General features: G+C 47.2%; 1 protein-coding gene across 1 annotated transcript; it reads right to left on the bottom strand.

Moving 5' to 3' along the window:
- Positions 1-12727: 12727 nt before the first annotated feature.
- Positions 12728-62070, bottom strand: LOC131838509 (serine palmitoyltransferase 1-like). The gene is given in 12 exon segments (XM_059184748.1): positions 12728-16762; positions 17007-17067; positions 31280-31369; positions 33135-33264; positions 39589-39619; positions 39622-39720; positions 46029-46098; positions 46661-46744; positions 51109-51112; positions 56773-56867; positions 58748-58855; positions 61944-62070. Coding segments are annotated over 12 exon segments (1212 nt in total). The 5' UTR covers positions 62001-62070; the 3' UTR covers positions 12728-16379.
- Between the last annotated feature and the right edge of the window lie 10019 nt (positions 62071-72089).

Genomic DNA, 72089 nt, shown 5'->3' with positions numbered 1-72089 from the left:
GTCATGGCGGATCATGTTTTTAATGTACTGTTGGATCCTATTAGCTAAGATCTTGTTGAGAATCTTAGCATCCATATTCATCAGTGATATTGGTCTGAAATTCTCCTTTTTCATGAGGTCTTTGCCTGGTTTGTGGATCAGGGTAATGCTGGCTTCATACAAAGTGTCTGAAAGTTTTCCTTCTGCTTCAATTTTTAGAAAGAGCTTCAGGAGAAGAGTGTTATTTCTTCTCTGAAGATTTGGTAGAATTCCCCAGCAAATCCGTAAGGTCCTGGGCTCTTGTTTTTTGGGAGGTTTTTGATCACTGCTTCAATCCTGTTACTGGATAACAGTCTATGCAGGTTGTGATTTTCTTCTTGGTTCAATGTTGGGATTGTATAGCTTTCTAGGAATGCATCCATTTTACATAGGTGGCTTAGCTTATTGGCATACAACTGTTTATTTTTTAAATTTCTTTTCAGTATTACCCTATTCATTGTTTTAGAAGCACACCCAGTGCTCCATGCAATCCGGGTGCCCTCTCTAATATACAAGTTTGGTTCCCACAACCCCAGAACCCCCGCCCCTTATAGTCCTCCGACTCATTTTCAGAGTCTGTCATCTCTCATGGTTCACCTCCCCTTCCAACTTCCCTCGACTCCCTTCTCCACACCATCTCCCCTTGTCCTCCATGCTATTTGTTGTACTCCACACATAAGTGAAACCATATGATAACTGACTCTCTCTGCTTGATTTATTTCACTCAGCAGAATCTCTTCCAGTCCCGTCCATGTTGCTACCAAAGTTGGGTATTCATCCTTTCTGATGGAGGCATAATACTCCATAGTGTATATGGACCACATCTTCCTTATCCATTCTTTCGTTGAAGGGCATCTTGGTTCTTTCCACAGTTTGGCAACCGTGGCCATTGCTGCTATAAACATTGGGGTACAGATGGCCCTTCTTTTCACTCCATCTGTATCTTTGGGTTAATACCTAGGAATGTAATTGCAGGTTATAGGGAAGTTCTATTTTTAATTTCTTGAGGAATCTCCACACTGTTCTCCAAAGAGGCTGCACCAACTTGCATTCCCACCAACAGTGTAAGAGGATTCCCCTTTCTCCACATCCTCTCCAACACATGTTGTTTCCCGTCTTGCTAATTTAGGCCATCCTAACTGGTGTAAGTTGACATCTTAATGTGGTTTTCATTTGAATCTCCCTGATGTCTAGTGATGATGAACATTTCTTCAGGTGTCTGAAAGCCATTTGTATGTCTTCATTGGAGAAGTGTCTGTTCATATCTTCTGCCAATTTTTTGATATGATTATCTGTTTTGTGTGTGTTGAGTTTGAGGAGTTCTTCATAGATCCTGGATATCAACCTTTTGTCTGTCCTGTCATTTACTAATATCTTATCGCATTCCATGGGTTGCCTCTTTGCTTTCTTGACTGTTTCCTATGCAGTGCAGAAGCTTTTGATTTTGATGAGTTTCCGAAATTTATTTTGGCTTTTGTTTCCTTTGCCTCTGGAGACATATCTTGAAACAAGTCGCTGTGGCTGATATTGAAGAGATTACTGCCTATGTTCTCCTCTAGAATTCTGATGGATTCCTGTCTCACATTGAGGTCTTTTACCCATTATGAGTTTATCTTTGTGTATGGTGTAAGAGGATGGTCGAGTTTCATTCTTCTACATAGAGCTGCCCAGTTTTCCCTGCACCAGTTATTGAAGAGACTGTCTTTTTTCCACTGTATATTTTTTCCTGATTTCTTGAATATTATTTGGCCGTAGAGTTGATGGTCCATATATAAGCTCTTTACTGTGTTCCACTGGTCTATGGGTCTGTTTTTATGCCAGTCCCATGCTGTCTTGGTGATCACTGCTTCATAGTAACCCTTGAAATCAGGCAACGTGGTGCTCCCAGTTTTGTTTCTCTTTTCAGCAATTCTTAGCAATACGGGGTCTCTTCTGATTCCACAAAAATTTTAGGCGTGTGTTCCAGCTCTTTGAAAGATACCGGTGGAATTTTGATTGGAATGGCCTTAAATGGATCGATTCCTCTAGGCAGTATAGACATTTTAACAATGTTTATTCTTCTGATCCGTGAGAATGCAATGGTTTTCCGTCTTTTTGGTTTTCTTGCATTTCTTTCATGAGTGTTCTCTAGTTCCTCGAGTACAAATCCTTTAACTCTTTGGTTTGGTTTATTCCCAGGTAACTTAGGGTTTGGGTGCTGTAGTAAACGGAATTGATTCTCTAATTTCCTTTTCTGGATTTTCATTGATAATGTAGAAGAAAGCCACTGATTTCTGTACCATGATTTTGTATCCTGCCACATTATTGAATTGCTGTATGAGTTTTGGTAGTTTGGGGGCAGAGTCTTTTGGGTTTTTCATATCAAGTATGTCATCTGTGAGGAGAGAGAGTTTGACTTCTTCGTTGCCAATTGGATACCTTTTAATTTCTCTTTGTGGTCTGATTGCTGTTGATAGGACTTCACATCCTATGTTGAACAAGAGTGGTGAGAGTGGGCATCCTTGTCATGTTCCTGATTTCAAAGCGAAGGCTGTCAGCTTTTACCCTTTGAGGATGGTATTCACTGTGGGTTTTTCATAGAAACATTTCATGAAGTTGAGGAATATTCCCTCTATTCCTATACTTTGCAGCGTTTTAGTCAGGAGTGGATGCTGGATTTTGTCAAATGCTTTTTCTTCACCAATTGAGAGGACCATGTGGTTCTTCTCTCTTCACTTCTGAATTTGTTCTATGACATTGATTGATTTGCGAATGTCGAACCAACCTTGCTACCCAAGGATAGATCCTACTCGGTCATGGTGGATAAACTGTTTAATGTACTGTAGGTTCCTATGAGCTAGAATCTTGTTGAGAGTCTTAGCATCCATATTCGTCAGTGATATTGGTTTGAAATTCTCCTTTTTGGTGAGGTTTTTGCCTGGTTTGTGGATCAGGGTAATGCTGGCTTCATACAAAGTGTCTGGAAGTTTTCCTTCTGCTTCAAATTTTGGAAAGAGCTTCAGGAGAAGAGGTGTTAGTTATGTTCTCCAAGATTCTGATGGATTCCTGCCTCATGTTGAGGTCTTTTATCCATTATGAGTTTCTCTTTGTGTATGGTGTCAGAGAATGGTTGAGTTTCATTCATCTACACATAGCTGTCCCAATTTTTGCAGCACCATTTATTGAAGAGACTGTCTTTTTTCCTCTGTATATTTTTTCCTGCTTTGTTGGAAAATTATTTGACTATAGATTTGTTGGTCCATATCTGAGCTCTCTACTCTGTTCCACTGGCCTATGGGTCTGTTTTTATGCCAGTCCCATGCTGTCTTGGTGATCACAGATTTGTAGTAACCCTTGAGACCAGGCAACGTGATGCTCCCAGTTATGTTTTTCTTTTCGGCATTTCCTTAGCAATACGGGGTCTCTTCTGATTCCACACCGATTTTTGGCTTGTGTTTGCTCCAGCTCTTTGAAAGATACCGGTGGAATTTTGATCAGAATGGCATTAAAAGGGTAGATTGCTCTAGGCTGGCCCGGATCCATGGGACAGGGCCAAGGAGGGGAACACCGCAGGCCTAGGAGATGGAGGTGTTGGCCCCGCCGGTTCTGCTTTGGTGGCCTATGGATTCGTCGGGTTGGCCTAGAAGTCCCAATCTGCAGGAACAGAGTCAATGTGGCTTTAGACCTACAGAGGGTTTTCAGAGCTGCCTTAGGCATCTGTGGTATGCTCTGCAGTACCAATTCATGCCACTGGACAGCGTGGTGAGTTGTGGTTCCTGAGAGCATGGTAGGGTGCAATGCTGCTTGCCCCCAGTGGGGGCAGTGGCGAGCTGCCGTGACCAACACACCAGAAGAGCTGACTGTGCAGCCTGCTGGTTCAGAGAGCAGTGGTGAGGGGCTGCAGGAAACGTGAGGTATGGCTGCTTGTTGTTCCCGGACAGAGTGTTGAGCTGAAGCCTCTGTTTCCCCATGCTCAGGAATGGTGGTAAGAATTGCTGGAGTCAGACCCCCACTCAGTCAACTGTGTGTCAGTCAACTGTGACCCGTTGCCCCACATTGATGGGAATGTGCTGTCAGGATGGTTCTGGAGGGCCCTCCCGGTGGGGGTCTGGAGACAGGGGAACCCAATTCAACCCATGGTGCCTTTGGAACCGAGGGGTTGAGTGTCTGTTTGGAAGAGTCTATTTGCTCCTCAAAAGGACAAGGGCATTGGCTGGCTTGAGAAGGAAGTGGATGACCATTTAAGAAACAAGCATGTGTCTCTCCTCCCAGGAATCAGAGCAGGTGTGTAGGCTTTAGGTGGGAGGTGCCTCCATATCCACACCTGACAACCCTTCTTCGCTCTGGCTCCACGAGACCTAAAGTCTGGAAATCAGTGTCTGAATCCATCCTGCAGCTTGTCCCAGGACGTCGGCATTCAGAGAAAACAGCAGGCCAGTGCGGCACAGTGGCACATCCATGCCAACATGGGAGGTCAAAGTTTTCTTTCACCCCAAACATCCTGGGTCTTCTCTCACCTCCAGTGGAGCCAAAAAGTCCCACGAACGCAGCTGTCAGTCATGGAGGTGGGTGCTAGGGTTCCTGAGATTCCTTGCAGGGAGCACCTGGCAGGGGATCTCATTTTCTCTTCTTTCTGGATCACAGATGTATTTGAAACATCTCTTTCCTAGACAATCCCTTGGATTCAAAAAGGAAGATGAGATGGACTTGGTGTGTGTTTGGGACGTAGAATGCATTCTTTTTTCAAACACAGTTGATTCCATGGGTTCTAGGCTGTGGTGGAATGGCCAGCATCTAGAGTGAGGTGGCTGTTTGTGGTCAGATAGAGGCTTGGAGGATGGCTTATCCTTTGTCCAACGGGATGGATCCTAATGGATTTGTCTTTTTTATCCAAAGAGTTCCTATGAGGGCAGAGGGACCATTCAAAAGGATCCCAAGGAGCCTTGGAGGATTGAAAAGGGAAGCTTGACTTTCTACTTTCACTCAGTGGAGAGTTGGTCATGGCATCCTTTCTCTGTAGTAACATGGGTGGTGAAGTCAGAAGGAGAGTCTTTGGGAATTCCCCTGGATAGAGGCATTCTGATGGCTTCCCAGGGCATGGCGTCAGGAACCCTGGGGTGATTTTCTGGGGCTCCTTGCTGGACACTGTCTGAGTCACGTTATCCCCCAGGTTTTCTGTTTCCTCCTTAGGAAATTGCTGGCAGGGAAGTTTCTGCATCAGGAGGAATGCTCGTGCACTGTCGGTGGGCATGTGGGTTCTTGCAGCCCCTCTGGAAAAGAGCACATTGGATCCACTGAATGCTAAAAACAGAACAACCCTAGGAAACAGCAGTTGCCCTCCTAAGAATTTCCCTCAAGCGCACAAAAATGCACAATCAATGGGGTACAAGCACCGTGATATGGACACCAGCATTATCAACTATAACAAAACGATGGAGGGGGTCCCAATGTCCATTTGCTGATGAGCAAGATATATATATATATATATATATATATATATATATATATATGAATGTAGACATCTAATCTCCCACATATTCTCACTGGAATAGGAGCCAGGTTCAGAAAGAATGAAATCTTACCAATCTTACCATTTGCGAGGACATGGATAGATCTAGAGTGGATTTAGCTAAGCCATATCAGTAAGAAATGACCAATGCCTATCATTTGCCATCTATGGAATTTCAGAAAGAAAAGATGAACATAGTGGGGGGAGAAAGAGAGGTCAGTGAGGAGAGAGACTCCAACATAGAGCACCAACCGAAGGTAGCTAGAGAGCAGGGGTGTGGAGGGGAAGTATTCAATGGGTGATGGCTCTTAGGGAGGGCACTCGTTGTGATGAGCTCTGGGTGTTCTGTGCAGGTGAGGAATCATGAAATCCTACCCCTGAAGTGTCGGAATGAACACTGCATGGAAAGGAATTGGAATGGAAGTGAAGGAAGGAAGGAAAGAAGAAGACCGTGTTCTACTTCATGAAGATGGAGGTAAAAATGGAGTGATTTTTGCTCTCTTGTTGTCTTGATGATCATTAGCAAACATACTGTGTTACAATCCACTAGACTCTGATTGCATAAGGAGCCCTCAGAAAGCTGCCAGGAAGTTTCAGGTGTCAGAGCATGTCCATGTTCCATGGATATGTTCCTTGCAGTTCGCCCAGGTACAAAGGTAAATGGAGAGAAATGAGGAAGGAGAGGAAAGGAGGTGTGAAGCAGTCAAGAGGTAGCCTTCCCCCTTTGTCAAGGAAGCCTTGGGCCGATGTCCATCGAGAAGAAGGAAAGGGGAACCCAGAGTTTTTGGCAGGCAGGGGAGTTCCAGGTCTGCCTAGAGCTGACAGGGGTCCCTGAAGAGAGCTGAGGTAGGGGTGTTGTATATCCGAACTGCTGATCTGGAGGTTGGATCCGCGAGGAGCCAAGATGAGGATGGTGGTCAAGTGGCGCATCAAGCTCCGGGGGGCAGCAGAACGTGGGTGAGGACTCATGGGGACACAGCATTTTTCACTGGTTCTGACGGCCCGTGCAGCTCCAAATAGACTGGTGACCTGCAAGGTGGCTGGCGGACTCCTATAGTGTGACCTCAGGTTTCCCAAACCAGAGAGTTTTCGAGACAGGCCCCTGTAGAAGGAAGCTTGAATACTCGACTTAGAGTTAGGGTGATGGACATGGGGAATGGCTGCACCAATCTACCAGCGCCCAGAGGGCTCGCTTTGGAGTTGACGTCAGGAAATGGATCCTGCAGTGCCGCAGAATCTGGGTTTGTGGACAGGGAAAACAACGAGGGTAGAGGTGGTTTACAAGAGAGACCACGCTGGTTCTGCTCCAACTTGGGATCAACAAGGAGAGGACCTTCGTGGGAATTGGCCGGAATTGAGGGGCCCTGAGGACCACCCTGTCCCCAGTAGCTAAGTTCGCTTACAAAAGGGGGAAAATGTCCAAAGCGCTGAAAGTCACCTTGGGCGCCGGGGTGGGAGGGGGAGGCGTGGCGCGGGACTCAGGGTTCCCCAGATAGAGGCCCTGGGGGACAGGACACCGGAAGAGGAAGGCTGGGGAAGCAGGCGAGGGTTCGAGCCCGGGCCTCGGGGCAGACCCGGCCCCATGGGACAGCGCCAGGGAGGGGACCCTCGCAGGCCGAGAAGCAGGAGGCGTCGGCTCGCCACAGCCGGCATCGCGGTGGGCTTTCTGGCGGGATTCGGGCAGGAGTGTTCGCGATGCCCGGCCAGGCCCCACGGGTGCGGCCGTGCAGATGTGCAGCGCCTGAAGCAAGTTCGCTGGGCGTTTTCTGGCCAATTCTCACGAGCGTTCTGCCCAAACCGGGATTGGTTTGGGCAGAACGCTCGTGAGAATTGTCCGGCGTTGGGCACACCTGCGGACCGCCCTGCACCCCATGGCCCAGGGCCCTTTCTTGCCCGGGGCATGAGGCGGCCGCCCGGAAAACACGCCGAGAGGACGCGGCCCACCTGGGGGCCCCGGCGCAGGGGAGCGTTCTAGGAGCAGACTTGAGGGACGGGTGGCGGCCGGGCGTGCGCCTCCGATTTTTCAGGTGGATGATGCGCCCAAGGATGGGGCTGACCTCAGTTGGGGCACGCAGGCTTCTGTCGTTCGGAGGCTTCTCCAAAGCGCCAAAAGGCACCGAGGGCTCCGGGGTGGGAAGTGGAGGCGTGGCGGCGGGACTCAAGGTTCCCCATATAGAGCACCGAGGGACAGGACCCCAAAAACGGAAGGCTGGGGAGGCAGGAGAGGGTTCGAGCTCGGGCCTCGGGGTGGGCCCGGCCCATGGGACAGCACCTGGGAGGGGACCCACGGAGGCCGAGGAGCAGGAGCCGCCGGCCTTGCCGCAGCCTTCCTCGCGGTGGGCTTCCTTGCGGGTCATGCGCGAGAGCTCCCGATGCCTGGCCAGGCCCGGGGTGGCGGCCATGCAGATGTGCGGCGCCCGAAGCGAGTTCACCGGGCATTTTCCGGCCAATTCTCACGAGCGTTCTGCCCAAACCGGTATGGGCAGAACGCTCGTGAGAATTGGACAGCGTTGGGCAGACCTGAGGACCGCCCTGCTCCCCGTGGCCAGGGCTCTTTCTCGCCCAGGGCATGCAGCGGCCGCGGGGAAAATGCGCCTGAGACGATGCAGCCCACATGGGGGCCCTGGCGCAGGGGAGCGTTCCCAGAGCAGAGTTGAGGGACGGGTGGCGGCTGGGCGTGCACCTCTGACTTTTCGGGCGGCTGGGGCTCCCAAGGATGGGGCTGACCTCAGTTGAGGCACGCAGGTTTCTGTCACTCCGAGGCTTCTCCAAAGTGACAAAAGGCACCGTGGGTGCCGAGGTGGGACGGTGAGGCGTGGCAGTGGGACACAGGGTTCCCCATATAGAGGCCCGGATGGACAGGGCCCCGAAAACGGAAGGCTAGGGAGGTAGGCGAGGGTTCGAGCCCGGGCCTCGGGGCGGGCCCGTCCCCATGGGACAGCGCCTGGGAGGGGACCCACGCAGGCCTGCAGGCCGAGGAGCAGGAGTCGTCGGCCTCGCTGCAGCTTGCATCACGGAGGGCTTCCTGGCAAGGGTTCGCGAGCAAGAGCTCACAATGCCGGGCCAGGGCCCGGGGCGGGGGCGGGGGTGGGGGGGATGGGGGTGGGGAGGGGGGCGGCCGTGCAGATGTGCTGCGCCCGAAGCGAGTTCGCCTGGCATTTTCCAGCCAATTCTCACGAGCCTTCTGCCCAAACCGATCCCGGTTTAGGCAGAACGCTCGTGAGAATTGGCCAGCGTTGGGCAGACCTGCGGATCGCCCTGCTCCCTGTGGCCCAGGGCCCTTTCTCGCCCGGGGCATGGTGTGGCCGCACGGTAAATGTGCCGAGAGGACGCGGCCCACCCGGGGGACCAGGCGCACGGGAGCGTTCCCGGAACAGAGTTGAGGGACGTGTGGCGGCTGGGCGTGTGTGCGCCTCCGACTTTTCGGGCGGATCGGGTGCCCATGGATGGGGCTGACGTCAGTGGTGGCACGCAGGATTCTCAGGTTCTGAGGTTTGTCCGAAGCGCCGAAAGGCACCGTTGGAGCCTGGGTGGGAGGGGGAGGCGTGGCGTGAGACTCGGTGTTCCCCAGATGGAGGCCCCGAGGGACAGGACCCCGGACGAGGAAGGCTGGAGAAGCAAGCGAGGGTTGGAGCTGGGGCTTCAGCGTAGGCCTGGTCCCATGGGACAGCGCAAGGAAGGGGACCCGGGAGGCTGAGGAGCATGAGGCTTTGGGCCTTGCTGGAGCCTGCCTCCTGGAGCATTTTCTGGTGGGTTCCTACGCGAGTGCTGCCGATGCCGGGCAGGCCCATGGGGCAACCTTTCTTAATTATATCATGTTCTTCATTGCTTGAAACACTTCTTGCCTTAGTCTGTTTTATCTGATATTAGTATAGCCAACCCTGTTTTTTTGGTTACAAATTGCATTGAATATCTTTTTCTATCTTTTACTTTCAAATGCATGTTTGTGTCCTTACATCTAAAATGAATATGTTATAGATAGAATAAAGTGGGATCCTGGGTTTTTTGTTTATTTGTTTTAGTTTTTTTTTTTATATCATTTCACCAATACAGGCCTTTTAATTGGGAAACATAATTCACTTACATTTAAAGTGGCTACTGGTAGGATGGCCTATTATTGGCAGTTTATTTGTTGTCTTTATGTCTTAAATGTTTTGATCCTCCTTTATTGTTTTCTTTTGTATTTAATTTTTTTTACTCATTTTGGTTTATACATTTTAACTTTCTTTCCTTTTCTTTAAATTCTATAAATATTATCCTTGTGATTTCTATGGGGATTGCATATAATATCTAAAAGTTATAATAATCATTTTTGATTGAAAAGCTTTTATGACTCATGGTAAATCAAAAGTTTGAGGCCTCACCGGCCCCTTGGATTCTGTGGGAAAGAATAGGAAGGATGTTTTGACAGTGACCACTTCTAGGATTTTTCAAATTCCACATCATAGTTTGCCCTATGATTGCAAAGTCATCATTGCTCATGTGTATCTTCCTTCTCTATAGTTGATCTGCTGCAGGTCTCTGCTGGTCTGCTTAAGTCCAGGGGTGAGGTTTCAATCACTAATTCACTATCTTGCTTTCTTAGTATTTACATGAATGAGATAAATCTTTGCTTTTATTCATTTGTAGAAAATATTATGTACTACATTGGCATTTCTGAAATGTTTGTAGGAAATGTTTGTGATAAAATGTGGGAGGATCCAATCTCCTAGATGATGGAGAAATTTCTTCTAAAGCATTAGTCTGAAATAATCCAGAAGAGAAGTGGCAAAAAACAACCTTGCTTTACAAAGCAGACAACAGCAACAAACTTTCCTGCTCTTCATCACTTACATGGATTGATTCTTGTGAATGTGGGAGCTGTTAGGGGAGCAGTTAGGGGAGTGGTTAGAGAAGGGGTTAGAGGAGGGTTTAGGGTAGAGGTTAGGGTTGTGAGCAAGGTGCTCTAAGCCAAGGTCCTGACTTAGGGCTTCATGCAGAGGAAACCCTCCACAAGCACAGAACATCACCGTCATTACCATTTTGTGAATACTTCAGTTTTTTAAAATTTCTCCTCTCTTGTGTACTTCGAAAGTTAGTTCAAAAATGTCAGGGGCACCCAGCTGGCTCAGTCGATTAAGGCATCTCCTCTAGGTTTGAATTCAGGTCATGATCTCAGGTCCTGAGATCCAGCAGTCTGGGCTCACCACTCAGTGGGGAGTCTTGCTTGTCCTTCTCCCTTCCTTCTTGCATCCCTTCTCCCTTCCTCCTTTGCTCCTCCCCATCTGTTCCTCACCCCCCAATAGGTAGAGTCTAAGAAAGAAAATTTTTAGTTAACGTAAATTCCATGAAATTTTAGAAACTGATGTTCAGTTACATAAGTGGCCAAACACCATCAGAAATGTACTGCGAGAATGCGTAGCAAAGCTCCTCTGTCAGAGGGGGAAGCGTGGTCCATAGGGATGTGCACACAAGCTTCTGGAGATCCTCCTCGTAGGAATCAGCAGTGCAGGATGCCTGCCCTCAGGGCGCCCTCCCCACTCCCCATTCACACTGTGGCTCTCATGGCCCCTGCCATGGTTTTTATCACAGCCCAACAGCAACAGCTGCCGGGCGTCTCTCAGTATGGGATGGGCTTGGTCTCTGGGTGTTTCTGAGAAAGCCTTGCTGTCTACAAAGTAGATGATAGTAAGTAATGGTAATATGATAAGCAGAAATTTACCCCCTGCCCCTGTGAGTCTCTTGTGGAGATCTCCGTGTAGGGTTGTGCTGAGGGATCTCTGTGGAGTATCTGTGTGGGTATCTGTCAGAGGTCTCTGTGCACCGTCTCTGTCAGATGTCTCTGCATATGGTCTCTGTCAAAGATCGCTGTGTGGGGTCTCTGCATGAGTCTCCATCAGAGCAATGTATGGGGGGCCCTGGAGAATGATGTTGAGCTGGGAGCGGGGCGGCCCTCCTAGACTCCACCCTCCTTCTGGACATGTCCCTTCCAGCCGGGGGTAGGACAAGCCCCATCCATGGGTCCTCTGCCCCTCCAGACTCTGGGGTAACCAAAACTGGAAGCCAGGCCAGTCCCATGGCCTCTGAGTCCCCACCAGTCCCCTGGGAGCATCCTTGGGCCACATGTGTACGTAAAGAGCACAAACCACAAGTCTGTCCTAGGCCCTCAGTCCTACAAATTTATCAAATTGTGTAGAAGTTAACTTCTCTGCCTGAAGGCCTTGCTGCCTCTGGGCACCTGGCCATCCATGTGAGAGCTCAGGTGGCTTCTGTACAACCCCCACCCCACTCCCACCACCTCCCCACCCCTGGGCTTGGCACCCGGAGTGGGGCCAAGACCCTGTGGGGACAGGCCTAGGGCCTCTAACTTCTCCCCTCTGGGCCCTTGGGTGGCAGTGGGACACCAAGGGTCCTCAGTCATCACACCAGGCATGGACACATCCTGTCACTTGGCCTCCTTCCTGGACTCCTATCCTAAGCGCAGGGTCCCCACGACTACAGCCACACACCCTGCATCCCCCAGAAGGGGAAGGGACCTGCTGGTGAGCAGGCCCCTTTACTGCCCTGGGCCTGGGCAGGATGGTCCCTGGGGGTCTCTGTGGCACACCACACACACCCTCAAAGCCAAGTGTGAGGTGGTCCCTTGCTGCTCCGAGTGTGAGAAGATGGGCTGCATTGAGCTAAGACGGGATTCCCTGGGGAGAGAAGGCTCCTGGGGGTAGCTGTCTTGTACTCCCTTCAGGAGCAGGGGGCAGGATTTCTCACCTCTCCTGCAAGGCCAGCCTTCTGCCTCCCAGCTGCGGACCCCACTCTGACCTAGGTCTCCGTCTTCCTGGAGACTGAGCAGGATTTCTGCCTTGGCAGATCCTCCCTGTTACAGCCACACAAACTCCAGGTGGAGGGAAAGCAGGAGGGGATGGGCAGGGCAAGGTCCTGGTCTGGGTCTTGTTCACCTTGTGGAAAGAAAAGGAAAGCGAGGAAGGGGGCGGATGTGGACCCCTAGGTCACCCATCCTCCAAGGCCCCCTTTATTCTGGAAGCCAAAGCAGGTCCTCAGGGAGAGCAGACCTGAATCCTTCCCTCCCACTACAGCAGGGCACACATAGAGACCAGTAACACTCATGAGGAAAAACAACAACAACAACAACACACACACACACACACACACACACACACACACACACATTTTACGGAAGCAAAATAATTGTGTCATGGAGAAAGCATTAGCCCATAGACAATGTGCTGTGAGAAAAAAGAGTTTTTCTTTGCATCGTTTGCATTTTTCCTTGGAGAAAAGTTGTCCTCCCAAGAAAGGTGTGAGAAGCACAAAGTGGCTGGCCAGATGAGATGTGTCTTTGAAGGAGGCAGTGCCTGGGGCAGTGGGAGTGCTGGGTACAGCCTGAAGGGCTCAGCAGCAGGGACCTGTACTGGCAGGGACTGCCTGGGCACTCCAGCACACTGGTGGGGAAGGGCCACCTGATTAACTCGGTCTTATTGGCATAGCTGCGGTTCCTGGGGATGCCCTATGTCCTGGCTGTCTCCCTCATCACTCTTCTCTTCTATTGGTAGTAGCAGACATTGAGGTCTGCCAAAGCCTAGAGATCGTTTTTGCACCAGCTGAATACCGGGGCCCTGAGCCCCTGGTGAGGCACCATTTTCTCCTCTAGGATGGGCCCCACAATGGTTACAACCACATGAGATTCCGCAGAAGCGATGTCTATTGCTGAGCTGCACAGGACTTGTCCCTGGCCCTGGGATGATGAAGCCTTGCCCTTTTGAAGGGAGTCTTCCAGTCTTTTCCTCTACTGAGAAAGAACCACTGTAGCAAGTGTTTCATCCTTCTCCTGAAGTAGTTTTCTGGAGGAGCCTTACTCCTTCTTCAGCAAGATCTCACAGATTTTGCTTCCTGAGGCCTCTGCTGACTCCTTGCTCTGGATGCATTGTCTCGCCTCACTGATCTGGAGGACCATCAGTTATGACAACTCTTTTGCAGGCTCTCTCAAGGGGGACCTCCTGGAGCTAGCTCTCTCCTCGCCAGGAGAGGGGGGGAATGCATGACCTACACAGGCTCTTACATTGGTGCCGCAGTCCCAGGGGTCCTGGCTGCCTGTGGGGGCTCTGGCCATAGGATCTTTGGCCATGCAGCACCTGGGAAGTAGATGTGTTTTCACTGGACCCACTCTGGAAGCCAGACAGATTCCTGAGAAGCCAAGACGTTGGCAGCAAGGAACACATTGGACTGATAGTCTTGAAGGAGACTCTCAGTGGCAGAGTCCTGAAGAAGGACTCCAGTTTCAGTCTTGAAGGAGCACATGGTGAGGGTCAATTCTCTGACCCCATTAACTTCCAGGGCTCCAATTCCCTATGCCGTGCCTCAAGCAGTAGCTCTTCTGGGTCTCAGGCAAACAACTCTTGAAGACCCTGATCTCAGCTCACCATGGAGGCCTTGGTTGTTGGTCAGCACACAGGGTTATAAGGTGACTCCCCAGGCAGGGGTCTCTTCAATCTTCCCAGCCTCCCAGGCTCTTTGGCACTCAAATCCTGGGATGTTAAGTTAAGCTCTAGCACTGTCACGTCCCATGAGACCCGACCCCTATTAACCCTCCCTGCTCCTTCGTAGCTGTTCCTGGACTTGGACTTGACGCCAAGGTGCTATTCGTAAGAGTCCTCGAGGCAGTCTCACTGTGCCAGATGCTGCCCACAAAGCTGTATGTGAAAGTTCAAGAAGGTGGCCTGCCCCCCTGTCCAGTTGGAGGGCTACCAGTGAGTTCCCTGCCAGAGCCTGCTGGACTTCCTCACACGTAGGCTGGGGACCACCAAGTGGGATAAGATTCTTCGTCACCCCTCCTTGATAGGACTGAGGAGGATTTCCCCTGAACTTAGGCCCAAAGTTGGCGTTGGATACACAGGTGGCTGAGCAGGGAGGGGAGGACCGGGAGAGGAAGAAGCCCTTCTTCAACTTGAAGAGGTTTATAGGCTTGAGAACCTTGAGGGGGAGGCCCCACCGGTGCTTCACCCCAAGCCTTATGATATGTGCTTCTAGCATCCACTGAATGTATGGGCTGAGGATGGAAAAATCCTGGGAGGTGGTCATGCAGGGTTCCCAAACCTTGGAAAGTGCTGGCTTTCCAGGTTTCCGGGAAGGTAAAAGAAGTGGTGGGCAGTGAGCTGGGAAGGATGAACATCCAAAGGGATCCGACCCTCTCTGAACTGCCCCAACTTCCTGAAATGAGCTCTCAGATCCCTCTCTAGGCGATTCTCATCTGTGCTGCTTGTGGAGGGCTTCAGGTCTGTGTCTGACTTCTCAGGATTTATTCCTGGAGCCTTCCCTGGAGAGATCATTGCACCCGGGTAGATCTTTCCAGATCCTCCCTGCACGGGATCTTGAATCCTTGCCCAGGCTTTTTCCTGGCATGATCCTTCCTGGCTACTTGGACCCAGTCTTCTGTGTGGCCTGGCAGCTTCCATCCGTAGACTCAGATTCGGACGTGGGACTGTGCCAGCCGTGTGCCTGAGGCACCTTCTGGAACTTGTGATGAGGCTGTGTCTTCAGGGATAGCTGGATCCCGTGAGGCGGGCCCCTTTCTTGCTTCATGAACCTCTTTCAAAGGTGCTACTCCAGTTGCCCCCAGAGTGCAGAATCCATCAAGTCCCCAAGAGGCACAGAGGTGGACCCTTGGCCTTTAGGGGCATGGCCACCCTGGGGAAGGTCTGGAGGACCTGGGCTAAAAAGACTTCCTGAGATTTTTTCACCACAGCGGGCACCTTGCTGCTTTCTAGTTGCTTCTTTAGAAAGTGACATTCCAGGTTTTGAATGGCAGTTGACATGTAAAGACTGTATCTTCTGGGCTACAGGGCAAGACACCTCACAAGTTCCCATCTCCAGTGGCAGAGAAGGCGGTCCCACAGGGACAAAGGGTGCAAGGCGAGCCTGGGATGGGACTGAGCTAGAGGCCAGAGCTGGGCCTGGTCCAGAGGGAGTGGCTGGGGCTGATGGGGGAGGGGGGTGCGGGCAGGGGCTGGGGCCTAGCCAGACACAGGGACTAGGACAGGGACAAGCTCAGAGTCAAGGATTGGGGCGGGGCCGAAGTGTCATGTATGTCCTGGGTCAGTGAGAGGTGGGGAGCCACAATGGCCTGAATCTGGAGCAGCAAGGCATGAGAGAGCTCATAGAATATGATGGACAGGAACTCCAATTGAGTATCAGTCACCCTGACAGTGGCCACCAGGGACTCGCTGTGCAGAAAGGGGACACCCCAGAAGAGCTGGCTGCATTTCTGCTCCAAATTGTCCCCTGGAATCTTGGGATGTGGGGGTTTCTCAGGACCAAGCAGCTATTTTGCTTTGTCCCTCATGCTCCAGAAGGATGGCAAACCATGGTGCCCTGCCTGTCACCTGGGGACTTCCAACATTCTCCCAAAAGAGGTCAGCTGGTAGTTTGACCTTTCCTTCTTCTCCTTCTCCTTCCAAAACTTCAGTTGTGTTCTCTTGGCATAAGTATCTCCAAATACTTCTGGAAGTCTGGGCTGATGGGGGTGGGTGGGAATCTAGTCTCTCCCTTTGTCTCCCTAGGCCAGAAGACACAGTCTTACATGTCAACTGCCAACATTCAAAACCTGTGTGTGTCTGTGTGGGGTCTCCCCAGAACAAGGCCTCTGGTGGGCCATGGGACAGAGGCACTTGATGGGACTCCAAGTGTGTTGAGGTGCACAGGCTCCAGGCTTTCGCAGCCGCCTGCCACCAGGACAGGGACAAAATGGGGCAGTGCGAGCGGCCCACACCCAAGATGGCTGGAACAGGAGAAGCTGTCCTGTCAGCTGACCAAGGTGTGTGTGGAGCTGAGCTCTGTGGGATATGGCACGGAGGGGCTGCCCTTGAGTCACACTGAGGGAGAGTCAAAGGAGAGTCCGGCTGCTCTGGGGCCAAGGAGAGGCCTCCGAAGAACGGAGACATGGCGGGGAAGGGGGAAGAGCAAGTGGCTGGTGTGAAAGCCATCCAGGCGGAGGAAAGGCTCTGCTAGCCAGGAAGTACTCAGGGAGGAGTGTAAACCAACAGAAATTGAGGTCATTGGTCCTGCTGGCAGGGTGGAAGCAGGAGGCCAAGAGGGCCCCGTCGGTGGAGCATGGGCAGATGATGAGGCCATGGCGGGAGAAGCATCTTCCACAGGCTCCCTGCATGGCTGACGGGCTCCAACTGACAGTCCTCAGTGCACCTGTCCAGGGGCTGCTTGCCGTAAGAGCTGGTGAAAGCCCCTGGGTCAGAGAGCCTTGCCAGGTGGCTGCAAGAGACAGGAATTGTGAGCTGCTACTGCAGCAGCTGGGGCCAGAAGCGGTCCCCACAGTCTTACACCCCCTCACACCTAAGTCCCACAATGCTCCTGCTGTCCCTCAGCCCAGGGCTTTGGTTACAGTCTGTCGCCACAGCCCCCATGAACAGCCCCAGAGGCCATTCCCTTGCAGCCCAGGGGTCACACCATAGACTCGGGGAGGTCCACCCAGGGGAGAAGGGGACAGATTCTTTACCTTTGCAGAAGGGAGAACAGGTCATGAACCTCTTCCAAATCTTGCAGGAACTCTCTGAAAACTGGAAACAGGAGACCAGGTCACAGCAGAAGGCAGGGCCCAGGTGTCTTACAGGAGGCTGGGTACAATGTCCCTTTAGGGGAGACTTTAGGGGATTGGACTCAGTAGCCCCAAACAGCACTGTCCAAGGCCACATGCCCACACGGTGATTACAGGATTCATGGTGGGAGCCACTTTGTCTTTTCCAAAGTGCCTCCTCGTTCATGACATTGCTGGGCGAGGAAGGACCACGTGGCCTCACAGAGGAAGGTGAGCAGAGTTGAACAGCTTGTCCACAATGGGAGCAGGAGGTCCCGCCCCAAGTCCAGGCCTTGGGACCCCTGTTGGGCGACACCCATTTCCAGCCCCTCTGGGCTTTGCTGTGGCCCAGAATCTGGGAAACCTCCAGGTTGCCCTCTTCCTCCTGGGAGACCCCCACCTCCCATGCAGTGCTGTTTCCTGAGGGAGGAGCTCAGGTCCTCATGTCCTAGAGAGAGTGGGGCTGAGCCCTAGGAGCGGGGGTTCAGTGTAACTGGGCACAAAGGGGTGAGTGGCAGATGCTCACCTTCCAGAGTCTGGTTTTTCTTCCTTTTCTTGCTCCTTCTCCATAGCTTCCCTTGGTACTGAGATAAGAGAACACGGGGAGGCTGGGACCCCCGCCCCCATAGAAGGAGACCCAGCGCTTGGGGCCTGACCTCCACTAGAGGGGCAGCTCTTAACCTCCAGTCCTCGGCCACCGGTCACTGTGTTTGGGATGCTGTCCTGGACCCCTCCACCACACCTGGACTCCGGCCTAAGATCATCAGGGAGAAATCCTCATGTCCTTATAACCCCTCCCCAGTCTGGCTTATCCTGGATAGATGGTGGTCTACTCTCTCCTGAGAATACACATTCTATTCTTTCCCACCTCAGAAGTCTCTCCATTGACTAAGAAAAGTGGAAATAATAATAGAAAGGAAGATAGAATCACACTCTGCTGGGTCTGGACCAAGGGTTCTTTACCTTCCTGTTCCTCCTGTATTTCTTGCATGGTGGTGAGGACATATCAGGTGCAAATAGGAAAGTAATAGGAAGAAGTGCCCCAGTCCACATATGAAGGCAAGAATGGCTTTAATTTGCCCAGGAAGTGGGACTGGAGCTCAGCCAACCATCCGTAAATAATTTCTGAGGAAAGAGATAATTCTCCATCTCTTTCCTCTGTAAAGCATCAGTGTAGCATTGCATTGCTGCCCTCAGGCAACTGAGCCCTGGGTGTAGAGGTGCAGACACAAACCCCACACCCACATCACAGAGCTGTGATAAAGTCAAAAAGGGCCCTTGAGGGCAGGTAAGGACACAAGAAGCCCTCCCAGGCCTGACATTCCTACCTGCTCACCATGCTATAGACAGAGCCTTGTCAATTGGCCTTTCATCCTGCGTGGCGCTCAGAGAATACCTGTTCCCCTTAAGATCTCCAGTTGTGCTCCATGAGCTTCATAGGTTTTAAAAATCTGGAGTTGCCCTTGGAATTTTGGTTAATTCCCAGGAACTTTTGTCCTCTGTCTGCAGCTCCAGTCTCCCCAGATATTATGTTCTTGCCTTGCATCACCCTAGTACAAAGGAAGCTCAAATTTCTTTTGTGCTTCTTTAGCCATATGCATTTTGAAAACATCTTAAGATGTTTTATTTCAATTAATCTTCACTAACTTCAGCTAGAGAGACTTAGAAAATTAATGATTATTCAAAATTTACCAAGCTAAGGAAGTACAAAACAAAGTGAAATAGTTAATCCGCCCACGTATGTTTCTCAGCCCTTTGTAGTATTTTTCCTCCTGAGATGAGCAGAGTAAACTGCAGAAACACTTTCACGACATTCTGTATAGGCGCACATGCACATGCTCATGCAAATTCCTTAACAAATCCAGCATTTTCAAATCTTGGAATCAGGTTTTCATTTTGTTTTGATTTTGCTTTTTTTCGGTTCAAAGCTTTCCTTTAGTAATTCTTGTTAAATTTGTGTATCTGGGAATATGTTTATTTTGTCTTCATTTTTGAAAGACAGACTTGCTAGGTATGGAATTCTGGGTTGACAATTTTTAAAAAAAGATTTACTTATTTGAGAGAGAGAGAGAGAGAGAGAGTGTGTGTGTGTGTGTGTGTGTGTGTGTGCATGAGCAGGGGGAGGAGTAGAGGGATAGGGAAAGAGACCCCCCCCACTGAGCAGGGCGCCTGACATGGGGCTTGATCCCAGGACCCTGAGATCATGACCTGAGCTGAAATGAAGAGTCAGATGCCCCACAGAATGAGCCACCCAGGCACCTGGACAAGTTTTTCTCTTTCAGCTTTTTTACTAGTGTCATTTCAGGGCCTTTCCCCCACTGGTTATGACTGGAAGTCAGTGGTTAATCTAATGTGGTCCTCTGTATACGAAGGGACGTTTTTGTCTTGCAATTTCAAAATTTCTCCCTTGTTTTTCCATGGTGTGACTGTGATGTATGTAAGAGCAGATTTGCTTGTTTTTATTTTACTGCAGGTAAATACTGACTCTATAATTAAGGATTTCCATCAAATTTGATAAGATTTCAGCCATTATTTCTACAAATATTCTGTCTTCCTCCCCATTTCTCCTTTCTTTCTGAAAACACTTCTTTAAGTAGGTAAGAACTTCCAAATGAGTCCACATTTCTCCCAGGCTTGCAGCGAACTACTACCCGAGAGCCCAAGTTTCTCAACATTCACATCAGTGTCTAGAAAGTAGCTTCAGTTGTGCGAATGTCTTGGGTATGGAGTGTTTTGCTGACATCACGGAAAGCTGCCTGTGTGATAATGTCATGCCTGTGCCCATGGGCTCTGACTGTGGTGGGGCTGTGAGTTAGAGCCATTGCATTGGAAAGTGCTTCACCATGACCTGGTCTAGGCTGAAGAGAGCAGGCCTTTTCAAAGAGTAACTCTGCTGCTAGAGCTAGAGAAAACCTGCCATTTTGTAGAAATAAAAAATGGAGACCAGCCCAGTCCCATCGAGTAGAAGGTATGTGCTCTGCAGTATCATGCTCAAGTTACAGTGAACTACAGCAAAACACTGTAAGTGTAAACTACGTAGACATGCTACCGAGGAAGAAATAAAAGCGACTTGCAGAAAAATTGTGCAGGATGGTTGTGTTTGTTCCAGTTTCAAAACTATACAAAATCAAATACGATTTAGCAATGCATTTACTTCGGTAAAAATATAAAGAAAACACAGAGAATAGCAAATAGGACTGATGGACAGGGAGAGGGATGTACACATGACTCCAAAGATGTGGATGATACTGCATTTCTTAGAAAGGTTGGGATGTGAACGGGTTTCTTTTCCTTATTCCTTACATCTTCCATATAATTCATAAGTGTCAGCTTGTAGCTTTTAAATACTAAGATACACGAAAATGTAAAGAACCACTTTGGAAATAAAATTAGACATAGCAAAAATAAAACAGCCAACAGGAAGGGAGGAGAAAAACCGATTGTAAGATGCTTTGTGCCCCGCAGGGGTCTTTGTTGCCAAGACTGTAAAAATCCCAGTGTGACTTTCAGTTTTGAAACCTCCCCACTTCCCTGTTTATGACAAGCTGAGTCCAACTAAGATCACTTTCTGATGGTTCCCAAACCTAAAAGAACAAAATGCAGACCTGTGATTCTTAGCAGATGGCACTTGTTTCCTCCTGGCTGGAGGTTTTCAGCAGTAAATGAAGGTATTGGGCTGTGGTTGTTAGCGGGCTGCATTCTGACTGTGCCAGGCAGCAGGACCTGAGTCTGGCTGACCCACCACCCAGACTGGTGGAGCAAGGTGACCATGACTCCACAGAAAACAGATCAGACCAGGCCTCACACTTGTGGATGGATTTTATTAAAGCAAAGAAGAGGTGGTGAAAATGTATTTGAATTTAGGCCAGGGACCTGCAGGCTATCAAGCCCTGAGCTTGCCAAGTGACAGAGAAAAAGGAGCTTTTCATAAATAAAACATGGGGAAAAGTAAACATTTGAGATATATAACAGCTTTTGAAGAAATTTAGATGGGGCTTTCAGGTTTGGTGCATTTTGCTTGTTTAGTTATAAACACTGATCTACATACTTATGTGTAATATGTATCTTTCTGTAAGAAAAGCACAATGTTTCCACGTATTTATGCTGGGCAGACATCTGAAGTGCACTATTACATGCCTGTAATGACACTGATGCTCACAGAGATGGATTCCACTCCTGTTTTCCTCTTCCTTGTACTTCATCTGATACATTATAAAATCTCCAATGATAGAACACAGGGTGTACCACCCTGCCTTTTCTGTGATGAATGCCAAGGTTTGAGAAATGTTTTACCTGGGAGTGCTCACCAATAGCCCAGATTGTAGCACTGAGCACATTTGTGCCTCTGTGTCATTTATTCAAATCCAGGAAGGTCAGCTGAGGGCCTGCCCAAACTCTGGACAGGACAGACACAAGCCCCAGATTATAGAACATTCCCTGAAATGGATAAGAACTTCCAAATGGTTCTGTATTTCTCCCAGGCTTACAGTGAAACCTTCTTAATATTTATGTTAGTATCTAGAGAAGGAGTTTAAGTCCAATATAAATATTTTTGTAAATAAAGCCAGTTCAGTGAGACCTGAAGGATTTTTGTGGTCCCTTTCACTACACAGAGGATACATCTGCTGCATATGATCTCTAGCCTTTTAGCTTGCTAGAATTAGTTAAGTTGCAATCACTTTGCCGACTACCTGAGTCTTCCAGCAACAGAGCAAACTGAACACACTGGAGGATATGAAAATGCATTTCAATCATCAGATTGGCTAAGCTAAAAAATGATGCTGGGGAAGGAGCAGGATCACAGGTGCTCTCATATGGGCTGGTGAGGTGTGAGTGGTGGTCATCTACTCCAGAATATTCCAGGAGGAGCTACTGAATTTTAAAAATGGGCTTACGTGCATGTTCTCAGAGCACTGAAAATTATGGTGCACAGAAAAGGAAACCATCAACATGATGAAGACAACCTACCAAATTATCCCAGAATCAAAGTGGGATATGCACAAAAGTTTCAACAATTTGAGTTACTGTCATCTTTAATTGACAAAGAAGTGACAGTCCCTCCCTAGATATGATGTTGGGAGATTTGTTTTTTTTTAAGATTTTATTTATTCAGTTGAGAGAGAGACAGAGAGAGACAGAGAGAGAGAGAGTACAAATAGGGGGGGACAGGTAGAAGGGGAGGGAGAAACAGACTTCCCACTGAGCTGGGATCCCAACAAGGGCTGGGTCCCAGGATCTGAAGATCAGACAGAGGCAGATACTTAACCATCCGAGCCCTGACCCCCATTGGGAATTTTTATGAAATGGTACTAATTAGCTTCTTGGATCCTCAGAAGTCCCAGTAAGTTCAAGTGAACCTGAAGTAGGCTTTACTAGGACATTGGATCATGCTGAATGTCAAGCTGGTAAGACCTGTTCTATTACACCAAGGCAGCTGTAGATTCTGATTCTGCCATTTACGAGAAAACAAATGATGCATGGCTCTTCTTGACAGCGAGACAGTTACTGGTATTTGTAGGGGGCAGGAGTAGGAAGTCGCCAGGGCTCCTCTCTCTGCCGATGTTTACATCCCATTACAGCAAGTTTCCTTTAAAATGCACTTCCATGGGCAGACTTGACTAACTCCCTGGTCCCAGTGACTCCAGCTACAGTCACTTGCCCGAATGGCTGGCCACATGTATTTCCACCTGCGCCATTTGTTACATGGAAGTATGGGAATGCTGTGTGGTCACGCTTTGTGGATCATAGTGGGGCTCGTCCTTCTCTGGAGAACACAGAACGCAGAGTGTGAGTTTTCCCAGGGCTGGTGTGGAAATGGATAAATCCGTGCTGTGGCTACATTGCCTCTACCCCTTTTTAAAAATGGGCAATGTGAGCCAGAAAGGGACTGAAACTGGTTCCTAATACAGTTTCACTTAAAAAATTATTTTGAGCAAATGTGTGCTTCACTGTAGCTTCTAGAGGTTCTTGCAGCTTTATTCAACAGCATAAACCCATGGGTCACCCCGAGGTTTCCCACAATGCTAAGTGCTGACTGTCCCTTCAGGTGGTACATAACATCCGAAATGGAAAATAGTATTTAAACTCTTCAAAAATTATTGCTTTAATAAAAATGTACAATTTACTTAACAATTCTGAGCTCTCGCCCTCTCTCTAAACAGACCCAGGAAGATAAGCCATAGTCCACAGCCTGGCCCCTGAATTGTGTCCATTAGTAGACAGCACCCCACAGACACCATCACGGTCACAGCCAAATTGACATCCAATCCTGTTGCCCAGAAATCCTGAAGCACCAGACATTGCCTTACCAACACATTCTCTGATGCCAGGTTCATTCCTCCTGCCTGTTACCATGTTCATGCTCTATGTAACAGCATTCACTCCATACCTGTGCCATAAATATTCAGAAGAAACCCAATATGAGTGGGTAAGAGAAGATGTCCTAGGAAATACTTTCCAAGGGAACATTTTTTAAAGGCGACAGATCCCCCCCCCCCACCCCGAGTTTGGCACGTTTTGGAGAATGAGTTGTTCTCCACATTCTTCATTATCATTTTGAAATCTGAGATGTCATGATGACTCACTGGTCTTTCACTTTAACTCTGCAGCTTCTCATCGTTCTTTTTTAAAAAAAATTATATATTTATTTGAGAGAGAGTGATAGAAAGCACAAGAGGGGGGAGGAGGAGAGAGAGAGAGAGAGAGAGAGAGAGAGAGAATACCTGCAACCAACTCCCTGCTAAGTGCTGGTTAGCCCAGCTAACCCTCAGATCCTGACCTGAGCTGAAATCAGGAGTCAGGCCCTTAACCCACTAAGCCATCCAGGTTGAGTATCAGCCAGCCACAAGTGTCCATGTTTATTTCTTTGTTATGTATCTCCACCCTGCTCAATCTGACCCACTTCTTACGCTGATCAGGGAGCTAGTCAGATCTCCCAATCCGTCCCAGGAACAGCTGACCCCAGAGCCATGCGCCCTGGAGCCGGTGTGAATTCCAACGTGAGTCACCTGGCTTCTGAGCTTCCTAATCAGGCTCTTCTCCGTGAGAGGATATTGCGCTAGCTTGGGGGTGAGAGTCATTCTTAAGAATCATAATTGTGGCTGACGCTGCTCTTCTTTATGCTCAGGCTTATGCTGAGTGTGTGACAGATGATCTATCAGCAACTCCCCGAAAGAAAGAAAACCATGGCTGAGCTCTTCGGCGGGTAGCTCTCAACTGGAGGATCAAACCCAGACTGGCTTGCTCAGAATTTGGAGAAACTGGCTCCACTACCTCCAGAAGCAAATCCTATGCTCATGTTTTGTTGATGTCTGGTTATATATCCCTTCTTAGTTGCAGTTGTGTATGTTTCTTATTTGATTAATTTTATTCTTATGATCACTTTGCCTACTACTTCATGCAGGTACTGGATTTTCACTTTTTTCCCCCTGGGTTTTGATATATAGCCTAGTCCTTTTCTATACTTTCTTTGAAGGGGCTTGAGAATTTACTAGAGACTTCTGTTAGAATTTTTATAATTAATAACCAAGGCACATGCCAATAATTTCTGAGTAAATATGATGCCCATCTTCCATTCTTTATTCATCATTTTCTTAATTACAAATGTGAAGTACTTTCTGTAGTAGGGTTCTAGAATGTGTGTGTTTACTGAGAGAAAAAAAGAGAGACAGAGACAAAGAAAGAGATTTATTTAAAAGAAATTTGCTCTGAAAGCTGGCATGTGTGAATTCTGCAGATTGGTGGCAGACCAAGCCGATGTGGCAATTTGAGTCTGAATCCTGCCTGGAGGCAGAACTCCTTCACACTTGCAGGACCTCAATCTATTCTCTTAAGGCCTTCAACTGATTAGATAAGGCCCACCCACATTATGGAGCATAATCTGCTTTTTTCAAAACTTAAGTGAAAATCACATATAAAAAAATACCTTTGCCGTTACACCCAGACATGTATTTGATCAACTCTCTGGGTCCTCTGGTCTAGACAATTTGTCACATATAATTAACCATCACAATTAACCCTTCTCAATTTAGGACCTGTACACGTCTCTTTAAGTCACGCTTAATCTCCAAAAAACACAGTAACAAGGTTATACTTCTGTCTATCATGACACAACTATCTTACATACAACTTAGAATGCACTAATACATTCCCTAGCAGAGGATACAAAGTCCTTGGAGATGTTCCTTCTTCTCCCTGATAACCTGTAACTTCAATACTATGGTGCAAACTCTATATGTCATATGTTCTCTGATAAGAGACCAAGAGAAGGAAGAAAACAGATGGACCAACACAAAAATACTCATAAGAATTAGAGTCCTGGAATGCCCGGTGGCTGAGTTGGTCATGCATCCAACTCTTGGTTTTGGCCCAGGTCATGATGTCAGGGTCATGGGATTGAGCCCCACATGGGGCTCTGTGCTCAGCATGGAATCCGTTGGAGATTCTCTCTCTCCCTCTGCCTCTGTCCCACCCCCCACTTGCACTCTGAACAAAGAAACGAACAAAATCTTATGAAAAAAAGAATTAAGAGTCCTTATTTCTATAACGGTCACATAGTCATAGCTGGTTTTCTAACTGCTACTTTGGCTGCTCATATTATATTACATTTGCTGTGAACAAGCACCTCAGCTGGTCATGATTCTTTTTCTGGTGGAGGGACCCAACCCTTCATTCCTGAGTTTTCTGGACTACCAGTAGACCTGCCTGAACTGGGCAGTTGTCGTTTTTCATGGACTTTCATCCCAGGGCTTAGTGGTTCTAAGGAATATCTCGTACTGCAGACATGCCTTCCATTTCCTCCACGGTGGATTAACAGTCTCATCTTTCTGCATAGTCAGGATCATTAAACACCTTACCTCTCATCTTTATGTGTTTATTCAAAGGCATGAGAAGCCCAAGGTAGCTGAGTAGCCGTCTTAAGTTCCACTTTAATGGAACCACAGTATGTCTCCTGGTGGTAGCATTCTTCCCTTTGAATGAGGGTGTCTAGATCTGCAGGGCATGAGGTCACAGAAACAAGGAGCAAAGATTTGCTAGTGACATCACTAGGGTAATACAGGTGTCCCTCCACTTCTAGCCCTAGCTTCCTGGACCTGTGAATCCTGACTATGGGAGAAAGAACATCACATACGAACACACTGATTCAGAGCATACCCAGCCTCCTAAAGAACGTTGCCCCAGGGCGAATTTTGCCTGCAAGTGATTGCCACCCAGCCAGCTCTGTAACTGAGTCTTCAAAAGGCCATTCTGTTGTTCTAGCAAGCCAGGTGCTTCGGATGGTGGCAAGCATGGAATGATCATGAATTCTACCGTCATGGGTTCATTACTGCCCTTCATCTGCTATGAAACACATTCCTTGACCAGGGGCAACACGGTGTGGGACACCATGCCAATGGGTAAAGCATTCCATTAAGTCCAAGGATAGTAGATTTAGCGAAGGCACTGTTTGCAGGGAAGGAAACTACGTATCCAGAGCAGGTGTCTATTACTGACATGGAACTGAGATTTGTGTGTTCTGGTGAGGTTCAGGGGTCCATGGTGTCCGCTGGGCCCTGGACCCCAGCTCCTGGCCACCTTTCAGATTCCTCAATACATGTGTTACTATCTGAAAGAAAAGGACACCTCACCTTTCTGTTTTCATTCCTTCTTTTACTTCTTTCTTCCTACCTGGCCTGGTTCCACAAATCATCAGCCTTGGGATTTCTGTGCTTTCAGTCTATAAATCACAAGCACCCCTTCCCTCCCCCATGGTGGGGGCTAGCCAGAGCGTCACTGTACCCTCAATTTTGCATGGAAAGAGTGGAAGTCCATGAAGAGTCAAAGATTTACACACAGACACTGCAGGACAGCCAGGAACTCTGCATTAGAACTACTTAACAGATACTGTTTTCTTCCCTGGTCCATCACTGCCTCACTAAGATTACATGTATGTCACATGTGGGCAGAAGGCTCCTGGAAGTGGGTAGCCAGGAGCTGAGGTGGGGTGCTATCCCAGGCGAGGGGGGCAGGGAGCCCAAGGGAAGCAGTGCTAAGCGTTCTCACTGCCCTTGATCTTCCCTGTCACTACCCTGGGCCATGGTAGGACTCTGTGGCCACATCATGTGGTCTCCAGGGCTCTCCCAGTGGGACCAGTTGAGAAGCCAGGATCCCAGAAGACAGATCCCCAGCGGTCCCGTAAACTGTTGGCCACACAGAGGGGGGGGCAGGTAAGCCCAGTGATGGGACAGGCAGAGCCCGCACAGAAGCAGCAGAACATGTCAGTGACTCCTCTGGACTGAAGTGAACCTTCAAGAAACAGGCATTGAATGGAAAACACCACCCTTGTATCAGGACACCCAGCAAACGTAGGTCACTTTCAATGCATAGTGTTCTCAAAAACACAAACTTGAAAGGCTTCGAGGCACAAGAATGGAACGAGAAAATTACATCTTTTAATATTTCCACAATATTTGAAATGGGTTTGTAGATTGAAAATAAGTAGTCAAAGTATTTTTATAGTTGTATATTTATCTGTAGGTTTTCTTATTATTCATGTTACTTTTTTGTTAACACAGCGCGAAGCTGAACACATGAATGCTTGCATCCAGCTTTCTCCCGCCTCCAATGTTAACCTGATTTACCCCGAAAATCTATGAGTATGATCAGTTTCACGGGTGAATTAAAGTATAATAATTATCAACCACTAAAATTTCAGTAGATTTTTATTAACAATAGATAAGCTAATCTGGGGAAAAGTCTATCTTTTCAATACTGTTTCCATCCATTAATATGTATGGAACATTTTATGAGTGAGAAATTTTCTAAAAATCATGTTTTAGAAAGTTTTTAATAGTATTATGACAATAAAGGTGCACAAACACACAGACCAGTGAAACAAAACAGAAATCCCAAAGTCAAACCCTAATCTGTATCCTGTCATCTTTACATACTCAATGCTAATATGTATCTGACCTGTCCCTTACACTTTGTATTTCGTTTCACGGCTTGTTTGCATTATCTGTCCATTGGTACTGCTCTCCCACTGCTGCAGTGCTAACCACACAATGCTGCTATCTTTTGGCCACTGTCACCCCGATATGCTTCTATCAGCCTTTGGCGTCAAAACAGGAAAAGGAAAACGGATACATCTCTTCCAGGATATTTAAAGATATATTTAGATTTCCTCAAGAAACAGTGAAAAACTTTAAAAACAAGATATGAAACCCTTATTCTGAATCCCCATTCAACTGACGGACTCAGATTCCAGTTTCAGTGGCTGAATGCAAACACAGTAGGATAATCTCGACTCTGTTAATAGGATGAAGGAAAACCACATGTTCAACTCATCAACTGATGCAGAAAAAGCACCTGACAGAATCCAAACCTGTCATGGTATAAACACACAACACATTAGGACGAGGGGGAACTTCCTCAACCCGATAAAGGGCACTTATGGAAAACACGCAGCTAATATCATAGTCAGTGAACGTAGCCTGAAAAGCTTCCCCCTCTCGCCACTCCTAGTCAACACTGTGGGAGGTTCCAGCCGGGACATTCAGGCAAGAGAAATAAAAATAAAAGACATCCAAAATGGAAAGGAAAAGGTAACACTATCTCTACTCATAGATTACAGGAGCTTACATACAGAATATTCCATGATACAAGATCGAAACACAAAATCCAGGGGTGCCTGGCTGGCTCAGTTGGCAGAATCCAACTGTTGTGAGTTTGAGACCCATGCTGGGTATAGTGAATACATTAAAAATAAAAAATACATTAAAAATTAAAAAAAAACCCAATAAAATAAAAAACCTTATGAAATCAGTTGTATTTCTATAAACTAGCAGTTAACAATCCCTAAAACAAGTCAATTTATAACAGCATCAAAAAGAATAAAATACTTAGGAATAAATTTAACCAAAGAGATATCAGACCTGATAGTGAAAAAAACAAAACACTACTGAAAGAAACTAAAGAAGATCTAAATAAATGAAAATATTTCTGTGTTCATGGATTCAAGGACTTATTATCATTAAGATGGAAATACCTCCTAAAGCAATCTACAGATTTAATACAATCCTGATTCAGTACAATCCCTATCCAAATTTCAATGGCACTTTCTTTTTTTACAGAACTGGAAAAGCTGATCCTAAACTTCAAAAGTAATCTTCAGAGACTGCAAATAACCAAAAACAATCTCAAAGTTGGAGAACTCACATGCCTTGATTTCAAAATTTACTATAATGCAAAGGAACTGAGATGCTGTGATACTGGCAAAAGGCTAGACATACAGACAACGGAACATACAGGAGAGTCCTGAAAGCTAGAGAGCTCATCTCTCTACGGCCAAAAGATCAGGACCACCCAATGGAAGACAACAGTTCCTTCAGCAGATGGTCCAGGGACAACTGGAAACCACATGCAGAAGAACGAAACTGGACACACACAAAAATTAAGTCCAAATGGATCAGATGGGGCGCCTGTGGTGCTCAGTCGGTTACACGTCTGCCTTTGGCTCAGGTCATGATCCCAGGGTTCTGGGATCAAGCCCTGCATTGGGCTCCCAGCTTGTGGGAAGTCGGCTTCTGCCTCTCCCTCTGGGCTCTCTTTCTCTTTGTCTCAAATAAATAAATTCTATAAAAACAAAAACAAACAAAAAACCAAGATGGATCAGGGCCCTACAACAAAGCTAGAACTACATGTATGTATATCTTCATACTCTGGATTTGACAACAAATTTCTCAGCTAGGAGACCAGAAGCACAAGCAACAAAAAACCAGACAAACTGGCCTTCATCAAAATTAAAGACTTCAGCGCATCAAAGGACAAAATTAAAGAAATGACAAGACAACCTATAGAACTGTGGGGAAAATACTTGCAAGTCATGTATCTGGTAAGGGTCTTGTACCCAGAAAATAGAAAGAACTCTTATAACTTCACAATAAAAAGACAACCCAATTTGAAAATGGGCGAAGACTTCTGAAGTCTCTTCCCCAAATACACAAACAGCCAACAAAAACAAGAAAAGAGGCTCAACATCATCGGTCTTCTGGGAAATGCAAATCAAAACCATGTGTTCACACCTACCGGTGTGGCAAAATCGAAAACAACAACTCAGTGTCGGTGAGGCTGTGGGGAAACTGGCACCCTGCCCCGCTGCTGGCGGGGCAGGGGGTGTAAAATGGTGCAGTCACTGGGGAAAACTGTCTGGCAGGTGCTCAGTAAGTTAAGCATAGAATTACCATTTGATCCAGCAACCATACGGACAAGAATACACACAAAGGAATGAAAACAGAGATTCAAACAAGTACTTGTACACAAGCTCACGGCTGCCCTCCCAGCAGTCAGAGAGCAGCAGCGATCCACCCCCATCAGCACAGGAGCCATGCAGCACGTCTACACAATGGACTACGACTCGGTGCTACGAGGGAATGAAGGAGTGGTGCATGCTGCAAACCAGAGGAACTACGGAAACAGGGAAGTGGAGGAAGCCAGACACAAAAGGTCATAGATGGTATGATCCTGTTTATCAGAAATCTCCAGAATGGGTGAATCCATAGAGACAGAAAGCGGACTGGTGGTTGCTAGGGGCTATGGGCAGGGGGAAATGGGGAGTGTACTTAGTGGCAGGGGCCTACTGGGAGAAAACTAGACAGCTGATGGTCAGGTAACACGTTGCCTATGCCAAACGCCAGAACTGTACTCTCTAAAACAGCTAATTTTATCTTGTGTGAGCTTCACCTCAGTGAATGAGAAATCTCAGCAGTAATGCTTTCTAAAAAAAGAGTATATTGCTTTTCCTGTTAAGGAGCTGTTTTGAGGCACCTGGGTGGCTTGGTTGGTTAAGCATCTGCCTTCAGCTCAGGTCATGATCTTGGGGTCCTTGAACTGAGCCCCACATTGGGCTCCCTGCTTCACCCTCCCCCTCTGACCCTCCCCACGGCTTGTGCTTTCTTTTGTTCTCAAATAAAGTAAATAAAAGTCTTTAAACAAAAAAACTGTATGCTTATAAGTCAATTACATCTCAATACAGTAGATATTAAAAAGCTGAGTCTTAATTATTGCTTAAAGACGAGGGTGGGCACCTAATGCTCATCTGCTTCCTGGGTATGTTAGAGCCTGTTATGCAAGGAGGGCAGGCATTAGACATGAGAAGTGCACATAAACAAACCACCCCTGTCCGAGTACTGCAATGCTCGGTGAGAATGGTGGCTTACCAGTTGTGGGAGAGGACAGAGAGCCCCAGTTTTCATATATAGCTCTTCCATGACGATGAAACGTCGGGTGACCCGAGCCTTGCGAGGATTCTTTAAAAGGAAGAAGAAAAGACATTTTAAATCTCAGTAACTCCAAATGCAAAATCTGTTAGATGCTTCCTAGCACTCCACCTGACAAAATCTATTCATCTGAATAAACCAATAGACAGTCTGGGTGAGTTTCAAGTTCAAGGTTTTATACCCTGTTATTTTCAGACAACAGTGCTGTCTTTTCTCATGTTTTCCAGTTCATTCAATCCATGAGGTGATTGCACACATGCACGCACACACGCAATTTAGTGCTCTGAAAATGCTGAAACACAAATAAAACTCCCCAAACCCAGAATGACTGAGATAGCCCAAGGAAAATTTCTGGGGAGATGGGCACATTTTAAGTCACAACGGGGCCATGATACCTGGATTATCCACTGGTCAAAATGTATGGCCAGGATTTGTTCACTTCAACATCTACCAGGTTTGCCTAAAACAGAGCTACAATGATGATGGCAATCATCACAGATGGGGCAGGAGTTTGACAGAGGCTCTGATGACACAAGAAGGGCAGAATGTTGATAAAAGGTTGGGAGAAGGGCACGAGGCTTTTTATACTACTGTATTTCCTTTGAATATGCCCGAGATTTTCCATAATAAAAAGTTGAACAGACAAACCCTGTTCTCCTTCATCTACCAAATAGCAGATAAAATCCTTCCTAACCACCAGTTCAAATAAAACTCAACCATGACCTCATCCAGGCACGTCTGAGGCTGTGTCGGAGGGCTACTTCAGACAACACAGAACCTTCCTGCACCCCACTGATGGCAGGTCACTTATAATAAGCCACCCACCCTGGGGAATTTGTAGGTGCTTCAGGCGTGCAAGGTTGAAAAAATACTGAGATCCTTGGGTAGAACTGGGAATATCTTCCTGTGCAAAGGTTTCTTGCCTCTAAGATTCTAACAAGGGATATGCCAGAACCCACGGCTATAACACTCAGAGCATGCGGAATACACACCACCGAGTTGGCTCAACCACATTCACTCCACTCTTGATTCAGACCCGAACGCCATGAGTTTGCTGGGAGTCACGGGGGAGGACATGGGCGACCTTTCCAAAACGAAGTATTTTTATTACGACTTAAAAAATACTCAATGTAGGAATCTTGGGAAATGAGAAAGTGCACAAAATTTTTAACAGATCAGGTAGCTACAAGACCCACTGATAGTGACTGTCCTTATAAACTCTGTTCAAATCAGAATTTTACTGCCATAGTGTTAGAACCTGAGTTTAAAAAAATTATTTTAATTAATAATTACTGAAAACGTGATTTTGATGGAGATACACTACTCTGCTGTGGATACATCATATCGTAACTATTTCACCAGTGCTGGGTGTAGGTGGTTTCCCTTCTCTTGCTTTTACACATCACACTGTGACCATTTCTGAATCTCTAAACCACGTCTGATACTCTTCTGAAGACAGCACCCCAGATACAGGTATAAACACTAGTGCGTTCTGGCGTTATTTCTGTAAACTGGGGAGTACACTCCTGCTCCCCAACATGCATGCTACCCTCCTCTTCTAGAAAGCTGTCCGCATTATCTTCCCCCAAAGCTGCCGTAAGTAATTATGGCGACGATGAGGCAATTATAGTCAGGCCTGCCTCTCCAACATGGAGTGTGTTTAATAAGCAGGAATGCCCTCATTTCATATCCAAAAGTGATCCGCAGGCAAATTTTCATGACAATTTATCATTTCATATATAATTTAGCTGGTTAGCAAGCACAAAGAACTGTATAATTTTCAAAAGAATCATACCTTTTGATCTTCCATCTCTTATTCCTTCACCAGGTACCCCAGGTCGGCCATGTCATTATGCTTAAATAACTTACTGTCACTCCGTGATGCCTGCAATCCTTTCTGGATGGCAAAGCAGGCAGCTCTGTCTCTGCAAGGAAGAAAGACCCACCAAATTGGGGTTTTAAAAGGTCTTGTCAACATTCTCAGAAAAGGAATGCTTGCTTTCTGTAGCTGCTCAACAAACACGCACTTGTTAACACGCAGATCAGTAAGACCATCTAACGGCTTACACGCCACTGTTTGTGCCTCACTCTGCACGTCTTTTTCAGAGCGACCACACTCACTCCTCTGCACGGAGCACACCCCTGCCTCATTTTACTCTCTCAGAAGTCAGCGTGCACATCTGTTCACTCACAGCAATTTTTTCTTTCTAAGAAACACACACGACGCTGGTGATCTCACCTTCGGTGGCATCTCGGTTTTGACCGGAACAGACTCTGCTCTTATTTTGCCATGAGAAGTGATACCAACTGCTGACTGGTTTTGCGGCTGAAACTCCAGTAAGATCTTCTAAACTGAGTTAGTTACGGAGGGAGGGTGTCTCTGACATTAAGCGGCATTATTTTAAAGTATATGCAAGGCTTCTGCCACGAAGATGGAATAGTCCTATTTTCCCTGTTTTTCTAAGTACAAGCCCAAACCCCAGACACTACATATAAAACAAACATAAAAAGACTCTGAAGAGTGCAGAAAAATGACAGGCCAGCTGAAGACCTATGAAATGACGTCTCATGGGCTTCCCTGACTTGGAGCTGACAAAGCTGACCAACTCCAAGTGCCAAGGGGCATGGGTAAAAAAGCTCACAGAAGCTTGCCCTCTGTGGCCAAAGGGACAGGAAAGGGGCAGCTCAGCAAGCAGAAATGACTCGACTGCAGCCAAACCACAGAAAAACCTGGGCTTATCCACACCAGCGAGGGCTGAGGGGCCCAGATTCGGACCTCTGCAAAGCTAAGAGGTACACCAACAGCCGCCCAAGTGGCCTCAGAGAAGGGAGCCAGGACTGGACCCCGCAAGCCACTAACAAGGGTCCTCACAGTGGCATCAGTGAAGACCATATGGAGAGCCCCAGCCTGTGTTCCCCTGCAGGGAGGGACAGCCTCCTCTTCTTGGCTTGAGCTGTGCCAGAGGAGGCTCAGGGGAGAGTACGACTCTCATTAACACTGACGGAAATGAAAACACCCCACCCGGGTGTCAGTGGAGGTGGAAGGGGGACCCTGGCCTTGTACCTCCACCTGGTAGTAATGAGGCAGTAGTGAATGCCCCCCACCCCTAATGGAAGAGTGACAGAGAAAGCCGACTAAAACCCAAGGTTTAAATAAAGCATAAACTCTGGTAGCAGAATATGAAAATGTCCCGATTTCAAATACCACTTGTCATATCAAGAATCAAAAGATATCAAAGAGAATGAAAGAAAATAATCAACACATACCAATGTTGAGTTGAGAGATGTCCGGATTATCTGAGAGTCATTTTAGAGCAGTGATGATAAAAATACTTCAGTGAGCACTTATAAACATGCTTGGAACAAGGGAAAAACAGAAAGCCCCAGGAAAGAAATAGAAGACAAAGAATCCCATGGGGAAGCTAGAACTGAAAAATACATTGGCCAAAAGGAAAAAAAAAAAAAAAAGAAAGAAAAAAAGAAAAAGTACAGTGGATGGGCTCAGCAGCAGGCTGGGCGGGATGGAGTAAAGAATGGGAGAAGTGACAGACCTAACAGAAGCTAGGCAATGGAAACCAGAGAAAACCACATGACAATCAAAGAACAGAGCCTTAGGGACCTGTGGAACTACAACGAAAGCTGCCACACTGGCCTCAGTGGAGTGCTGGAAGACGGAGAGATAGCGGGGCTGAAAAGTACTCGAAGAAATAAGGATGGAAGATGCTTCCAATTTGGTAAGAGGCTGAGCGAAATTCATACAAGTAAACCCAAACAAAAAAACGCCAAAATTATAGTAAAGCTTCTGAAAACTAATGATGATGAGGAAATCTTGAAAGCAGCCCTAAAATGACACCTTACACAGAAGAGAAAAATAATTTGAGAGACCAATCAGAAACCATGGAGATCAGGAAAAAGTGTTATATCCCAAATACTTGGAAGAAGAGAACTCTCAAACAAGAATTCTGTAACAAGCAGAAAGATCCTTTAAGGACAGGGGAAACGAAGGCAAATGAAGGAAAACCAAGAGAAGATGACCCCAGCAGACCTGGGGAAAGGAATGGCTAAAGGAAGCTCTCCACATAGAAAAAAATAAGTATAGAAAACAAAAGAATCTCAGATTATCAGAGAGGAAGAAAGAACACAGTAAGTAAAATCATGAACAAACACACTAGGCTTTTCTTACCTTCCCAAGCTTTCTAAATTACTTTGGATGATTTAAGTAAAAATTGTGACACTGCCTGATGTGGTTTTCAATGTATGTGCAAGAAGTACTGAAAACAATTATAAACAAGGAGAGTAGAGAAGTGTAAGGAAGGTAAAGGTTTCTCTACCTGAAATGGTAAAATGATGAGATCAGCAGAAGGTGATAACTTACGTGTATACGTAATGTCATACTGAAAGCAATGACTAAAAACAAAAACAGAATTATGCAATGAGAAACACTCAAAAACAGCATGGATAAGTAAAAATAGAATCCCAAAACATGTTCACTTAACCCCCAAAAAGGCAGGAAAAAGAAAACAGAAAAACAAGAGATAACAAATATGAAACAAAAAATAAAGGGTCCTCACATGTCCAGTAATTACTTTAAATGTAAATGGCCAAAATACACAATTTAAAGACAAAGACTGGCAGAATGGATCAAACAATATCCTGCCTATGAGAAAATATACAACAAGGTATATAATAACATGGCAGGGGCTGTGTGTATGATATACACAGAAAATACAGCATGCAAACATTCATCAGGAGAAAGCAGAATACCAACGCTGTTATCTGATGAAGTAGACTTTGGAGCAAAGAAAAATTACCAGAGACAGAGAAGAACATTATACAGTGATAACTAGGATCAATTAACCAAGAAAATATGCACCAAACGACAGAGCTACAAAAGGCTGAGAAGAAAAACTGAGGTAAGAGAAAGGAACACAGACAAATCACAACTACAGTAACTGTAGAACTACCAGATGGAAAATCAGCAAGGCCAGACCAGACCTCAACACCATCATAAACTAAGAAGATCTAAGTGTCACCTATGAAACACATCCCTGAGCAATGGCCAAATACTCTTCTTTAATTGACCAGGGAACATATTCTCACACAGACTACATCATGAGCCATGACACAAACTGCAACAAATTTAAAATCTCCCAACACTTGGAAATTAAACACACTTCTAAATAATTTGTGGGTCAAAGAGAGTCTAAACGAAAATAAAATATACCAAACTAAATGAAAATAAACAGACCAAGATGTGTGGGACAAGGCTAGAGGAGCACGTAAGTAGTGCACAGCACTAACACATTAGAAAAAAGGGAAAGTCTCAAATCAATAATCAAAATTCCCAACTAAAGAATCTAGAAAAAGAAAAGCAAAAAGAAGCCAAAAAAGAGCAGAAGGCAGGAAACAATAGCAGAAAGTGATAGAATAAAAAGGAAATATTAAAAAGAACACAACCTAAGTTTGACAACTGAGAAGAACGAATTCCTGGAAAAAACATAAACCATCCTAATTCATCAATATGACACTGACAATCTGACCGGCCTTCTAAGTACTAAGGAAATTGAATTCAGAATTAAAATTCTTTCAAAAAATAAATCTCCAGGCCTGGTTGGCTTTACTGGAGAAAACTACCAAACATTTAAGGAGCTAACATTAATTTTATACTATTTCTTCAGAAAACACAAGAAGGAATCCCAGGGGATTTTATGGACTAGTCGCCTGATGTCAAGACCAAAGTCCAAAAAATGCAAACATCATTAGCCATCAGGGGAATATAAATTAAAATTACAATAAAATCTCTCTATACGCTTATCAGAATGGCTAAAATTAAAAAAAAAATGACAATACCAACTGCTTCTGAGATGTTGAGAAACTATATTACTTAAATTCTATTTATGGGAATGCAAAATGGTACTGCTGCTCTGGAAAACAGGCAATTTCTTAAACAACTACACAATGCTATGTAACCCAGCAGCTGCACCCCTTGGCCTGTGCATAAATGCTCACAGCAGCCTTCTTTGTTCTAGCCCCAGTCAGGAAAGAGCTCAGACATCCTCTGTCGGTGAGTGGTTCAACCAACTGTATTGCTTCCGGACCATGAAGTACGACTCAGTAATCACAAGGAATGAATTCGCGATCCATACAACACAGGCGTACCTGCAGAGAATTAATGCCGAGGGAAAAAGCGACTCCCCAAACACTATTTAGTGTACGACCATACTTGTATTAATAATCTTGAAATGACAACATTACAAAAAGGGAGACTTGAGGTGGCTGCCAGGGGATAAGGAGTGGGCAGGGTGGGAGGACCGCGGGTACGGCAACGTGAGGGATCCTCGCGGCGACGGAAATGTTCTGGATCTTGACTTCATCCATGTCCATATCCCAGCTATGAAGCAAGCACTGGTGGAGACAGGGCAAAGGGCCCACAGAATCTCCGTACTATTTGTTGTGAACAGGGACAGACCTAGCACATGAGCAAGCACTCCACCGAGATTACTGCTGGCAAAGCTCTCCCACTATTTACTGAAAGTCAGAGACTAAGCCCTGCGCATAACTGTCCAGGCCTAATCAATTCATCCAATAATTTACTAACCACCAGCATCACCTCTAGGGCTCCCACCTCCGGATGAGTTCTGGGAGGAATGTTTAAAGTGATGTGTCAGAGCACAGCAAGCAGGAGCGAGCGCAGCCTAGGCCTCCCGGCTGGTACCACAGAAAACACAATCCCACACTCGGGACCTGATGAGGATGCACACGAGCTCTGCACAGCCGTATGCTGACGCTCGGGCTGCTGGGGGCTAGAGGGGCAGGATGTGCTGCATACCTCCAGCCCTGGACCCACGAAGCTCAATGGGGCCAATGCTATGGCGTGTGACCAAGCTTGCCATGCCAGCAGGAGCCCACCGGGGAGAAGCGAGAGGCTGGTGTGGGGGCCATGGGAAGCTGGGCTCTGAGCCTTGGCACTCGGACCCCTCTTCTAAGTGCCAGTCTCTGTCCATTTATCGACCGAGCTGGTTTTCTGAGCACAACTGAGAGGAAATGCATTCCTAGGCAATGAACTAGTAAGAACCGACGGAAGTGCCGCAGAAGCAGAGCCCAGCGAGCGTGAGGCGGGACGAGCAGGGGACAGGGGCCGTGTGCATGTGTGCACCCATGCACATGTGGGAGGCCTGACAGGCAGGGCCTGTCACAACAGGCAGTGTGAGCAGCACCTGTGTGATCTTGGGTTCCCAAGGAGACCAAACCTCTCTGGCTGTGAGACTTTCCCCACATGTGGCAGGGGTCTCAGCTTGGTCCACGAGGTAAGGGAGGGTGGCCCAGTAGAAGCACTACCGTGTGGGGTGAGCAGCACAAGCCAGCATCAGGAGGGGGGGAAGACTATTCTAGGCCCAGGGACTGGTGTGTTCAAAGGCCCAAAAGCAAGAGGAAACTAGCATATAGGGCCAATGAGTCTATAGCATGAGTACCTGAAGGAAAAGGGGACAAAATGAGCCTGGAAAGGTAGTCTGGAATGCAGAAGATTGCAGTAAGAACTTGGATCTTTATTTCAGGAACGATGGAAGCTCTTAAGCATGACATAATCAGATGAGCATTTTTAAAAAAGATTATTCTGGCTATGGTGTTAAAAAGGAAAAGAGGAAACAAAAGTAAATCTGAGACCTAAAATTCAAAGTCACTTAATGATCCACTCAAAGGAGAGCAGAGGCTTGGGCTAGAGGGTGGCGCCCGCAGTGGAACAGCTGGCTGCCTAGCTGGGCCAGCTCCAGCCCACGGCTCTCCGCTCTTCCTCTTCACAAAAGAGGAGACACCACACAGCCAGGGCACGTATGCTCGAGTACGCAGATTTGCTCGTGGCTTCTATGATCCTAGCAAGCCATGAAGCAAGGTCAGCAGAGAGCAGGACTCGGGGCAGGGTGGTGGGCAATGGAGGACTCCACTGAGCGACTGCATGGGCGGCGAACCATGGACCTTCAAGGGCACTACACTGCCACAGAGCTACAGAGGGAAGTAAGTTTGGCTTTCCCGACATCAGTAAATAAAACCAATCAATTAAAAAAAAATGCTTTCGGCATCCTTGTAGTGATGGTCTCATCAATGCTACACCAATTACTTCATGGAAATTCCTCTTTAAACAGAAAGTCATTATTACCTAAGGCAGATAACCTCTAACAAAGGAATTCTCCAGGAAGATCACCATTATCTCCAGAGGAACTCTGACTGGCAACACAGGTAAAGTTACTCACACAAACATAATGTCGCCTCTCTTGGAGTAAGTGGGATTGCACTGGCTATGGTGGCAAACCCGTAGGAGCAGATGATGGCTTCTTCTGTCTTCATGAATTTTGCCAGGCAGTCTTCCAAATCCAAGTACACATCTACAATAAAATGTTAAGTGGTTAAAACATTTTCTAATTCTTTTTCTTTAAGTACAGAATAAAGAAAATAACGTAAGCAGTTAGTAATACTATCACTTTATGACCAAAATGAAACCGTCTTTGAGTTGTAAATTTTATGAGATCTACTGAGATGACTCTCAGCCGAAAAGATTCCCCAAGCCTATGAACGGCATCAGCTACTCCTCTGCCCCTACAAGGTATTAGTAGGGCTACTCCAATCCTGGCTCTTGCTTCTCTACCAAACTAGCTCAGCGACACAAGGCCCAGCGACTTCACCTGCTTTGACTTCCCTCAACCAACCATATGGAGGCTTTACTAACGTGTGACACGGTATTAAAGCCTTTTCCATTTAGCAGAAGGTACCACACCAGACATTAAGACAGCTGGAAACCAACTTTAAAAGGAAAAGAAAAGATGAATAGAAGAGCCCGTGCCCTGCAGATAGCAGCGGCGCCAGCACGCAGCATGCACCTGCTCCAGCTCCGCAGCAATTGCTCTCCTGTCCGACTCTCCACGTAAGCGTACAGGGACTTCGGATGTGTGGTACAAAGAGAAATACAGTAATTTACAAAAGCTGCTTGTGAAGAACACTGGTGTAACAGCAGGAACGGACTGTGTCCGTTAACCTGGGACCACCTATCATGGCCGCTCACTGCTGCTCACCTTCCCAGTCTCAGGCACCAGGCTACACTCCCCAGCAGGCAGGCTACACGCCCCTCCCGTGACTAGAATAAACAGTGCATGGACCAGCTTTGAACCTGAAAACTTCAAAGTGGTCCTAAAACGAGACACTACCCAGGAGAGAAGAGGATTTAAAAATTCCTCTAGCTTTTTTCACTATAGTAGGACCCACACTCGGACAACCATCAGAGTTCTGCCACACTCCCTGTCAAGGGTCAGGGAAGCAGACGCCTGAAGCGAGCTCTAGCTTACTTGCTAGCTTGCCAAGCTCTAGCTTACTTGCTAGCTGCTCAGTTTTCGCACTCCTCACTGCAGGTCTCTTGCCATCAAACTGGGGTTTAGCTCAGGGCACCTGCCTACTGCCGTCTGCCACTCGGCGGCGAGTTCCCACCTGTGCCCTCCGTTCACGTGCAAGAGCGCTCAGTCTCCTGTCAGGAGACACGGTGCACGTGTCTGAGAGCAGAGGGAGCAGGGGTGCTTCAGGCAGGTAGGCCGCAGGCGTGACCTGGCCCCTTGTCTCTTCCTACAGGCTTGGAGTTTTGGAGTTTTCCTATGCCAGCTGCTTCCTGCCTTTCAGTCATGCCCCTCTGTCAGGTGGCACAAACCCAGTCCCCCTCCCTGACCCTATGCTTACCAGACTACCTGGCTTTACCTGAAAGCCACTGCACGTCTGATTAACAAATGAACTGAGAACATTACTGGACTTCCATCATCTAAACACTTTTTAAAATATATTTTTAAAAAGTCCATTCTTTTATTATAACCTGATTGGAATGGGATAAATAGTTCATTTTCACAATTCCTCCAAGACATGTGTACACGAAAGACCAAACATGCCTCTTCCTGTTGGCAGTTAAAATGTACACCAACATAGCCTATTACGAAAAGCACATGAAGTGCCATTTTGACTTCCATTCCCGAGAGGTCACGGTCACTGCACAGATGACATCAACATTAGCTAAGTGTGGGACTTTATAGTAACAAATTTAATGACTGTATCCCATGTGATCCAAATGGTATCAAACAGGTGCTTAGGTCTTGAGCATCAGACCTGTGACATCACCAACACAGAGAACATGACCCTGACCCTGATGGCCCGTCCTCTGCCACTTGCTGCCAGTGAAAGGTTTCGGGGAAAATCGGACGAGAACAAGGGAAGCAGACACATGCTAGGGAACCGGGCATCCCCCACACTGAGCAAGAAACTCCTGCCTTCTCCTCAGAGTGCTCTCTGCACCATGCCTTCAGGCAAGCCCCCGTCACCCCCACTTCTGATCAGAATGAGGGCAAGTCCCCCTCTGCACATGACAATGTGGCCTCTAAATCAGGACTATCTACCCCAAACCTCCATGATTTAGTTAGCAGACGAGCCCCAGAACTGCTCTCATCCGGTATCTCCATTTCAAAAACAAAACACCTGCTATGGACACAAACTATTTTTGCTAAATACAAAGAAAATTTTAAATCATTCTGTAGACTCTGCTTTACATGACTCATTTTTTGAGCGATGAGAAAGCCAAACAACTTGGCTTAATTTCAAGGCTTTAGCATTAGCTACGCAGTGGACAAAAACTACATGTTCGAAACATTCCCACCGTCATAAATACTCGTAACTGCTTTTACATTACTGCCAAAAAGTGGTTAAAAAGAATTTACGGTAAGTCAATGACTTACCAATTCTTGCCTTTCCCAAAGTCTAACAAAGACTGGCCTCTTTCTCCTCATACCTGAAGACACTGGGCTTTAGATGACGGCAGCCTCGCAGAGCAGGTTTTGTGACAGGCGGGCGCAGAGTGCTACATGACTTCTGATGTGTGCCAGCTACTCTGTGCAATGAATAAACTTTCAGCCCAAGGGAGGGGGAGGCAGCAAGCAGGGAAAGCGCCAGGCTGTGCTCTCCTGCTTCTGATTTCGGTCTTCTGTGCAGACAAACTGTTCCACCAACTGTTCCACGGATTTGCACAGAGTGCAGGTAGAGCACTACACCCTCAGATTCACCACTAGGAACACACACTGCAGGACAGAGGCCACAGAGGGAGGTGCCCAGAAAGCTGTGTCCCTCACAGCACTCACTGCCCTTTCTTGCACCTGTTCCCTAACTAGAACCTAACAAAAGGGATTTGAGGCCTGTACAGGATGTCTGGCACCCAAGGCAGGGCCTGGCCACGGCAGTCATCTCAGGGGGTTCAGATCTGGCCCCCCGCCTCACCAGATGTGGACCAGGGCAGGCCTGAAACAGCTCCGTGCCTCTTAGGTCCTTCCTTTGCCAAAGAGGTAACAGTCAGACCCACTTCAAAGGACTGTTACCAGAACCATGAGTCAATGCCCATGAAACACTCACAATAACACCTGGCATGGAAAAACCAACACACCGTTTAAGTGTTTGTACAGGTAAATCAATATTTGTAGGACAAAAGGCTTTCTTTTAAAAGGAAAAAAACAGTTACACCATTTTCTAATTAAGTTGTCCAAACCCCACATATTTAAGAACCTCATATTATAGTAATTTTTCCATTTGCCTTCCCTTTTATTTTTTTTTTTAAATTTTATTTATTTATTTGAGAGAGAGAGATCACAAGTAGGCAGAGAGGCAGGGGGAAACAGGCTCCCTGTTGAGCAGAGAGCCCGATGGGGCTCGATCCCAGGACCCTGAGATCATGACCCAAGCCGAAGGCAGTGGCTTAACCCACTGAGCCACCCAGGTGCCCCCTGCCTTCCCTTTTATATATCTCCTCTTTTACTCTGCTAAGAGGTATTTCGGCTTTCTTGGTTGTCTTCCAAAGGAAAGACTACAAAATAGTCAACTTCAGAACAGTTTAGAAACAACCAACTACATTTTTTCTTAAGGCTTCTATATTTTGTGTTACATACGGTTTTGTTTTTTTTTTCTATCCCTGGAGACAAGGACAACTTTTCTTAGAAGTACAAATAATATACTTATGCACTCATTAGAACATAAATATAGGGCTGAGTGTTTTCCAAAACATTTTTCCGTGCAGCATCTTATGTGATTCTTGCCAAAACGTTCTAAGCTGTGCAAACAAGGAGCATCCCCACCTATCCTGCAACAGCAACCCTGTGACCAGTTAGTAGAAAGAAGTGGCAGGTCTAGGAATGTTATGACCAAATGTTCCTCCTAATAAAACACGCAGGCATGATTGCTCTGAATTAAAGAAAGAATATAGGGATGCCTGCCGTGGCCAGAGCTAAACAAGAAGTCTCTTCATCTTTGAAAGTGGATGCCTGAATATGTTACTCCCGGGGGGAGTAACATAAAGACATTAAAGAAGACATTAAAAAAATAACTTTTGCGGGGGGGGGGGGCTGCATGGCTCAGTTGGTTGAGTATCCAACTTCTGATTTTGGCTCAGGTCATGAACTCAGGGTTGAGACTGAGTCTCGTGTCAGGGTCTGCGCTTAGCAAGGAGTCTGCTTAGGAGCCCTAAAAAATTCAAACCCAATTTAAATTTCAAACTCACTCCAACAGCAAGGTACAGAATACATGCAGGCTATGCTGCCATTTTTGTAAAAATAGCGGGAAAACGTTATGAACGGGAAGTAGTTTGCATTTGCTAAAAATGTCCCTGGAGAAATTAATAAGGAACTACTCATAGTAGTAGTTTCTTAGTAGCTGCCTTTTGCGGGGGTGGGGGTGGGGGGGGGCTGGCTGCGATAACGGTAGGGGAGGAGACAACTTTCACTCTCTGTGAACCTTCTGAAGCTCCCATCTTGGGCTGAATTATTCAATCAAAAATACTTAGAAATCATGAACTTGGGGCACCTGTGTGGCTCAGTCATTAAGTGTCTGCCTTCGGTTCAGGTCATGATCCCAGAGTCCTGGGACTGAGCCCCTCATTGGGCTCCCTGCTTGGCAGGAAGTCTGCTTCTCCCTCTCCCACTCCCCTTGTTTGTGTTCCCCCTCTTGCTGTCTCTCACTGTCAAAGGAATAAATAAAAATCTTAAAAAATAAAAAAAAAAAAGAAAGAAAAGAAAAGAAAACAAACTGTGAGCTAAAGATCCCGCATCTGGAAGCACATGACAAGCCGCTACTGCATACTTCAATCCGCGGGAGCCATACACAAAGCTGACTGGGCTATTTTACCAACTCTGGGAAAACTGGTTTCGAAGAGTTGAAACCTTTCTTTTTCATGACTTGATTCAGCAATAAATCTATTTTCTCAAATTAACTCCCAATCAGAAGCCAAGGCCACACATGCAAATAAAATTCCCTAGAAAGAAATGCTTTCAAGAAAGTAATTTTTTTAACCCCAGCAAGCAAATTATAGAAATTCTTCTTGATCAGATTACAACAAACAACCCAAAAAAAGTCTTGCCTAGCTCTCTAATACTACTTATCTAGGAAATAATTCCTTACCAGTAACAACCAAGCAGACAACCCGTGTCTGCACTAGACTAAAGAGGGGAAATGACCGGCACTCTCTAAGTCTTTGGTCCTGCCATCAAGAGTACTTGGCTCCTCTTTATAAGGCTGAAATTAATGAGCTGTGTGACTGTGAAGAAGTCACATAGCCTCTCTGAACTTTCTACACCACTTCTGAAGGACTGGGATGCTGGAACACAAGATATTTCAGACCCACTCCAACTTAAAATATTGGGACACCTACTCTGTTGTCTATTTCCAATACCAATAATTTAATACTAAGCTAGCTACAGAATAAAGAAAGGTTATCCCTTCAATAAAAACACCTTCACTGTTTAAGACAGAAAGACAGACAGACACACACACACACACACACACACACAGGCTTAGACATGGAAACTCGGACAGAAGACAGAAGAGATTTCCCAGGCTCTATTTTCCCCACATGCTGCCATGTGGAGGCCATAATGTTACGTCCCCTACAATATTCACGTGAACAATCATTTAACAACATTTTCCCTGAGGACTCTGAGTTGGGGACTATGAGTTGGGAACCACACTCATCCTAAGACATAGCTGGTCATTAATGACCCTCTTCATTCCAGAAAGAGCCACATCATCAATCCTTCACCACCTCCCACCCCATCTGTCCTGTCTCCCTTCCCGTAGGAGGTGGCTGCCCAGCTGGAGCCATCCCCCAGCCCACTCACAGCAAGGCTTGAGCCAGGTTCTGGGCTCCCCAGCAGAAGGTAGGCAGAGCCATGTGCAACACCCCGTGCCTGCTTCAAGGGTTACTGCAGCCGCGCAGCCTGCTCCTCCACACCGGCCCTCGGCTGCACCCTCGTGGACAAGCACAAGGATGGTAGGCTCGACACTGGAGGAAGGGGACAGGGAAGAAGTTGGTTCCTGCAAGACTGTGAAGAGCAGGGTCATCTGCAGCAGGACCCGTCCCCTTCCAACAGGCAAGCACAACAGAAACAAACTAGGTCTCCTTGTGCCACGGTCCTTGGGGCACCTATAAGAGCAGCTCAGGCTCTGCCGGGCTGATGAGCTGGCCCCGGGCAGCAGGTCCTTTCCTCCACGAGGACCAGGGCCCCTCACGCACACAGACTCAACCACTCAATGCCACAGTTAATCACAGATCTCTTTTCCAAGGAGTTTTGAAATGAAACTGAGTCTGCCGTTAGACACAGGTGAGTAGTATGAAGGAGACAGCGGTACATACCAAACGTGCCATAGAATCCTCTAGGTCTGCTAGTCCCCACACCATACTTCAGAGATGCCAAAACTGCCACCTTTGTGGGAGAAAAGTCAGGTCTTAATGCTTTATCTTCAGGGTTCAAAACTGACGTTTCCTACTCTTTAGCCCTCCTCCCGGGGCGCCCCACTGCCAACTATGTTCCTTTCTTTCTTAGAAGTGTGGCAATTGTGACTGGACATGAAGAGGAGATACATGCAAACATGTAAGGACAGAACTTAAAACATGGAAAAGCGGTGTTAGTCTGATTATCCAAACATGGTTAACTCAAGACCTTTATGATTTTTGGCATTTCTGGGCAGAAGTCTTTCCTCCAAACGGCTCACTGTCCTCCCAGGACACAAAGCCATTTCCGAGGCAAACCTCCGACTGTGACCTGGGGGCTGGCTCACAGGGCTCCCTGGATGTCACGGCCCCCAAGCCACACCACACACCCTGACTGCCCACCCTCTCTCGAACCCAGGTCACAACACAGCTCTACCAAGAAAAAGCAATGGCCAATGGCCAGCAAAGGGAGCCCCTTCCCATGTTCTACGTTGGTCTCGTCTCTCCTGCCCAGTTTTCTAAGTAATTTGCGATTATGCACAAGATCTACTTACCTTGACCCGAGCGTTATCCAACAATCCCAGGAAATTAAAGGAGGCAAAGTTGACACATTTCTTTCCATTCACCACATGTTGTGGCTGGGGGTCTGAGGAAAGAGTGGACAGAAGTAGATTTGAGCAGATAATCACATTCCAGGGCACGTGCTGTCACAACACTCTGGGGCCACATGAGACACAAAACTGATGTCACTCAACTACCCTGGCTGCACACCGGTCTCCTAGCTTCTGCTCAAACTAACTGATTTCAGATTTATTGATTTCTAGAGAGAGTTTGAGTACACACACGGGAACAGGGGAGAGGCAGAGGGAGAGAGAGAATCCCAAGCAGACTCAGAGCTGAGTGTGGAACTTTATTAATGCAGAGCTTGATCTCATGACCCTAAAACCATGACCTGAGCCTTAATCAAGAGTCAGCTGCTTCACTGACAGAGCCACCCAGGCGCCTTCTTCTCATTATTTTTAAAGTGTAAAATTAGGAAGTGGTATTTATGAATCAGCCACTAGTTTTATTATCAGGCTAATTTGTAGTACTTAAAAAAACAACAACAACAAACAAGTGAGCTATAATTCCAGCACAGATAAATGGCAAACCTTTATTTGATTTTAAAACTCATTAAGAAAGAAGTAGCTAAATAAAATGAAGTACCTTGGGAGAAAATTTGGAATAAGACAAAAATGAAGGAAATATAAAAACATCAAAATCAAAAGCAAGAATGGGCAGAAAACGTTTGGCTTTATAGTTAAATAGTTTGAAAATACATGTTAACTACAGAAATAGACAACAGCAGTCAGTGGGCTAGGTTTCCCAGTTTTACAGTTAGTGCTAGAATACTGTGTAAGAAGGATCCTGCCCTAGCCCCGGGGAGAAATAAAGCAACAGGGTGTCCAGTAGCCTGGGAGCCCAGGTCTCAGCTAGGCTGGGACCGCAGACAGGCTCTTGAGATGACCACAAGTGCTCTGCTAATGATACTTTCACAGGAAGACCAGAAAACCCTGCTCTTGGGCCAGATTCAAAGAACTGGTTTTCAAAGAGAGAAACAGACGATTCTGGGCAACCTGGGAAGGAAGAGAATGACCACCAGAAGCAACTGGACCTGTACAGAAGGCAGGAGGCCTCTGGGAAAAGAACATGGGGCGCACCTGCATTCCAGCTCCTCCTGGCTTCTGAAGCTCGGGGAAGCTTCCTAGACCAGTGAGTCTCTGCTCCTTCATCCATTAAATCGGGAGAAAACCCACCTCTCTGGAGTACAGCTCTAAGTGCTTGGTCCATAAGAGGTGCTCTCTAAATATTCCTTCCTTCTTCCCTATGGCCTCAAGGGCTTCTCCTTCCAACCACCTGCTCTGACTCTGAACCCAACATGTCATTCAGTGGCCTTTGTAGGTTTCCCGCTTCTGCTGGCATGGAGTCGCTGGCACTCAGAAAGAGAAAAGATGGAGCCACTATGGAGACAAGTCTGTAGTAAAGGCTGCTGCTGGGAAAGTCAAGGCTGTTCTACAAAAACTAATAAGCAAAAACAAAACAAAATGAAACAAAACCACTAACAGAGAAATCAAACCATCCAGGAAAAGTACACCCCAAACCGCTGAACACAGCTGATAAGCTGTCAGGAGGCAGCATGATGTAGGAGTCCGGGACCTAGTTCCTGTCGGCACCTGGAGCAGGGAAAGGGCAGCTGCGGGCAGAAACGGAAGGATCCCACCCGTGCTCTGCGCAGCTTTGCAGGGATGTCACACTCGGCCTTTACCACTGAACACCAGAGAACGGGACCCTTCAGGATCTCTCACAGATGCAAATACAGCCAAGCTAGAAAGACAGTTTCACAATGAAGGCATCAGAGGACAGAAGGTGGGAAAATAAAACCCTTCCCAACCAAAAGCCACAACCTCACTATTAGTGAGAGTCAGTAATTAGAAAGTGAACTTAAGTGTTTTAACAGAAGGAGACTAGGATTACAGAACTGCACGAACAATGGGTTGGGTAGCAGTGTGAAAGCAGCTCCCTAGAGCAACGAAAGACTCCAGAGCCCAGGAGAACTATGTGCATACAAACATCTGGCAAATGACGGCAGATGCACCACAAACTGCCAAATCACACACATTTCTTTTTCTGTGGAGCAAAATAAAGTTGGATAAACATGCACAAAGGTGAATTCTAGGCATATTAAAAACCTAGAAGATATTTTGGAAGAGGTAACAAAAGAAAATGTGGAGGAATGTCCTTGCGACGCCGGGGAGTATGGAGAGGATTTCTGCACAAGTCCTCCCACACACTAAGAGAGAGACCAAAATGGATGAATCGGAGTCAAAATTAAGAATTTAGTTGGGGATCCTGGGGGGCTCAGTCAGTTAGGCATCCAACCCTGGATCTCAGTTAAGATCTTGGTCTCAGAGTCGTGAGTTTAGGCCCTGTGTTGGGCTCTGCTGTGCATGGAGCCTACTTTAAAAAAAAGACAGAGGGAGAGAATTTGGTTCAGTGATGACACCGCAGACAAAGCTCACAGATGGGCAACACTTACCGAACACTTCACCGAACCGAAGATGCCATGGCCATTTTTAAAGGAAGGAAAACTGTGATGAAAACAGGAGGATGTTTTCTTGTGATCTTACAATTTCTGAGTTTACACCGAATGAGAAGTTCTATTAGGTATCTCAGACACAGATTTCTGTCACACTACGTCTGCACAACTAAGCGAGAAAACATAACAGAAATTCATCAACACATCCCTAACCGCTCCACGGGAGCCCCGGCTGTTTGCTCCACGGCTCCAAGTCACAGACCGCATGGGTGCACTGACAAGACCCCTCTCTGCTGCCAGGAGCGCCTCGTGTCGTGCAGGGTGCTCCCTCATCATCGCCAAGCTTGCCCGACAGGTTAGCATCTCCCACACCTCAAATTCTGATGCCGAACTCTCTCCCTGGACTGAATTCATCTTTCCCCCAATGGAATCGCATTTCTAAAAGCCAGCTGCAACCACCCACAGGCAGGAATCTGATGGAGGGAGGCTCAAGCTTCAGTCACTGCATCCTCTGCTCACTGGCTGGGAGGAGTCTGGACCTCTCCCTGGCCAGCCGCTGGTTTCCCTGCCAGCAGCACTCACAGCTCTGTGGAGGAGTCAGCAGTAAATGCAGCCAGGACCAGTTTACAGGGACAGAGACAAGGATGTCCCTGCTGACAACAACTCTCAGGGGCCCTAAGATTCATCCCAGTTCAGAGATCTGACGATAGGAAGAACACGAATGTGTGTCTTGAAACTGACATACAGAGTACTACACTGAAAACGGACCACAGGAAGAAAAGTCTACAAGGCACATGGGATTCGGGCTAATCAAGACACGCACTAGGAATGCAGCGAGAAGAGGTGAAGACATGAAAAGGCATTCACAGAATGGGAAAACCCCAGCAGCTCCTAAGCAGATGAAATGATACTCAAAGGCCCAAATAATCAGAAAATTACAAAATAAAACAATGCTGCCCAGCAGGGCTGTGGGAAGCTGGGCCTCCATATCCCAACTCAGGGGAGCGGAGATGGATGCACCACCAGGTAGGGAAGCCCCACAGAGAAATGAGACAGGCGTGTGTCAGGACATACTGCTGGCTCCAGAGACTCTCACAGATGCACAAGGGGCCAGTAATCACCAGATTTTGTGTGGCAGCAGGGAGTGGACGCAGCTGAGAAACCCAACATGAGCAAAGCGGCTAAGTACACAATGGAGGCCTACACAGCAGGAGGAAGGAAAGAGCGAGAAGCACATCCAGCCCTCCCCATCCAGTCTGCGCTGAGTGAAATCTCTTCACTATCCCTTAACGCCAATTTTGATTCACTGTATGTGCTCAGCACATTGCTGGGACACAATGGGCACCCAAACATACACCTGGGTGGCCAGTGGGTTAAGCCGCTGCCTTCGGCTCAGGTCATGATCTCAAGGTCTTGGGATCGAGTCCCACATCGGGCTCTTTGCTCAGCAGGGGGCCTGCTTCCCTTCTTCTCTCTCTGCCTGCCTCTCTGCCTACTTGTGATCTCTCTCTCTGTGAAATAAATAAATAAATAAATAAATCTTAAAAAAAAAAAAAAAGTGTGAATAAATAAGAATCAGAAAGAAGTTGGAGCACAAAATTAAAAACATACTTCATAAAACATTAAGATTATATTATATTTCCAAAGGTAGTGTGACAATTAACACTGGGAAACTGCATGAAGCAGACTTGGGGTGCTGGAGTGGAGGCTGGGGGGAAGGCTGGAGGGGAAGCTGAGGGGAAGCCTGGAGGGGAAGCTGGAGGGGGAGCAGCACGGTTCAATGCCAGTCATAAGAAGAACTAGGGATTCCAGGCTCCTCCCAAAGGAAGCAATCTTCAACTACAGCCCCTAACCCGGAGAGAGGGGCACAGCATCTCCTACAAGAGACCCACCAGCCCTGCAGCTCAGCCAGCAAGAAGCCCTCACGGGCCTGGACTCTTGCTTGCCTCCAATAAACTTTCATTAAAACAACCCCTCTCGGGGCGCCTGGTGGCTCAGTGAGTTAAAGCCTCTGCCTTCGGCTCAGGTCATGATCCCAGGTCCTGGGATCAAGCCCCGCATCGGGCTCTCTGCTCAGTGGGGAGCCTGCTTCCTCCTCTCTCTCTGCCTGCCTCTCTGCCTATTTGTGATCTCTGTCTGTCAATAAACAAATAAAATCTTAAAACAACAACAACAACAAAAACCCCTCTCAAAAAACAACAACAACAACAAAAAAATTAGTTTTTATACTAAAACCCCTCTCAGAAAATGACATTCCTCTCCCTTGTTTGTTGGACTTAACCCATGGTTTAGCCCTAACTTGCTGGTCCCAAACTGTCATTTTTATTCCCAAATGAATCCATTTTTATTGGTAAAAATAACTATTTTTAAGGTTAACAATACATGCATAATAAAAATAAAATGCATCATTTTAGTAATTCAAACATATAGGACATCAAGTGATGACTGAAAGTTCAGTGGAAGTATTTCAGGGGGCGGTCAAGTGGGGGCCTGGGGAGAGGACGAAAGGAGACAAGGTGTAAAACAACAGCGCTGCCCTGTGCGGGCGCCGACCAGAGTGGAATGGAGGACAGGGTCAGCATTTGTGTCCACAAGGCCCCACGTGGAGAAACTAAGATGGAGCATCCACCAAGACAGAAGACAAGACTTTGGCAGAGCTGAGTGAGAAGTGGGACCAAAGCAAACACTGCCTGCGGGGGAAACACGACCCCAAATGTGCACCATCATACACGTCTGTACTAAAGGCGTGTGGTCCATGCTACCCGAGAAACTGCTTCAAGCCAATTCACTCAGAAACGGTAAGAAGAAATGGACAATTACTAACGGACAATAACCAAAACTCACTCAGTTTGAAGAACTCACTGAAGACAGGGAGTTTGGGACTAAAAATCTAGGCTCAACACAACAAACAGTGCGACGAATGCAGACGTGTTAAAGGGAGGTGGAGGGTCAGTAACGTGTCCTCCAGCTGAGCAGCCCCTCCACGACTGAAAGCTGAAGCCGGTCCCCATCGTGCCGACAGAGCTGTGGGGTAACTTACCAATGGGAAGTTGAGGTAGGCAGGCAGGTAGGGCAGTGAGCATGAAGCCGCTCTGCGCCCAGTCCAGGCGAGCCTTGCCCTGGCTCTTCGGTAGCACAGGGCATGGGGGCACAGTCACAGGGTAATCATCTAAACTGGGGTCTTCTGCAGGCCAGTGATCCTGACCAGTTACCTACGGTGTCTTCTTTAGGGAAGATCGGAACAAGCCTCCCCCCTTCTGGTCAGGGCATACGTTAACCTCCACGGGGCCCAGACCACAGAGCCCTGGCGAGGTCACTGCATGGGCATGAAACTGGAGGGCCAGAGACGGAGTCAGTGTTGTCAGCATGCCTACCACACAATGACTAAGAGGAGGGCAAGGCCGATTATATCTGATACCTGAACTGGACCAGCAACAGGAAGGGAAAAGAAGAAACAAAACTCACATTTCAACATGCAGGTCAAGAATCCCAAACATTAACAAAACAAACCAGCAACGTATAAAAACTAATCAAACAGCCTTATTCCAGGTATTTAAGAATTATTTATGAATAGGAAGACCTACCAGTGGCCTCTGGTAAAATGAACAAAACCTGTGGTCCCTTCTAATGGAATATAAGATGCCTCCAAGGTCTAACTATCTGATGCTACTATGACCAGGATGCAGGGAGGGACAACTCCTGGCAAATGGACAGGTTGTATATGAGAAGTCAGAGACCAGAAAGAAAGCTGCACGTGAGCCAGCAGTGAGCAGCTCAGCCGCTGCTCCTAGAAAATGACCCCCTCTCATCCCGTAGAACAGTTCCCTGTGAGCATGAGGGCAGCTAGAAATCTGGTAAGCAGCAGCCACTCGCTCAGATCCCCTTCCTACTCTGCAGAAAGACAGCAGAACTTCCTCCCTGGAAAAGCCCAAGTATAACTTTAAGTCCTACAGACAGCTGCGGGATGGCACTGTGCTGAAAACAGGAATCAAGTACAAACCCACATGATGAAAAATGGGACGCCGAGCCCTCCTCCTGGAAACAAAGAAGGAAACCTGCATAATCTCAAATCAGGGAAGGATTGTAAAACCAATAAAAAAGCACAAGCAACAAAAGAACAAAAAAGAACTCTAGACTTCATAAAAATTAGAAACATTTGTGCTTCAAAGCACACTGTCAGAGAAGCGACAAACCCACAGAATGGGGGAAAATATCTGCATGTTGTATTTTTGATAAGGGACTGGTATCCAAAATATACAAAGTGTTCTTATAACTCAATGATAAAAAGACAAATAACCCAATTAGAAAATGGGCAAATGACTTAAGTAGGTTATTTTCCAGAAAAGACGTATAAATGGCATGAAAAGATGCTCAGCGTCATTAATCATTGGGAAATCCCAACCATGAAGGGTTCCACTCCCCACCTAGCAGGATGGTCACAATGAAAGACAGCGTTGGCCAAGACAGGGAGAAATGACAACTCTCATGCATTGCTGGTGAGAATGGAAAATGATTCAGCCACTTTGGAAAACAGACTGGTGGGTCCTCAAAGTAAGTTCCCACAAACTTCAACAATTTCATTCTTAGGTGTATATTCAGGAGAAATAAAAATATATGTCCGTAGAGGAAATGTGTACATGGAGGCGCCAGGGTGGCTCAGTCGGTTAACTGTCTGCTTTTGGTTCAGTTCTTGATCCCGGGGTCCTGGGACTAAGTGCCTGCAGCTGAGCTTCCTGCTCAGTGTGGAGTTGCTTCTCTGCCTCCCTCTGCCCCTCCCCCTGCTTGTGCATGCACACTCTCTCTCTAATAAAATCTTAAAAAAAAAGTGAAATTAAAAAAAAAGTGCACAAATATTCAGGGGAGTTTATGCACACATATAATTTTTCTCCTTTCATATACTATGGTGGAAACAACCCTTAATGCCCATCAACTGAATAATGTACAAAGTATGATATATTCAGAGTGAAATACTGTATTATTCAGACACAAACCTGACACAAGCTACTATGACATGGACAAACCTTGGAAATGTGAAAGAAATCAGACACAAAGAGCCACATACTGCATGATTCCTTTAAAGTTCAAAACAGGCCAACACACAGAATAAGTAGATTAGTACAACACACAGAATAAGTAGATTAGTACATGTCACAGGAAAGTAGATGGGAAACGGGGGGCATGGGGGGTGAGTGTGTGTGGGTGTGCAATTTCTTTCTGGGGTGATAAAAATATTCTGTGGGTGCCTGGGTGGCTCGGTGGGTTAAGCCTCTGCCTTCGGCTCAGTTCATGATCTCAAGGTCCTGGGATGGAGCCCCACATCAGGCTCTCTGCTCAGCGGGGAGCCTGCTTCCTCCTCTCTCTCTGCCTGCCTCTCTGCCTACTTGTGATCTCTGTCTGTCAAATAAATAAATAAAATCTTAAAAAAAAATAATTCTGAAATGAGACAGGGGCAATGGTTGCACAAGTCTGTGAACATACTAAAACTCACTCAATTGTGGTGAAATAAAAGACTGAATTTCATGGTCTGAGGATTATGTCAATAAGGCTATTATTGAAAGAAAAAAACTCTCCAAGTTAAGTAAATTCACTTACTCTTGGGTTAACCCAGTACTGAATGAACAGCACTAGTGCGTTCACTGAAAAGTAGCTACATTTTTTTTCTACAGATTTCATTTATTTATTTGACAGACAGAGATCACAAATAGGCAGAGAAGCAGGCAGAGAGAGAGGGGGAAGAAGGCTCTCCGCTGAGCAGAGAGACCAATATGGGACTCGATCCCAGGACCCTGAGATCATGACCTGAGCCGAAGGCAGAGGCTTTAACCCACTGAGCCACCCAGGCGCCCCAAGACAATCAGTCTTTATGAAGAAAATTACACAGCTTTACTGTAGGACATGAAAGACCAGAGTGATACACCAGGCATACGATAGTTTTCCCACGAAAACATGGACATGAAAGACCAGAGTGATACACCAGGCATACGATAGTTTTCCACATCAGCACACTGCTGGTCACAACCTGACCTCATTTGTTGGTCAAATGTGTAAGTCAAACAAGCTCACACTGAGGAACAGAACTGCAAAGAGCCACGCAATTCGGAAGGACAAGGAGGCGAAGGGCTTGCTCTAGTCAAGGCCTATTCTTATACTGTGCTATTTATGTGAAGTTCTGGCACCAGGAGAGACAGACACGCTGGCAGAGGAGAAACAAAGCCAAAAACAGAGCTGTCAGAAGGGCAGGCACTATACAGAAAAAGGGAAACTTCTACTCAGTAGGTAAACAATGGACAAGTCAATGCAAGCTGGGACAGCTGACCACCGTACTGACACAGGCACATTTGACCTCGGGGGGCAGGGAAGGACTTTTTAACCATGGCACTGATGATGAGTAAGTCCGAGTTCAGAATGCATAAAAATTCTGGATGACCACAGCAACGCACAGAGTGAAGTGCAAACCTCCCTTCCATCAGCGCAGGAGTTGAAGGACACACTCAGAGAAATACGCTGCATCACATTTTTAGACAAAATACTCAATAATTTCATGGCGTCAAGGATACGTGTTAAAAGTATAAATAGAGGAACACCTGGCTGGCTCAGTTGGTCAGGTGTCCGACTCTTGACTTTGGCTCCTGATCGCCGGGTCTTGAGTTCAAGTCCTACATTACACTATGTGCTCAGCGTGGAACCCGTTGAAGGTTCTCTGTCTCCCTCTGTCCCTCTCTGTTCTTGGGCACGCTCTCTCTCTCTCACTCTCTAAACTAAAGAAATGAAATCTTTTTTTAAAAGGTTTAAATGTTAAGTGAAAGACATCCACCAACTTCATGAAAATGGTTGTTCTTTGCGGGTGAGAAGAGTAAGTGGTAGATGGGAAGGTGTTTCTTAGCTATAACCGGAATGTTTTATTTCTTTCTTAAGGTAGATTTGAAATAAAGATAGCAATATGTTAATGCCTATTTATCCTGCATGGTGGCTTTACACGGGTCAGATATTTCCTACAAACTTAAAATACTTCTTAATTTAAGAAAGCATACATGGTAAAGTAAAGACAAGCAACAGAAGAACTAAACACAAAGACAGATCAGACCTTGCAACAAGCGGGGAGAGAGGCAGCACAAGGAAGGTCAAGTTTCAGAACTCGAACTGTCAAAGTCAAATGCTGCTGTCTATAGCTACCTCACTAAGCAGAAGTGTGAGCACACTATTCATATCTGGTTATGAAGGTAACCTACAACAGATCTAAAATCAGAAACAATGAAGCTGAGAAAAAGCAGGAGCACTGCTTTTCATTTTAAGTCTGTCTCACTATTTGAAGTATTACCAGGAGCATGTATAATTTCACAAAACAAGATTTTTGGTTTTTGTTTTTTTAATGGAAGAAAGGGGCAAACTGCAATGCCCAAACTAGAGACCATAAAACTGTCCGTACATCCTTAACAGAGTCATATATTGGGCATTAAAACAGTTTCTGAGCTTCCGGAGATTTCTCACTGTTTGATTTCTGCTAGAAATACTACATAAGACTCTGTATGCTTTGGCAAGTATACCTACAGGAGAGCAAATACACATACTTCGAGAAGAAAACCACTTTACCCTGAAACGACGTTGTAGTTGAGAGCAGGACGGTCTTTCGAGATGGGAGGAACAAGAGGTTCTGGCTGCCACTCTTCAATCAATTTTTCCTTTTCCTACGGGAGAGAAGGAAACAAAATACAGCAGGGTGCTGGTCACTGTTTTGTTCCCACACTTCTGTTAAAAGCAACCAGTAAGTTCTTTATCTGTTCCTGAACAGCAGCCCGCGAGGCCATGTCACGCACACTGCCCACCTGTGACCTGGGGCCAGATGTCAGAAGCATCTCAGGATCCCCTTGTATTCAAGAGACTGCAGATCTGTAAAACCGAAGGACACTGCATCTATGTTGCCAGAAATAAGGCTTTAAAAACAGGTTTTTTTCTTCCACAGGTTTTAGGGTAAGATGTCCACGATTACTAAATCTTGCTAAGTTCAGCTTTCAGAGGATGACTCTGAAGTTATGTCTAATCATTCTCTTAAAAAATATATGTATGTGTGGACTGCCAGCTTTATAAACAAAAATTCAAAATACCAGGAATGATGAACCGCTTACAAAGCCGAGCTAGAAACCAGCCACCTGATCATTCATAAGGAGTTCTGAAATGTCAAGAGAAAAAGCTGAGACAGGACCTCTGCCCCGGATGGCCCAATCTTACTGCAATGCTATCCAGAGTATTCCACGACATGCTAATCTCACAAGGCAGTCAGAACAAAATGGTGGAGAAGAATCTGTGGCCAAGGGACGCCTGGGTGGCTCAGTTGGTTGAGCAGCTGCTTTCGGCTCAGGTCATGATCCCAGCGTCCTGGGATCGAGTCCCACATCGGGCTCCTTGCCCCACAGGGAGCCTGCTTCTCCCTCTGACTCTGCCTGCCACTCTGTCTGCCTGTGCTCGCTCTCACTTGCTCTCTCTCTGACAAATAAATAAATAAAACATTTAAAAAAAAAAAAAAAATCTGTGGCCAAGGTGAGGGCATCTCTCCAAACAGAGGTTCAACTATCCACTAGCCCAGTAAAGGCTACATGAAATCATGTGATAAGACATGCCCTACTCTGCATTAAGCAGATTTCCCAAATATATTTGCCCTAAGAACCATATGCTTCATGTCCTTTGGGGGACACTGCCTGACTGTCCTACAAGGAATATGAACGATCAGGACGGCAGCAGCCAGTCAGCACAGCATGGGAAGTGATCACCACGCTGCTGCCTTAATTCTGCCCCATCTCCATGTTGCACCCAGTGCTGCCTTGTGAACCAGAGGTGTAGAAATTTTCATGGAAAAACCTTTCTCACAGTCATGGGTCTCTCTGAACATCCTGGCCCAATGATACAGGGGCTGGACAGGGAAAGGGCCCAAGGGACGGAAACCACGGTGTGGTCAGAACTGCTCTTCCCTCCTGCACTGGAGTGCCATTCCTAGGTGCTCCCACTGAAGTGAGAGGACAAGCTTCTTTTCCACAAGCCTCCCCAACCCTCAGATGAACGGGACGCCACGTGGGCAGCGCCACAGTCCCCTAGACACTTCTGCTTCCTAAGGTTTGCCTGGCTTGGGCTTGGGCTGGGTCCCTTACCACAGAGAAATTCAGTTTGGGGTGGGGAAGTGGGAAGATTGTTTCCTACTCGGAATTTCCTTCTTGAAGAACCCAGGGAAAATTTCGTTTAGGTTTCAGAACCAGTGGTGTTCTTCCTGAGCAGCTCACATCACTCTGCACATAGATCATTGAAATCCTGTCACTGCCCAGGCTTTCCTCCTATCATCTGTCCCTAACTCTGCTGCTTCCCTAACACGGTGCTGCGTTCTGTGGCAGGGTGCCCCTCTGGGTGGCTACTTTACCCCTGGCTTCTCCACGTTCTGCTTCCCTGATATTTCCTTTCCCTTGATTGTTTACATGACAGAAAATATTTTAACATATATAGATGAGCCACCACAAGTACTTTTTGGAAGGGTGTACCAACTGCAATCATATAGTGAGTAATAAAAGTTTTAATTTCTTACCTTGACTATAAGATCAGATCGTTCTTGTAATCTGTACGTTTTAGAGAACAGAAGTCTGATTATCCAGAGAATTAGAATGCCTTCCAAAATAAGGTGGTAAGCAGGAGCCTAAGAATGAATCAAAAACCGAAAAAGAAATGAAGTAAACACTTATAAAATCTGCACATAAATTGTGATGCACTCATATATTGCCTCCCATTACCTTAAACCTATTGCTTCTAAAGATTTATTTTCAAAACTCCTTTTATTTCTACTAATTCCTCTCACCATTTCTAACAGTCAGCAATTTCTCCTTCACAAAAAAATCTGATAGCACAGCTTTAAAGCCTCCATAGGAAAGAAATTTAATTCTTAAAATAAAATTGGATGTAGAAGCCCAAGACGTGGAACAATATCAACTATCAGATCAGTTGGATAATGTATGTTTCTACTGGTGGGAAAGGACAGCAACCAATACATCACAGCTTTGCTAGCCTTCTTCCACCCCAGTGAACCATGGATGAGTTAGGAGAATTATCTGAAATTCAGTTTCCACAATTCTTGGTGTTTTGCACATCTTACTCTATTTTCCATATCCCTGATAAGGCTCTTTAAATCCTTCTTGGAGGGCGCCTGGGTGGCTCAGTAGGTTAAGCCTCTGCCTTCAGCTCAGGTCATGATCCCGGGGTCCTGGGATCGAGTCCGGGATCGGGCTCTCTGCTCACCAGGGGGGCCTGCTTCCTCCTCTCTTTCTGCCTGCCTCTCTGCCTACTTGTGATCTCTGTCTGTCAAATAAATAAATAAAATCTTAAAAAAAAATAAAACAAATCCTTCTTGGAACACAGCTGAGAGAAAAAGACTTTATAAATGCCTAAAGGAATGGCAGAGTTTTTTTCTTACAGCAGTTCCCTAAAAGTACACAGTGTGTTCCATGTCAACAGGCATAAAGACACCTCACTGAAATTATCCATGCCAGGTCTTCTTTCCACTGTACATTTCTAAGATAAAGGCTGGGCTGACCTCTGTCTTTTGTACAACTAGACACACTAAGTGCGTGTTGAAGATTCACACAGTGACTAAACCCCAGTCAGCTATAGAGTGATTTACTCCAATAAGCTGTCAGGGAAAGCCATTTAAAAGAGGTATTTAGAAATGTAAATACAAGTTATGTGCAAACATTAGACAAAAAGAAAGTGAAGATGATTCACCGCAGTTAAAAACAAAAACCCAGAATGTGGAGACAGGAAAACTGCAGACAAACTGATAGGTTAACTTTTATTTTTTTTTCTTTTTCAGTTAAAAAGTTTTATTATGGAACATTTCAAACATATGATAGATTAACTTTTAAGTCGATATACAATTTTCTAACTACACACATATGTTACATCCACACACTATTATTTCTCTTTTGGGTGTAGGACCCCTCAAATTCCATACACTAACTGTAACAAAACTGGGAGCAAGAATGGAAATCTCTGTTTAAGATTTTAAAATATACTGATTTCCCTTGAATACAATTCATTTAAGAATAAGGACTCCAGTCTACATATTCTTTTGGTTTTCTTAGAACATATGGGTGGCTCAGTCACTTGGGCGTCTCCTTTTGGCTCAGGGTCATGATCCCAGGGTCCCAGGATCGGGTCCTGTGTGTGTGTGTTGGGGGGGGGGGTCCTTGCCCAGTGGGGAGCCTGCTTCTCCCTCTGATGCTCCCCCTGCTTGTGCTTGCTCTCTCACAAGTAAATAAAATCTTCAAGAAAAAAAAAATTCTTTTGGTTTTTCTCAGCACTTGTACTCTAGTAGGCAAGCAACTCGCTCTACAAAGAAACTGTAAGAAAAACGGAAATACCGATTGTCTACTGGATTAATCAAAATCACAAATGCGGCTTCTTTTCCTGGTAATGTTCCATCCAAGAGAATGCCTCACTCCTGATCAATTGTGCAGTCCTCACAAAAGAAGCAGCAGCACAGAACAGGAAATTGTTCATTTTTTAAAAACTTTTTTAAAACGTCCACGAGAGTGGCTTTTCTTTTCTTTTCTTTTTTTTTTTTTTTTTAAGATTTTCTTTTATTTATTTATCAGAGAGAGAGGGCGAGAGAGCAAGCACAGGCAGACAGAATGGCAGACAGAGGCAGAGGGAGAAGCAGGCTCCCCGTGGAGCAAGGAGCCCAGTCCGCCGGGATCATGACCTGAGCCAAAGGCAGCTGCTCAACCAACTGAGCCACCCAGGCGTCCCATGACAAGGGATTTTATCTCTGTTACTATAATGCGGATCGTACTGGCCATCGCGTACATCACATCTGTTCTGTCAACAGTTTTTCAATAGTTCTGAGAAGTCTCGCAGGGAAGACAGCTGTCTCCCCTGCCAGCAAGCAGCTACTTCAGCTTTTACAGACGTGTCCGAGGAAACCCGGGATTCCAGGCACTGGCACGGGAATTCCCGCCTTTCGTTCCCGGCGCCCTCCCCCGCAGCACAGCCACCCGGCGCACGAGGCTGTGTAAACACAATCCCAAGTTACGGGCCCTTCACTTCTAGACACACTAGACCCTTCACTTCTAGACACTTCTAGCCGCGTGGCTGGCGGGCGGCCACCGCACCGACCCCGCGGGGACAGAACGTGTGGAAAGTCCTCCCGGCCCGGGCGGCGGAGCTCCGCGGACGCTGGTGGGGCGAACGCTCGCTCTCAGACAGCGGTTCTGCTGCCGAGCCGCCCGACGCACCTGAAGCGGCCGGCCGTTCGGGAACGCGAGCGCTCCGCGTCCAGAACACGCAGGAAGGGCACGTTTACCGGACAGAAAGTGGACACACAGGGGAGAACGGCGACGACTTCATATTGCCCTCCCCTCGGCTTCCCGGACACCTCGCGCTGACAGGAGCAAACTCCCGCACTCGGTTCCATCCTTCCCTCTGCTCCGCCTCCCGAGCACCCCAGTTGCCTGAGGCCGACGGACCGAGCTCTCCCACCACAGCTTCGCCACCCCGATTCGCCACCCGTCCCCGCTCGGGAGCGTCAAGAGCACCCTCGCCCCTGCACCCCCCTCCTGTTTCCCTCCCAGCGCCGAAGGAGACCCTCGGTTCCCGCTCCGCCCGAGTCTCCCCGCGAGCCCCTTCAGCCGGAAACGCCGGGGTCGGGGCGCGACGCAACCAGCCTCACCCAGGACCCGTCGCACCCCGCAAGGCCCGGTGTGGTCGCGAGCCGCTCGAGCGCTCAAGCTCACCTTGTAAAGCGCCTGCACCATCTCCACCAGAACCCAATACTCCGCAGCGGTCGCCATGGTCAGCCACTGGAGCTCTCTTCAGGAAGGCGGGTCGCAGCTACGTCATGCGGCCCGCCGCGCAGTGACGTAAGGCCTGGAGCGGGGCTGGCGAGCGGGGGGCACCACCTCCCGGCGCCTGCGCGCTGGAGGAAAGCGAGCGGCTTGGTTCGCAGAGGCGGTGGCTGTCGGCCTTGGGGTCTTCCCGGCATCCGGGAGAAGCGGGAGCAGATATTCTGAGGCCGTGCGGTCGCAGGACCGGTTCCGGGCCCCCGGGAGGGAGGCTAACAGTAAATGCCTGCCCTGCACTCGCAGGCCTGCTCTTCCCTTCTCCATGACAGAAGGAACCCACGAAGGCACTTTCCTAAGTAAAAATTACAGAAATGCCCAGAAACAGCGGCCTCTCCTGTAGCACTTGCAGGTTTCTGCTCGGACCAACGCTGGCGGGGCGAGGTTCTCCAGCAGTGCGGCATGCGGCTTACGCCACCTCCGCGGGCTCCTGCCGACGCGGTGCAGCTTCTGGAACTTTCTTGGGCTAGTGCGGACACGGTGCGCGGGCGCTGGCAGCCGATGCTTCAAGCCAGCGGGCCGGAGTCTGCGGCCGCACGTGTCCGTGATTGCCCCGCAGCCTTCTTGCTCCGGCCCCTCAGCCGCGCGTGTCTTATCCTGGGCAGCCCCTGCCTGGGAGCGCCGCGTCCCACATGCGTTCCGTTCAGGTTCACGGACTCGACCACGCACGCACCTGGCTGTCCGCCGCGGCCCCTCGGACCGCAGACGCGTGTGGGGCTCCTGCCCTCACACTGACCTCCGCAGCCACACACGGCGCTCCTGGGCCAGTAGGGCTGGCGGCCCCGGGGCGTTGCGGCCCTTCACACCGCGGGAATCGCAGCCAGGCTCTGGCTCACCAACGGGGATACTCCATCTTTCTGGAACTTTCCCCAGCTTGGTGGTGTTTAAAGGACATCTCGCTGACTTCTTGTCTTGATGCTTCTGGTTGTCCGTGACATTTAATGACTTCTCTTGGCATGTGAAGCACTTGCAGGAATCACCAATTTGCATTCTTTGCCCATTTTTCTTTTGGTGACTTTCATCTTCTTACGGATTTACAGGAGCTCTTTCTACATGCTGGGTATCTCATATTTTCCCGTTTCATAGATGACATTTTTGCCTGGTTTCTTTCTGGCTGTTTACGTTGTCTCTGTCACACCTACCTTTTGGACTTCATGTCACGTGTCACACTTTCCCTGTCTGCCTCTGGATTCAGATCCTGCTTGCGAAGGGCATCTCCGCGGGATCTGTGCTATCCTCCCGAGCTTGAGTCAGCCTGTTGCTGTGCACACTTAGCTCTTTAACTACTCTGTTACATGTCCTTTCCTGGCTCTGCGGAGGTATTTGAGTGGACCCTTCAGTGTCCTGCTTAGATCTTCAGCAAAACGTTGTCCAGCCACATCCTGGGCCCTCTCTCTCTGTCTGTCGAGGCTACTCCCTCAACAATGAAACTACTCATTTTTCGTCCCTTGCCATATGGATAAGCCAAGATTCTCCTGAGTCATCAGGCTGATTTTGGTTTTGCTTAACCATACCTGCTTCACCTTAACCTCTTTCTTCTCCCATTTCAATACAATAAGCAGGAAGGGACCTGCCTTACCTTACATGCTTTGCTTAGAAATTTCAGCTGATTATTCAAGTTCATCACCGACAGGTTCTACTTTCCCCAGGACTGTGGGACACAATTCAGCCAAGTTGTTTGCCGGCACAGCGCAAGCAACACCTTACCTCCAGTCCCCAATAACACGTCCCTCATCTCCTTCGGAGCCCTCAACACACGTCTGTTACATCCGTATTGAATAACATGCTGTTTATGACGAGCTGTGCATTCTGAGAGGACAACCTCCTCTCCCATGCTCTTCATTTCCTTCTGAGCCCTCACCTGGCTGCATTTAAAGTACATATTTTTACTAATAGTCTCTTCAGAAAGTCCAGGTTTTATCTCTCATGAAGCTCAAAATTCTCCCAACTTCCACCCAATCACCTAATTCAAAAGCCACTTCCACAGTGGGGGGCATTTGGTACAGCAGCACTCAGCTTCCCAAGACCAAAATCTGTAGGCATTTCCTAGGGTGGCCGTAACAAATTATCGTACATTGGGTTGCTTAAAACAAGAGAATTTAGTCTCTTAGAATTCTGTAAGTCAGAAGTTCAAAATCCAGAGGTCCGCAGGGCTGCATTCCCTCTGAAGACTCCAGGAGAGAGACTTCCCTTGCTCTAGTTCTAGTTCTGATGGCTCCGTGGGTCCCTTGGCTTGGGGCTCCATCATTCCTGTCTCTGCCTTCACCTTCACAGGGTCTTCTCCTCTTTCTCTAAGTGTCTCTCCTCTGTGTTTCCTATAAGGACACTTATCATCAGATTTAGGCCCCTGAAGATAGTCCAGGATGATCTAATCTTGGGATCCTAAATTACATGACAACCTTCCTCTCTTCATGATTTGACCACTTAACTAATATTGCATAATATTATATAGTTATTGTATAACACTATGTAGAATATTGTATAATATATCACATAGCCAATATTATATACATATATACAATATAGGTTGTACATACTACAACATGAGTGCCTAACATTCAAACTCAGATTGCAGAAGCATCCATTTCAAAAGTCATCCATCCCGAATAATCATACCTCCAGCTGCATCACACAGCAACTAGCCACACAAGCAGAAATTAGGCTGTCCTCATGGGTTAGGGTTAGGGCTTCTCAGAAAGCCCTGGAGACACCTGACCACTTGGGTGACACCCCCTTCTCCCTCTCCACACCCACATTCCCTAATATTTGCAAACTCTATATCTGATGAGAGCTTAATATCCAGAATACATGAAGAACTGCAACCAGTAACAAAACTAAAACAACCCAAGTAAATAATGGGCAAAGGACTGGAACAGACATTTTTCAAAACAAATAATGCAAATAGTCACTAAGCACATGAAAGGGTGATTAATGCTCCTGAATCATACACTTAAAAGTGGTTAAAGAAGTAAGTTCTGTCAGGTAAGTGTTTTACCACAGTAAAAAGCAAAAACAAAACCCCTACTATTTCTTTATATGAATATATTTATCTTTATGTAAATTAACTTTTTTTTTCAAAATTTCCAACTTTTGTCCTTTTGTGCTTCATCGTGGTAAAATTTCTATTGTCAGCATTTCAGCCCACTAATTCTATCTTGTATCCATGCAGCCTGTCGGATCAGTGGTTTCAACTTGAGTTTCAGTGATCATTTCTAGGAATGTTAATTAGAATTCATGTCATGCATTCATCAACAGGGATTTCCTGAGCACTTCCTTCAGCACTGGAGTCACAGGACCCCGGACAGGTGACGTCCCAACCTCCTGGAGGTTACAGGGTCATGGGAAGACGGACCCTAAATGTATACAACCAAAGATGTGGCTTAAGGTCATGAAATGCTATGTGGGAAAGGACAGTATGGATGGAGATAAGGAATTGTAGAGAGTGGACAGGACAGACCTCTCCAAAGACATACCATTTGGACAGAACACTAAAGCGAGGGAAGGAGACCCATGAGTGTTTTGTGAGGGAGTGATGCAGGCAGAGGGAAATAATGGGGGAATGCTCAGAAGGTTCACAAAGCCCCAGAGTGTGGCTGGCGTGGGATGAGCATGGCTCTAGCTCAGGCCCCCGCAGCAGGGGTGGGTGAGGTGGGGGGGGGTTCTCATGCCCGACACAGTTTGAAGGTGGAGCTGATAGGATTTGCTGTTGTGAGGTGGGAGAGAAAGGGGATCACAGATGCCCCAATGTCGCTCTCGCCAGCAAGAACGACCAGGAGACCTCAGCGAAGCAAACCTTATTTCTGGGTAGCTGTTGGGATCTCCCTTTTCACCGCCCGCGCATGTGATATATACCAAAGTTGTACAACCAATCACTTGCAGCCACATAGATACAAGAGGCATTTTGGACTACTTCCTTAATCCTCAGTTCCACCTACTGGCTCGCATCCAGCCGCCATCTTAATGGCGTGTTTACTTTCGGGCATCGACATCCCCAAGATCTCCCGCCTGAACTACACTGTGTGACTGGTGTCCCTGCTTCTAAGAAGGGGAAGATGGGAGGAGAGCAGCTTTGGGGGTGGGCACTGGACCCCCATGTGGATGCGTGCCAGGGGCAGGTGGGTGTTCGGTTCTGCAGCCAGAGGAGAGGTCGGGAATCGAACGGTACAGGCTGATGGTCTAGTGGCTGGAAGAGATTCTGAAGCTCCAGGGAATGAGTGCAGACACGGGAGAGAAGAGGCAAGGGCTTCTGCCTTGGGGTGCCCCTGATCTACTGAGGTGGGCTTTCTCAAGACACTGCTGCCAAATGAGAGCAGGCAAGCAAGAAGTCAGTGTGGGACAGCTCATTCAGAAAAGAAGGGGAGGAGATCGCCCCCAGCAGCCGGGGGCAGGCCTCCCCACCACTTGACCATGTCAAACTGGATGAAAGGGAAAGGACTTGGGCAGGTCTGTCATGCAGCAAATTGAGGGGGAAAAGGCAATTATGCTTGCCCAGAAGAAAAACGTTACAGAAATCAATCACTGTTTGGTTTAGCAATGAACCACATTTAAAGTCATGTAGTCAGGAAAACATGCAGAATGACCTTTAAAAAAATGGGTCCAAACAACATTGAGAAGATGGGAGCTGGTGCAGTGTGTGCACGGAGTGAGGCGAGACCCCAGGATCCTGGCCTTTGGCAGTGGGGCGTGGCGGGTGATAGTGAACTGAAAGTGTTACAGATGGCAGGTAGCATGCTGATGAAACCTGGGAGGTCTGCGCAAGAAGTAACTAGAAAAAACGGTTGGCTTTTGGATTGGGAATCTAGGGTGGGGAAGGGGGGACCAGGACTGATTTTTTTGGTTATAAACTTTTTGCTTTTAGTTGAGTTCTTAAGCTATAATATCTGTACTACTTGGGGAAAATCAAAATTAAACCAAAGTGTATTTTTCATTGTCCTTTATAATTCCTCACCTAACCTGGTTCGTGCTGTGTGTCAGTCACTGTTACTATTGATTTATGTGTAGGAACTAGTGAATTACCTTGGAGAGATTTCAGTTTAGATCTACAATCAAAAAGATTTGTTGGCATAATAAAATTAACTAAAATCCCTTAATCCTCCCATAACCCAACAACATGTCAGACATGTAGTTTTGTATACACAGTTTTTTTTTAAGCTTCTATTTATTTATCTGGGAGAGAGCAAAATGAGAGAGATCAGAGGCAGAGGGAGGCACAGACACACCGCTGAGCAGGGTTCCTGATGCAGGACTCCATCCCAGGACCCTGGGATCATAACCTGAGCCCAAGGCAGATGCCCAGCTGAGCCCCCCAAACGCTCCTGCATACACACTCTTGAGTCCATTCCTGCAACTCTTCCTTCAGATAGTTTCTTAAGGGCTTTCAAATCATTACTGCTGTATCGTGGCTCTAAGTCAAATCATGCAGACTGCTAAGTTTACAGACCACTTGTAATCCATCCCTCTGTTCATTTCTCCCTCTTTGCCTCAGGTCCCCACTTCCACTCCCATCCCTTAACCTTCTGGATACCTGCTTTCATGTCTTTAAGTATATTTGCAGCCTTGCACAATTTTTTTTAAAGATTTTATTTATTTATTTGACAGAGAGAAATTACAAGTACACTGAGAGGCAGGCAGAGAGAGAGAGAGAGAAGGAAGCAGGCTCCCTGCTGAGCAGAGAGCCCGATGCGGGACTCGATCCCAGGACCCTGAGATCATGACCTGAGCCGAAGGCAGCGGCTTAACCCACTGAGCCACCCAGGCGCCCCAGCCTTGCACAATTTATGCAGTGACGCTCTTCATTCAAATAATTTGTGAACAATTTTTAAAGTGTGGTTCAGGTTGTCCCTGGACAGCTCCGGTTCTGTGGATCAACAAAGCCACTGGAGATCGGTTCTTCTGAGAACTTTGCTCCATCACCCACAATATTCCCTTCTTTTAAGTCCAACAGCAAGATCATCTGAAGAAAACTACTCGACTCCTTACTGGGCATAAGACCTCAATCAATGGTAATCAGTTCTGAATGATCCCATGTTCATGTCTGTGTGAAGAGAGATGGGTTTCCTGGTATTTTTTCTTAACAGCAAGGAACCAGCTTTCTTGGGATCCTGAGAGCTCTGCCCAAGTCTTCCTGGCCCACAGTGACTTAAGTCTGCCCATTCCTGACTCAGTCAGTGTAGAGCAGAGAAGGGATGACTCACGGCTATACAACAGAGAGACAGAATGGATATTGGGAGCTAATCATGATACTCTAAATCCAGCTTGCTTGTCCTCCATTTTATCCTTATTTGGGTTTTCCTCCAACCCAGTCAACACAGCAATCATCTGACCATGGCACCCATCACTTCAAATGCTGTGATGGTGCAGTGTCTCATCTTCAGAGATGGCCACTGCATGGAATTACACCTCCTGCTAGTCTCACCTTGAGTTTGGCTTTTCTGTCGTTTGCTTTTGACCAACGATGCTGTGTGACTTCTGAAAGTACCTCATAAAAACTTTGCTGTTTATGCCTGCACCTCTAGGAATACTCTTTTTTGGAGTACTCACTCCAGGAAACCAGCCACCATACTGTGAGACACTGAAGACACTCAGGAGGCCAAGTGTGGGCATGACAGTGGATCGCGCTGGCTCAGATCCCGCCAGCAGCCTGCCAGTGAGCTGCCTTAGGTATCCAGCCTAGGTGAGCCTTCGGGACATCGCAGCCCCAGTTTCCCCAGACTGCAACATTCTGCAAGATGGGCAGTCAACCCACCAAACCATGAGAGAGAACAACACACAGGTGTTCATGTCATTAAGCTCTAGGATGGGCTGTGACTGGCTGTCAATGACTCCCACGAAGGTGGGTAATGACCCCACAATACAGGGAGCCTGGGGGAGGCAGTTCCAGGATTTGATCAGTGACCCAGACTCTCTTTCCCATTGAGCCATCTGCAGCAAGGTGGCTTTGTGTTGTTACAATTGTCACCAATTCCAGATGACCTTGGTGCCATGCAGTCACAAGCAATCAGGATGAGAGAGGCAGGGCCAAAGTCCTCTTCTCTTGAGCACTGAGGTTTCATCTGGAAACTGGATTTTCCCAGGAGTTCTCTAGCATTCTTCCCTTTATACTTTATTGGGGTTAGAACTAGCCAACCAATCACAACTCATCTTCTGGGTCTATGGTCTGTCCTCACTGAGATCAAGGGGTCTCTGCCCACTGCCTCAATCAGCTGGGGTTCTCTTTTGTGGGGGGGGGGGGACGGGATGTGCCATAGTGTCTGCCACTCCATTAGACCAAGCCCAATCCTTAGCCAGGCCTGTGTTCTGAGCCCCATTCCCCCTGGCTGTTCCCTTCCTCCCCTCTGTGCATCTTGGCTCCTGCACCTGGGAGGTACACTCTGTCCCTGGAATGCTCTTTCTTCCAGCCAACATCTGGGATTTACATGCTTCAGTTGGCAGCTCAGACACCACTTTCTCAGGGAGCTGCCCGCTGGGTTCCATGCTTTCTTTGAACTCTGCATTCCTCGGTTTCATGTAATAAAACCGAATTACGGAGGTGTGTGTGTCTGGATGAATGTCTGTCTTCATGTCTCCAAAGATGTGAGCTGTACCGTTCCCCTTGCTATGCTCACAAGTAACCACAACTCAGTGAATAGCTAGTAAATGTCTGAACAACAGGGATTCCTCTTCACCTTCTCCCACGCTGCCTTATGCAGGTGCTGTGTCAGTACTGAAGGTGTTATTAAGAAGTTGTTTTGGATCCTAAATCCTGAAAAACTTCAATGGGGTGCTCTTAAATTGTGCATATGGTGAGTTCCATTTTGCTCAGACAGGAGTTTACTTTATGCTTGGTGCACTTTGTAAGTCTCAGTTCAGGATACCACAAATAAACAATGTGTAAGGATACGGACAGAATCCTATCCATCTTTTGAGTTTTGGATAACTCTCCTTATGGATGTCCTCCTCCTACATGGACTGGCTGTGTGACCTTGTGTGAGTTGCTTAACATCTCTGTGACCCAGTTTCCTCAGTGGTTAAAGGGGAATATGCTGTTGTGAGAATTAGGCCAGGTGGCACCTGCAGAGTGCTGATAAGAGTGGCCGGGCCCGGCAGTTGCTGGTGCTCCAGCATCTAGCACAGCCGTCGGCTCTTGGCACAGAGTCGCCTAGAGCATGGGGTTCAAGGCTGGAGCCACACTCCACTTGCCCAGCTCTAGGCCCCGCCTCTAAACCTCTGTACTCTCATCTGTGTAATGGGGGCATTAGTATCTACCTCGGGAAATGGGGTTAAATGAGATCCCAGGTGGCTCTAAGCACTCAGCACACGGAACTGTCCCCGCCTGTTCCCTGTGCCAGCAGGCCAGCGCACCCGAGATGGCAGGGCACAAAGGGCCTTTGAGTTCAAGTTCAGTCATTTTTCCAATGAAACTCCTTAGCACCAGAAGGAGAGGGATAGAAGGACTTGTTGAACATCTCCCAGCTGGTTAGGAGAACAGGATAACCCGACTTATGAAAGAGGAGACTCTGGGTTTTAGGAGAATATGCTTTGTTTCATTGTGTTTACCTTGTGCTCTGATGCAGTAGCCTTTTCTATTAGCAGGTCTTTCCTGAGGTCCTGCTGTGACCCAGCGAGGCACGGAGAAGCAGGAAAAAACTGGTCCCATGAGCCAGAACCCCTAACCCGTCCCTGGCCTTTGGGTGCCGGGTCATGGACAGTGAGTCTTCTCTGGTCCTCTGCGGAGGAGCTGCTGTGTGATGGACAGGCCAGCTCTGGGGGCCTGAGGCAGAGGCTACCTCAGTCTGAGGCCCTGTGCGGCCCCAGGGCCAGAAGTCCCAGATCCTCAACAAATCTCTCTGTTCCCTACACCAGGCAGAATGTAAAGTCTTGGTCAAATGACTGCACTGGTTTTTAGTTGAGAGCCTTTATCAGTGACCTTTAATGTCACTATTGTGAGCCTACAGTAAGTTATTTACAAAGGGCCTCAGGGTGGTTTCAGAGAAGAATCTGGAGAATGCTCGGAGGGCCTAAGGTCTCCTGAAGGTTCACTGAGCCATGTGAGATTCCTAAGGAGCCCTGTGTGGCCTGGGAATGTGCTGGTGGAGGTACAGGGCACAGCGCTGGGCCGACAGGGGCCTCCTGGGATTCTCCTCCTCTGCATGAAGTGCTGCCTGGGGCGGGCCGCTCCTGAATCGGGCCAGACATGGGCCTGGCACCCGCCCCAACTTCCCTCCACCTCCTGAGAACTGTACCTGCTTCTCCAGGGTGGACCCTCTCTATTCTTCCAAAGGGAACAAAATGTAATTGAGATAGAATTTCCAAAACAAAACAATATGGGGAAAAAAAAAGAAACCCAATATGGAATCTGATTTCCTAAAAAGTTAAAAATGAGAAGAGAGCACAGAGGGTTAGAGGAGTCAAATGGAACAATGAATTAGAACTGCTGGAAGTGTAAACACGAGAGAGTAGTGTGTGTGGTGAGCCAAGGGTCTGTCCTTGTGCTGGGCTATTGCAGGGAGCCCTGGGAGCGCTTCAGAGACACAGACGATACAGTGAGCTGGAAATGATCACTGGCCTCGGGCCTAGAGCAGAGACAGTGATGTTTAAATGGGGACCCTCCTTACCCTCCAAGATGTGGGCGTCATGTCAGGGACAGCAGAGGCGTGGAGTGGCTAATGGGGATGGGGTCCAGCCCCAAGTGCCCCTGTGCTGCTGTGTGAACTTGGGCTAGTTGCCAAAGCCAAAATCCTGTGCCTGCTTTCCTCATCCGTCGGGCAGTCACCTCCTGGTGTGACCATGTCCGGAAAAATCTGGTGTTTGAAATGAAAAATTTCTACCAAAAACCTTACATTTTCCTTTTATTTGGCTTCGCGTTCTACGTTATTTTCAAAACCCAGTCTGACTGCTCATTTCTGAGCACCCAGCATGCTTTATACGCGGTGCCAGGAGCTTTTTCTCAGAGCCACTCAGAACCACCTCAGCAGCCACAGCAGAGGGTCCGCGCCAGGTCCTGCAAGAGTTTCAGACGAGGAAAATGGAATTGAGCTTGCGCTGCTGGGAGCACCTCCTGGA

This window comes from Mustela lutreola, chromosome 8 (assembly GCF_030435805.1).
Source record: "Mustela lutreola isolate mMusLut2 chromosome 8, mMusLut2.pri, whole genome shotgun sequence".
Taxonomy (NCBI): domain Eukaryota; kingdom Metazoa; phylum Chordata; class Mammalia; order Carnivora; family Mustelidae; genus Mustela; species Mustela lutreola.
This window is presented reverse-complemented; position numbering and strand designations above follow the sequence as displayed.